The sequence below is a fragment of the Thalia democratica genome, chromosome 8, assembly GCF_965202585.1.
Source record: "Thalia democratica chromosome 8, ktThaDemo2.hap1.1, whole genome shotgun sequence".
NCBI classification, from domain to species: Eukaryota; Metazoa; Chordata; class Thaliacea; order Salpida; family Salpidae; genus Thalia; species Thalia democratica.
The window spans coordinates 24,196,557-24,268,645 of NC_139172.1; the positions used below are offsets into that span (position 1 = coordinate 24,196,557).

General features: G+C 27.8%; 3 protein-coding genes across 4 annotated transcripts; 1 reads left to right on the forward strand and 2 right to left on the reverse strand.

Annotated features, from left to right (window-relative positions):
- Positions 1-6,402: 6,402 nt before the first annotated feature.
- LOC145842072 (very-long-chain 3-oxoacyl-CoA reductase-B-like) lies at positions 6,403-7,928 on the reverse strand. The gene is made up of 2 exons (XM_082949447.1): positions 7,229-7,928; positions 6,403-6,903 (listed from the first exon to the last, which is right to left on the reverse strand). Exons 1-2 carry the CDS (start codon positions 7,916-7,918, stop codon positions 6,673-6,675), a joined length of 921 nt encoding a protein of 306 aa, XP_082805573.1. The 5' UTR covers positions 7,919-7,928; the 3' UTR covers positions 6,403-6,672.
- A 3,448-nt stretch (positions 7,929-11,376) lies between these two features.
- On the forward strand, positions 11,377-14,716 carry LOC145842071 (elongation factor 1-alpha-like). Its single transcript, XM_082949446.1, has 5 exons — positions 11,377-11,589; positions 11,916-12,075; positions 13,113-13,296; positions 13,652-13,880; positions 13,963-14,716. Exons 1-5 carry the CDS (start codon positions 11,428-11,430, stop codon positions 14,608-14,610), a joined length of 1,383 nt encoding a protein of 460 aa, XP_082805572.1. The 5' UTR covers positions 11,377-11,427; the 3' UTR covers positions 14,611-14,716.
- Positions 14,717-26,746: 12,030 nt separating this feature from the next.
- LOC145842107 (uncharacterized) lies at positions 26,747-52,604 on the reverse strand. 2 transcript variants are annotated; one of them, XM_082949492.1, is made up of 12 exons: positions 52,425-52,604; positions 51,235-51,493; positions 48,081-48,428; positions 47,325-47,767; positions 46,990-47,109; positions 46,547-46,591; positions 42,394-42,442; positions 38,559-38,738; positions 33,322-33,450; positions 32,786-32,840; positions 29,705-29,775; positions 26,747-28,627 (listed from the first exon to the last, which is right to left on the reverse strand). In XM_082949492.1, exons 1-12 carry the CDS (start codon positions 52,583-52,585, stop codon positions 28,037-28,039), a joined length of 2,451 nt encoding a protein of 816 aa, XP_082805618.1. In that variant the 5' UTR covers positions 52,586-52,604; the 3' UTR covers positions 26,747-28,036. The 2 variants fall into 2 exon arrangements, with proteins under 2 accessions (XP_082805618.1, XP_082805619.1); XM_082949493.1 differs by lacking the exon at positions 46,547-46,591.
- Between the last annotated feature and the right edge of the window lie 19,485 nt (positions 52,605-72,089).

The window sequence follows — 72,089 nt, forward strand, 5'->3', positions numbered from 1 at the left end:
TTTTTATTCAATCAAAACTTTTCGAGTACAAATGTTTTAGACTGGTAAGAAAGGTGGGGTGGTCAAAGCTTAAAACTTTTATCAAATATTAAAAAGTATTTTAAACACTAGCGTTTGGATAACACATGATAAAAATCTAACGTTTTTATTAAGAATGCATTGAAACTCTAATTAAAGTGTGATTTAACACGTGGTTTTTTCCGTATTTTATACATTTTTTTATGAAAACGGGTAGTAAAATATTTTTATACAAAAAGTTTTCTAAACTCGTTTTTGTAATATATCATATTAAGTTTATTTATTGTTTTTAAGGTTTATAGCTAGTTTTAATTGTTTGATCATGAGTTTATTGTCATGAGTTTGTAGTAAAAAACGAGTATCGTGAGTTTTTAGAATCATCATAACCATGATATTGTGTAATAAAGTTAGTTTATAGCAAACTACTAAAAAAAATTGTTTTATGGATATCCTGACAGACTTTTGACTTATTAAGAAAATATAAAAAACTTTGTGGTTTCGTCAATAAAAAAAAATTAGTTTGTCTCTTGTTAGACCATTTAAAAGTTTAGCAATACAGTAAAAAATTAAACTTTAATGTTAAGTAAATATGTTAGTTGTAAAATGCACCCAAGTATGAAGCATTAACTTAATAAAAAAAAAACAGTACTTGACTATACTCTCACTTTAAATAAATTGTAATTAAATTTAGATACCAAGCCTTTGATTCTGTATTAGAAAGTTCTTTTTAGTTATTAGTTTTCAATATTTTACTCAACAACTTGAAATTTTGTTTTATATAAAGTTGTTTTGCTAAAACTTTTAGCAGGTTATTACTAACATTATTTCTAAACTTAACTGCAAATATTATTTAAATAAGTACAAAAATTGTGGAGCGCTTCAAATAAATTTTGTGTACTGTTTGTTTTACTTTTTTTTTTGTGTTTTTTAACTAAGAAAAATGTTAAGGGCTAAAATCAAGTTTAGTTTTAAAAAAAAGTATGCTTTGACGATAAATTATTTGTTTTTGCTTTGCAATATGTTTAAATACAAGAAAACTTAGTTAGTCTTTGTTATTTAAGTTTCGAGAATTTTGTTTAGTGTGTTTAATTTTTTGTTAACTAATTAGTACGTGATTAACTTTTTATTTTACAACTTTACTTACAGTTTGTGTAGTGTTCATACTAAAAATATTGATAAACTAAATCATCTTTGTTATATTTATTTGTTTGTTTAAGTTTTAAAATTATAATATTACTAAGTAGCTTACATTTATCAAATATTAACATAAACTAAACTGATAATACTATGATTTTCCTAAATTGATAGGTTTAAACTATAAGTTTTATTTGTTTTTTTGTTCTAATATTTTTATTTCTAGTTTAGCATACCGTCTTCTTGCATGTCTATATAAAAACTTCCCAAATTTCATTTAACTGATGATCTCGTTTGATTAGGTTCAAGCGAGTGAAACATTGTATTGTTAATAAAATTTGAAATTTTGAGTTGATCATTCTCCTTATAATTAAGTCGAGAACTTGTATCATTATCTATAAATTAAAAAGTACACTAAATTATCTTATGAAAACATCCAAATAATATATCAAAATCGAAATAAATATATTGCACTTTACCTGCTTTAATTTAATAAAAAGTTACCATCAATGAAATACTTGAACATTGAAACTGGTAATTGAGTTACCTTGTATTACTAAGAAAAATATTTCGAAACGAAGGTGTGTAATTTAAAGCAACTTAAAAGGAAACGTGGTCATTTCAAAGTGGTAATTGCAAGCTTTATGTTATAACAAACTTCAATTCACTGCTCTGCTGAACATTATATCGAAAACAAGTTGCAATTTTGTATAGAAACTCAAATCCACGGATTAAGCGTAAAAAGATGCAGCTTTAAGCATTAGTTCTTAAACCATCTGACTTTTTCACCCTCTTAGAATTTTATTTTGGTTACGTTTAAGCATATGAAAAACAAACTTAGAATATAAGTACAAGTGATAGACTATATATTAGAATATACAAGTCTTTAGTAGTATGAACAAAATGATACTAATATGTACTAAAACCAGCCTAAATTCTGTCATCCATGTCTTTCTGAATCGAGTTTGTTTAAAAGCAGTAGCCAATTTTTTATTTTATGATTATTACAAGTAACATCGAACAAAAATAAATTTTGTATTTAAACGGTCAACTTGATTTTAACACTTTTTTACTTTAAAACAATTATAGTTTTCCAGTCGTTTGTAGTTTGTACGAAAGATTTGATATAATTTTAGATTTGATATAGTTTTGTTAAATACTTAGTATAAACTTTTGAAGCCTTAGGAAACCAGATTAAGAATGTTAAGAATAAAAAATTTAAATACAGTTTTTGATTCAAAAAAAATCTCACTTTTGTTTTATTATTAGAATCTAAAATACTATTCCAAGTCTACATTTTCATTTACAAAATATCAGCATAGTAATTAAATGTATGCACATTTGTAAAAGCACGGTGCAGTGCGATGACTAACACCGGAAAATGTAAGAATCGTCATGTGCAAAGTAACAAGGGCGTCAAATATTTTGTATTGTTTGGATTGAAGTAAGTTTGTGTATATTTTGTATTTTTTGTGTTTTTTTCAGAAAAAAGTTTCAACTTTTTTATAGAAATAAGTTGCTTGTTTTAAAATTAAACTAAAACAAAGCTTTGAGTATTTTTAGTCGTAAAATAGGGAAATTATAAATTGTTTTAAACCAAATGTATTGAATGGATTGATTTGATTCGTTTTTAAACAGCAAAACTTTAATTTAGTTATGTTCTGAATTATATCTAAATGCTATAAGCATTATTTTGTTACACTATGTAAATTAAAAATCTATTTCACGGTTGAAGTTTATAAACAGTTATTAACTAGTGGTAAGTTATAGCTTTATTACTTTTCATGAAACACTTTCAAGCCTATAAATTTAATAACAAAACTCTACTAAACTATTAGACAAAAATTTTGGTGTGAAACTTAGCTTTAACATTTTGTATTATAAACTATTACTTATCTCGAAGTCAAATACAAGAAAGTTAAATACTTATTTCTAAAAACGGCAAATAGTTTTACAAGTTAGTTTAATTAAAGATAAAGTTGTACTAATAAATAATTACAACGTTTTTCAATAGAACTAAAAATTAGCAAACTGTTAAAGTTTAAAGCACGTCTTTTATAAAAAAAAATATAACTATTGTACTGTAAATGATTAGTTTGGTTACTTTAAACATAAACAACAAATGAAACTAATATTACAATGTTGTAAAGAATTGGTAAACATATGTATTTCATAACTTGTGGTTAAACAAAGGATTACTCAAAGTTTATTACAAAGTTTTATAATAATTACTGTAATTTTTGTTTATAACGAAAACTTGAAATTTTTACGCTATCTTCTTAGTTATTTGAAGTACAAATGTTATTTTCAAGCTATATCAGGTTTTTAAGTGGTTTAACGTTTGATAGATTTTTTTAAGCAGCACTTAAACTATACATTCTACAATTAAGCTTATTTTGACTTTTTATGACATTGTTATTTTAAAAGGTGTATCTATCAAAGTATTATCGTACTGGTACCTATCAAACATTTTTTTTTAAGTTTTATATGTTTTAAACTATATATCTACCAAGTTGTGGTAACTACTTAAAACAGTAAGTTGAGCAGAATTTTAGTTTTTCATATCGATTTTTCATTTTACTGTAATAGAAACAATTATTTAATTCAAAGTATAAGTATGTACTAGAAGTAGTGATACTTTATAAAATCTCGCAAAAACAAGACATTTAATGCTGTAAAAAGAAGTAAAAACATTTTTTTCTTTACAATACTAAAAAGTTGCCACTCCCTAAGACTTTTTTAGAGATATCGAAATACTTGTTGATTAAAAACTACTATTTCTTTTGTTAAGTTTTAGAAATAGTTTAAAGTCATTTATATTTTAAACTGCAGGCTATTTTAAAGTAGTTTTGTTCAATAACAACTTTATTAATTCAACATTTTTAATTGAAAGTACAAAACTAAAATAGGTTCTGTTGAGATATGAGTTTAGATCAGTAAGTATGAGATTTTTACTTGGTTTGTTTACTAGTAAAAAAAAATTCAGCAACTTAAAAATTACATTACCGTGTTTTTTAATTAACTTTACGTTGTTTGCAAAGCTTTGTTGAGTACTTGGTAAAACAGTATTTTAAGATTCATTTGGTACTTTGATTGTATCTTCTAGATAAAGTATATACGAACAAGAGTGTTTTGTATGTAAAACTCTGAAAACAGATGCATGGTGTTGTTACATCTATAAAACAATAGTTTTTCTAAGCTGTGTAACCTATTTGTTTTTATGAAATTGAGAAAGTATGCACATAAACTTTTTATCTTGCTTTATATTTTGCATTAAATAAAGTATTTTTTCTGCAGTTTGTTAACGTTTACAAAAGCCTAAGAAATTGCACTTAATGCAATTGTATAAAAGTTATACACATAACATTACTGGTGTTTTTATCTTTTCTTACACTATCAAGGAAACTATAATTTTTAAACTTTGTAGATATTTTTTTTAAGTCAGGTTACTCAAAGTGAAAAAAATCGCAACTTTATGGACGGTTTATATGGATATTTTTTGTAGAGTAGTCAATAAATTATAAGGTTGTTATTACGAAAACATTCCAACATTCACAAAGGTTAGGAGAATCACCTTAACTGTCTACTTTATTTTATATAAACACTCATACTGCAACCGAAAAAAAGTTTTAGCTTCAATCGTAGATCTTTTTGAAATATTTTACCGAAGAATTCGTTTATTTTTGATATCTTTCAATGCTCTTATGAAATATTTTGGTCATTCTAAGTGTAGTTGATTGACTAAACAAGTAAATTGAGTTTCTTTGACTCTTATATCCTAGCAGTTAGTGTAGTGAAGTAACTAGTTTTAATTAAATTGTTTACACTGTTTTACATTGATATGTATTCCAATAGGTAATACAATGTCATTTTATAACTAAAATTCATACTAATTAAGTTCTGCAATATATAGTTGGAACATTTTTCTGATGTACATTAAAACACGATTTTAAATTTTTTAATTTAAAATCTGCAAGGTTTTTACAATGTTTGAGCAACCCTGATTCAGCTATAGATACAACTGGCTAAAACCCATCACTTAAATAGTTCAGATACATATTTGATTGAATAAAACCTATTTATTTATTTTTGATATTTTAAAACAAATTGAATTTTACTTTTCTAAAAATTGGCAATATATAAAACACATGTTACTCTCAATTTTTTAAACTAAAAACTGCAATAAAGTATAGACAGGAAGCAGTTTACAAACCTCACACTATAACCGTTGTTTATGAAACGCAAATGCTGTTTTGTAATGCGTGTTTTGCAATTCTATTTAAAAATTTTATTTTTAAGTTTTGGTAATTGAACAATTTAAAAGGTGTCAAGTATTTTTCATAGAATATAATAAAACAATTTATCCTTCGGCAGTGTGTTATAATGAAAACTATTTTAAACATTACTGATGTAAAACAAAATCGTAGTTTGAAAAAGACCAATAATTTAACAAAAAAAACCTTTACCAAAATTAAGTTAGTGTAAAAACAAACCACAAATATCGTACATTTTCCTGTAACGAGTTTTATAATTACTGCTTACAAACAGTTATTGGAACTCTTTTTATGTAAACAAAACTCACAAAACAAACAAAACTTTATAAAATTACAAGAAGTTGTGGTTTTGAAATGTTAACTTAAATATTTAATAACTTGACTTATGGACATTTATTTTGAGATTTATACAAAAAATTAAAATATAAAAAACATAAATAAGCAAACAAATCTATATAAAAAAAATCAACATAGAGTTGGTAATCCTCGCACAAAAAGTTTGAACTCTAAAATTATCTCAAAAGCATCAATTTATAATTAATAAAAATGTACAACTTTTTAGATACTGTAGTTTCATTTAAAAGCCATGATACACTTAGTTAAAATACATACTGTCAAAACAATACTCAATTACTATCTTAGTAGTTAACAAATTTATTAACTTCTCATTGAACTAATAAATAATAAGTCTTTTACATGTGAATTATCAAAACACATTTAAATTATTATTATATATTTTTCTAACGGTTATTTATTTAAAACTTTGTTGATCGACTTTGTAAAACTGATCAAAAGACTAAAAATTGCAACTGTAAGTAAATATTTATTAATCTCAAACTATAATCTCTACTGCATACAACCGTTAATGTATTAAAACTGCTTATGTATTATTAAACATTAAAACAATTTAAACTAACAAATTGCACAAATTCAATAAAAATTATCAAAATTAAGTTAAAAACTTAAATTTTACGGTCTACAAAGTAGCAATAAAATACACACACTTATAAAAACAATTATGAAAACTAAATGAAAATTTATTAAAATTGAATAAATATTAAAATAAGGTTATATACAATTCTAAATATAGCATGATTGAATAATAATAAAAAAGCATATATACAACGTAGTGCTAAAAATCCAAAAAATATAATAAAAGACTCGAAACTAAAGATATTTAATGAACATTTTTGGTCTACAATTAAAATATAAATCATTCAAACAAACTTAAAAAAGAATTCAACATTCACTGCGCTTTAGCCTTTCTCCTCAGCGCTTTCTTGTTCAATGCTTCCATGGATCCCTTGATCAACTTGCAGAACATCCACTCGGGGGCAACAAAGTGCGCGAAGAAACCCTGAACGGCGTGGGGTAAGTACCCGTATGTGGCTGTTGCCTTGCCAACCGTCTTCAGCTGGGAGGCGACGAAATTTTCTGGTGTTGGAACGAACAGTGATGGCCGCTTCATCTTAGAAAGCTGAAATTTGAAAATAAATTGATTTTTTTTACAACTAAAACTTATTATGAAAACTTGCAAGTTTAAAACTAAAGTTCAAGAGTTTTGAGGAGACCAAGGTTTAAAAGTACAAACAACATTCAAAATGTTAGTTTTAAAAATTTGAGTCAGTCTCCACTTAACTGAGCAAATTATATATGAACAAGTTGAAGGTGTATCTACTAAACTTGAAATATAAAAGCATTTCTAAAAATTATTACAGACTGCTAGCTTATTACTAAGTTTATAAACTGATTTCTATACAAGAACTCAGTTTACTGTAATGCAAAAGCTTTAATCCACTTACCTTTGACACAACAAAGAAAGGAGTGACGGACTGAACAATGATGCCAGCTTGACTGTACTCCCAACTCAAACACTTTGAAAAGGTGTCCACAAAACTCTTGGCTGCCGAATACAAAGCAAGCAGGGGGGTGGGTCGGCACGCTGAAGCCGATGAAATGTTAAGAACAACTCCCTTCTTCTTGCCAATGAAATGGGGCATGACCACTCGGCACATGTTCACCGCTGAAGTCACGTTAACGTCAAGCATTTTGTCCATGAAATTATGTGAAGGCAGATGGTTGAAGAGCATCGGGTGCTCGTAGCTCATGCCTACGTTGTTGACAAGCACGCTCACGTTCAAGCCCTCCAATTGCTTGCCAATGTTCTCGTAAATGTCCCTCCTTGAAAAGTCAGCCTCAACACACTTTGTCTCAACTTTGTATTTATTCTCCACTTCCCTGGCCACTTTTTCCAGTTTTTCCATTGTCCTGCTCACAAGCACAATGTTCTGGCCTTGCTTGGCAAGAGCTTTCACGTAGGCAAGGCCAATGCCGTCTGTTGCTCCAGTCACTACCGCCCAGTCTCCAATCTTTTTGAAGTTGAAAGTGGAGGCGAGCACGTATTCTGATAAAAAGTTGCACAGTGAGATGCTGAACTTGGCAGCCAGGTACAACAGGCAGGCTTGACCAACGCACTCAAAAGTGATGTTCATTTTTACAAAGCTGTCTGTAAAATATTAAGATGATTATTGTTAGGTGCAATATCTGTCCTAACAAATTAAACTAGTATTTTAAATATATATCTCATTAATAATCAAAAATTTTTATGAAGCAGTATTTAATAATAGTTTATTAACATCTGTAAACAATGTTTTAAATACTTTAATGTTTAAATGAAATTAATAGCTACTTTCATAACTAATTATTAAAATTAACTTAATTTAAGAAAGTTTTTTTTGAACATTTTGAAGTGTTTAAATTGCTAAGATAAGACTCAACAAAACAAGACCAACTTATAAACAAAGATGTAGACTCCTCTAGGATTTTTTTTTAATCTTATTTTAGAAATTTTCAGGTAGGAGCTTGAAATTATAAGAAAGTACATATAACTTACAGGGTTGCCACTGACTTATGGCAAATTTTCTCTAGGTTTTCAAAATTTTATCAAAGTTTTTTAAAGTACTTGTTTTTGGGTCTATAAGATACAGTAAAGCTACTTCAAATGTGTTATGAAATAAAAAAAAATTTGATGATGACAAATTCTTTTTTAACTATACTGTAGATTTTTTGTGTCTAATCAAAATTTTTCTATGTAAAGTTTTTTTAAATTCCAGGTTTTACCAGGTTTTTTTTTCAAAATTTCTCAAATTCAAGGTTTTTTTTTGCCTAATTTGTCAAATTTCAGGTTTCCAGGTAAAGTGGCAACCCTGAATACAATCTAAAGCAGGATTTCTATAACTCATTTTTATAATTGCCCTTATTGGGAGAAATGTATAAAATAATCCCCCCTTTTACTAGATTTCTATAACTTTTTTAAATTAATACTCATTTACTTTTTGCTCCCTTACTTTCTATTGCCTCCTGATTGCCAAAATTATTTTCAAGGAGGCAATTTTGTCCACTTTGAAAATAAAAACACTGAAAACTATACCAAAATTAATAAGTTTTTAACTATCAACTTCATACATCACTTAGTATGTCAACAGTAACTAAATAACACATGGTTGCCACTGATCAAGCTGAGAAAAATTTCCTGACTTTTCTAAATCGAACTCTTTAATTAAACCTATTCTAAAATACATAATCTAACACTTGAAATAAAGCTTTCAATCTTATTTTAATACAGGTTTAAAACGACAGTTTTTATTGCTAAATTCTATCATCAAACTTCCAGTACATCACTTAAACCATCCATTTGATGTTTGTAATAAACAGCTCTATCAGCAAAATATTTGTATTATTACCTTATAAACACAGCTTGTCTGAAAAAAGACACAATTTTTTAGCATTTCCTAGCATAAATGTATCTAGATAAACAAATGACATATAAGGAACTTTTACAATTAAAACCTTGAATTAATAATTAACTTTCACAACTAAAACCTTAAAGCAACAATAAAACTTTACATTTAAAACCTTAAAACTAAACTATATATCTGTTGTATAAAATATTTCATCTTATCATTTAGTATAAAATTTGTAACAAATAAATATACTCTTATATACTTTAAAAACTTCAGTTTCTCTACAAAAATACAAACAATAAGTAAACTTAATCTTGACATATACCCATGGTTGCCACTGATCAAGCTGAGAAAAATTTCCTGACTTTTCCAGACTTTTTTCTGACTTTTTACCAAAATTTTCCTGACTTTTCTAAATCATACTCTTAAATTAAACTTATTCTAAATTACATAATCTAAAACTTAAAACTATATAAAGCTTTCAATCTAATTTTGATACAGGTTAAAAACAACAGTTTTTTGCTGAATTCTATAATCAAACTTCAAGTACATCACTTAAACCATGTATTTGTGTATGATTGATGTTTGTATTAAACAGCTCTATCAGCAAAATACTTGTATTATTACCTTATAAACACAGCTTGTCTGAAAAAAGACACAATTTTTTAGCATTTCCTAGCATAAATGTATCTAAATAAACGAATCGACATTTAAGGAAATTTTACAATAAAAACCTTAAATCTATAAGGAACTTTCACAACTTAAACCTTAAAACAATAACGAACTTTTACAGTTAAAACATTAAAACAATAAAGAACTTAATCAAATACTGATTTTTTAAATGTATTTACTAAAATTTATTTTTTCCTTTTTTTTTATTAGCACTTCAACCTCTTCTTCTAATGAAGATATAGTTTCCTTCATCTGAACTGCATTCTGCTTCATTTTCTTAGCAATTAAAATCATTTGCCTCATTTTATTTAGATCGCTCTCATCTGCTGCCCCTACATCTTTTCTCTAAATCAAGCCACAACTTGTGAGCTTATTTTGGCACTCATTTATTTTTACTTTTATTTATAAAATATATCCTCTTATCATTAAGTATAAAGTTTGTAACAAATAAGTATACTCTTATTTACTTAGAAAACTTAAGTTACTCTACAAAAAATACAAATAATAAGTAAACTTAATCTTGGCGTATACCTCTCTTATAACTTATTTTATTAATTTAAACAACTTTGAAACAATTATAAAGAGGTAAAGTATAGACCTTAACTTGTTACATCAAATACTAAACTAACTTTTTAGTTATAAAGAACTCAATTATTTAAACTTACAAAAAACAATTTGATTCTAAAATTATGCTAGATAAACTTTTGTGTATATATCATAGTTTCACTATGGAAGTGTCCTTGCTACAGATCATCAATACTAAAAAGCTTACAAAATCTGCTTGTTCAAGTAGGGTACTTGTTCAATATGTTAATAGAAAATTTTTGCAGTTTTATAAAGGATATTTTACCAACTTATACCAGATGAAGGTATTGGAAATAAAATTAAGTATTTTTGTAAATTTCAAAGAAAATTTTGGAATTTTTTTCTGACTTTAAAGGACCTTTTAATTAATTTTTACTATTTGAATGCTTTGGAAAACAAAAAATTTTGTAAATTTAAATTGACAAAATCTGACTTTTTTTTTAATTTTATCAAATTTCCTGACTTTTCCTGACTTTTTTTCAAAACCCCCCATTTTTTCCTGACTTTTCCTGACTTTTGTCATTTTTTAAAATTTTTCCTGACTTTTCCTGATTTCCTGACTTTTCCTGACCGAGTGGCAACCCTGATAACATTAATAAGCAGACATTAGTATTTATATTCAAAACTTTTTCAATTAATTCTTACCTAAATATTTTCATGTAGGAGCTTAAAATCACCAGAAAATACATATATAACACTTCAAAGTGATAAATGTTATAAACAAAACATTATCAAAAACTGAAAACTTTACCAGGTACATTAAACTTCTACAAAAAGATTAATCTCAAAGAATTAAATAATCAACTTCACACATCAATCTTTATATTAACAGCAACTTTAAATATCGTTAACAAGCAGACATTAGCATAGAATAATTGAACTATAGATCATTTAGTTATTATAAATGGATACTTATGTTTTCATTTAAACTTGTTTTTGATTTAGATTTTTCATTGTTAATAAAATATCACAAGGAGTTTTTTCAATAAGTGTAAGCAACCATGCCACCAAAACAAAAGGAAAAGAAACACATCAACATTGTGGTGATTGGCCATGTGGATAGTGGCAAGTCCACCTCAACTGGTCATCTCATCTACAAGTGTGGCGGAATTGACAAGAGGGCCATTGAAAAGTTTGAGAAGGAGGCGCAGGAAATGGGCAAGGTAAAAATTTACAAACTGAACAAACATTTTCTTAAATCAAAAACTTTAAAGTTTGTACCTCCCAGATTTAAGCTGGGATTTTCAAATTTGCAGTAAATGTTACAAAAATGTTTAAACATATTTTCAGTATAAATTTTTTTGATTAGGTAATTGGAATGCTCTGCAGTGAAACTGAGTAATTGTTTATTCTCAAAAATAATAAATTATTAATTAGAATAGAATTTCTTTTCAAAATAAGAACTTGGTTTTTGGTATCTTATTTCAGTTAGTTAGTAATGTTGGCTAAATGTAAGATATGGTCAGTAGAAATTTTATAAATTTTTAAGGGTTCGTTCAAGTACGCGTGGGTGCTGGACAAGCTGAAGGCGGAGAGGGAGAGAGGCATCACGATTGACATTGCCCTGTGGAAGTTTGAAACTAAAAAATTTGTAGTGACCATCATTGACGCTCCTGGCCACAGGGACTTCATTAAGAACATGATAACTGGTTTGTATTTAGATACCTCTGGTGAAGTAACTGAAGTGTTTTAAAGAGTTATTTTTCTCATCAAGCTTTATGCTTGCAAGTACACAATTACTTGTTAAGTGAATTAAATTTTTGATATACTGTTATACACATACCTAAAGGCAAATAAAATGAAGTAGAAAAAGTAACTGTTTTGATTTTTAATTCAGTGATAATACTTTTTAGAATTTGCTGTATTAGAGCAGAGTTTTCCAAACAGGCTATTGGAGACTGTTAAAAAGAAAAAAGTAAATGATTATTCTAATGTAATGGCTATAAATACCAAATAAGGGCAATTATTTTTGTATTTCTGGTAACGAGGGCATTTTATATAATGAGTTTGGAAAACCCTGTGTGTGTAAATATATTTTAGTTCTGTTCACAAATGCTTAATTGTAAATTTGATAGAACACAAACTCAAAAACTTAAATAAGGGTAAAGTTTTAGAAAGTTCAAAGCAAAGTTATGGCAAATATAAATTTATAAAACTATCTTAAGTAAATAATTTTATTTTTAACATCTGTAAAATTTAATAACTTAATGCTAAAATCCTAGTTCAATTATGCTTTTTATGATAATAAAATAAAACCAAATTTGTCAAAAATTTGTTTGAAAACATGTATGTAAGAACATAAAACTAGCATCAGTTCTTCACATCTTGTAACAAAATATAAAACAAATAAAAAAGTTTTGAATAATGTTTCTTCATAATTTTACTTTGTTTATATGAACTTCTCACTCAACGTTAAATTATTACATATAATAGAATACATCAGTAAAAAAGGTGCATTACAAAGCACTAAGAAGAATTTCTGTATTTCCTACTATATCAATAATTTTCAGTCAATGTTTATTTTGCTTTTTTGTTTTTTGTATAATAAGTTATATAAAAACTTCCAAATTTTCCAGTGGTAATGGGAACCATCCATAAAATTAAAAAAAGATTAATATTTGGTTATTGAAAACTAAAAAAATGTTTAAAATTTTTAAACAAGATCTCAACCAAATGCAAATTTCAGGAACTTCACAGGCTGACTGTGCAGTTTTGATAGTGGCAGCTGGAACTGGCGAGTTTGAAACTGGAATCAGTAAAAACGGTCAGACTAGGGAGCATGCCTTGCTGGCTTACACGTTGGGAGTCAAGCAGATGATTTGTGCAGTTAACAAAATGGACAGTACTGAACCAGCCTACAGCCAAGCAAGGTTTTTAATTCAAAGTGTTTAAACACACATGAAGTTTTAATCATATACTATGATCTATAAAGCCTAGAAAGTTTGTTTTGATTTAATAGAAACAAAATTTTCAATTGAGTTTTTAAAATATCTTTATAATAACTTTTTATGATGTTACACAGATAAATACTTTGAAAGGTCATCCTACTTATCATTTATTTAGCTACATATAATTATTGATGAGTAGATTTAATTAATGAACTCAAATTCTTTCAACATAAACCTTTAATCCAGTTCAAGTCAAAAGTACAGTATCCACCTTATAAATTATATTTGTTTGTTTTGAACTTAAATAATACAATTAAACCAACACATATGGTATAAGATTTGGAGAAATCAGCAAGGAGGTTTCCGCGTACCTCAAGAAGATTGGTTACAACCCAAAATCTGTGGCATTTGTTCCAATTTCAGGGTGGCATGGGGACAACATGATAGAGGCCACCACCAACATGCCTTGGTACAATGGGTGGAAGATTGAAAGGAAGGAGGGAAATTGTTCTGGAAAGACGCTGCTGGAAGCATTGGACGCAATTTTGCCACCAGAGCGTCCAGTAGTAAGTGAAAAGCAATTTTTAAAAAACACATAAGAAACAAAATACACGTACTAACACTAGTTATTTTACTTTTAACCAACAGAACCAGCCTTTGAGAGTGCCGCTTCAAGACGTGTACAAAATAGGTGGGATAGGAACAGTACCAGTGGGTAGAGTTGAAACAGGAATACTTAAGCCTGGCATGATGGTGACTTTTGCTCCTGGAAGTATTACCACAGAGGTCAAGTCAGTTGAGATGCACCACGAGTCTTTAAAAGAAGCAAAGCCTGGCGACAACGTGGGCTTTAATGTGAAGAATGTGTCTGTTAAAGACATCAAGCGTGGTAACGTTGCGGGTGACAGCAAAAACCATCCTCCAAAAGAAGCAAAAAGCTTCACAGCTCAGGTCATCATTCTGAACCACCCAGGGCAGATCCACGCTGGATACGCGCCGGTGTTGGATTGTCACACAGCTCACGTTGCTTGCAAGTTTGCTGAGCTCATACAGAAAGTAGACAGGCGCTCGGGTAAGGTTCAAGAGGAAAATCCAAATATGGTAAAGTCTGGCGACGCTGCTTTGATCAAGCTTGTGCCAAGCAAACCAATGGTTGTTGAGTCTTTCAAAGAGTATCCTCCCTTGGGGCGTTTTGCTGTCAGGGACATGAGGCAAACCGTTGCAGTGGGAGTCATCAAGAAAGTTGAAAAGGTTGAAGGTGTAAAAGATGGCAAGAAAGCAGGTAAATCAAAGTAAAGATCAAAAAACATTGGAAAAATACCAGCAATTAATGAGTTTTTTAAAGCTTTAATTACTCAAAGAGTTTTTATTTGTTTCATCAATAAAACATGTTTAACCAATACTTATTTTGTAACTAAACAGTGTAAAAAATTAACCAAATTAATGCTTAATTTTTAAATAAAATATAAAACTTAAAACATATTCAAACACTTTTAAATGCGTATAAAAAGTTTGCACTAAAACTCCAAAAAAGTTGCAGGGAAATTTATAAAATATAGCAAATTTATAGGAAAATTATTTAAAAAAAACTAATTTAAACGTTACAAAACTTTTTTTAAGTACATAAAGTAAGATATGTCATCAACTGTTTATAAGCACGGTCTTAATAAGAAATTTACAAAAGATCAAGGGTTTTTGAGCTCTAATTGTATTTAAATAAGCAAACTTTAGATAATTATATTTAATATAAAAAAGGAAAAAATATCTACTAGTTGGCACCATAGTGTCATAATTTTGTACTGAGCTTGCAAAGATTATGAATTAATTTTTTGGCTTTCAAATTTCAATCACCCAGCAAAGAAGGTAACTTCTAGGGATTTTCACATAATTTTTATTTTTTTCTAAGGACTTATTGGGATTTTTTAGAACATTGCAAATTTATAGGGACTAATAGGGAAGTGGGAACCCTGCATATACACTCATTTTATGGTACTCCCCCCTCTCACTGATAAATATACTCAACTCTTTGGAAAAAACCCTGAATGTTATAAATTATTTTATTGACTTATAGATCATACTTATTAGATTGAAAAAAATCAAAAAATAATTGTATATACAAAGTGACAAACATAAAACTGATTCTTAAATTTAGTTAAAATAATTAGAAAACGTAAAACATTTCTACTGATTAATTATTAAATTTTACCAACATTACTAATTTTACTAAAATAAGATTACAAAAACCAAGTTCTTATTAACAAAGAAAAGAACAATATAATTTAAAAAAAATAAACTCATAAAAAAAAATCATAAGTTACTTACTTAAACAGTTTTGTAATACTTGTACAAAAAGATGTCTGAGGTTCCTCAAACATCTTTTTTTACTTAATTTAACATGTGTTCTTATACTGAACTAATATATATGTCAAACTTTTGGTAGTTTAAAAGACTTTGAATGTTGTAATTTCAAAAATACTATAAAAAAAAATTTAGATAAAAATTAAAAATATATAGGTGGCTTTTTTCAAATTATTTTAATTTTTTAATCTCAAAAAAAAGTCATGAATTCAAATAATTAAATATTAGTTATGGACTTTCTGTGAAATTTTAAAGAATATTAGTTAGAAAACAAAGATGAAGATAGATTTTTAATTAAAGTTTTTTTTTATAAGTTTGTGCCTTCCATTACAAACCTATTGAGCACTCGAACTTTGATCTCTTATACCTCAAAATTTACTTCGAATTTTTTTAAGTGGTTAAAAATGTTTGAAAGCTCAAATATAACTCTACAAATTACGTTCAACTTGTAAAAAACAAGCCCTTAAATCTGATAGTAACAAACTTTAAACTTGTAGAAAAATCAATGATAAAAAAAATGTCTGCTAAGTTTGTATAGAATTTTTTTTTTAATACTTACCTATTTCATAATTTAATAACAGTTAATTCATTACAGAAAAGAAAAAAGTACATTTTACACTTTAAGTTTTTATGTAATGAAAAATTTTAAATTTTGAGTAAATAACTGCTTTAACTTTATAGTCTTAAGTTTGTAAGTGTACAATTCCATAATACACAACACAATAAATTTTTATTTATTTTATTTTCCATTTAGTCTTAAGGTTCAAACCTTTTAAAACATTGATAATCTTAATTTATAAACAAAAGTTTTTTATCTTCAATTGGTTATGAGCACTATAATTTTCAACTTTCACCCTCTAGATAATGTTGGAGATCTTTAAGTTAAATATTCAACAAACAAATTTTCAGTATTTTATACACCACTTAATATTACTTCAAATCATTGAGCTATTTTTTATCATTAAGTTAAATATAGACATACAATTTTATTTTCATCATTTACCTTTATGTAAAATATAAATTTAAATTACTTAGAATTATACATACTATCTCTTTTTTTTACTTTCAAAAATTTTCATTAGGCACTAAATAATAAGGCCATAGGAAGATTAATTTTTAAAACAAGAGTATTGACCTTTGTTTAAAAGCTTAACCTATATGCTATATAATTGTTATAAAAGAATAAAAATTTATTTAGCTTTTCAGGTATATTTCATTTAATAAAATTTTATGTTACAGTACCATAAGAAACTTTTCATTAGCAATTTTTAAATATTTATGAAAAAACTTAATTCCTTGTTTATAAAGCAATGAATCTTAAAGTTTCAAGAAGTTTTCTTTAAATTGTTTAAAAAAATCAGTTGAGCATTTTTTTTAATTACAAAATAAACATTTTATGAATATAAAAAGTTGAATTTAAAAATTATTATCATAAAATTATTTGACAGAATTAAATCTTGTGTCAAGATTAGACTAAAAAGTTTGAAAACAATTGCTAAAAAACTGTAGAAGATTGAACTTCAAAGAAACAGTTATTTTTTGCCTTTTTTATCTGCTCCTTCTACAAGAAACATGTATATCAAAAAGTTAATAGATTAAGTTATGATTTTTTAATATAAGTTAATATATACATATATATATATACATATATTATATATAGTTTTAACTTGAATTAATAAAATTTATTACTAACTGTAAAGATTTATGTCTTTATTACAAAAGAAGATGATGTCATTTCAACTTTTATAAACATTTTAACTGCAAAAGTTAAGATGATTAACAATTTCAAAAAATTCAAGTTAGCAGTTAAAATGTCAGTAGAAATTGATATGACATAAGTTTTTTATGTAAAAAAGACACTAAAGTTTACAGTTAGTAATAAATTCTATTTTTTCAATCCTGGTATTTAGCAAATATCAAATTAACAAATGTCAATACATAAAATAATGAATATCAAAATGCGTGTGGACCTTTTGTACTCAATTACCCAGGATGTTTGCCAACCCTAACAATTTAACTTTTGGTGCATGGCAAATCACACAAATAAACAACACAAAAAAATAACTTTTTAGCTTTTACTACCATTACTCATTTTAAATTTTTCTGAAAACAACCATTATGCAAATTATATGTGACCTTAAAATTTCAATCTTCAAGTCTTTGATTTAAATTTATTGTACCTGTAGCATCATCACAAAAATTGTACTTTCTTATCCATTTTTGGTAATTTTAAGTTTTTTTTTGAGAAAATCTTAAGTTCCTTCATGAAACTTTCTTAAAATTGCTGTCAAATGTGTTTTTTGTGATGATTGCTAATGAACAAAAAATTTCAGCCAAAGACTTGAAGATTGAATTTTTAAGGTTACAATTTACATAGGGGTTGTTTTCAGAAAATTGTAAAATGAGCAATGGTGGTGGTAAAAGAGGCTATTTTTTTGTGTTGTTTGTTTGTATGATTTGCTGCACACAAAGTTTAACTAAACTCTAAAACTTCCATTTTCCAGGAGCAACAGATGCATACTAATTTAAAAACTTAGTCATAATATGTGCAAGTAAAACATTTTTGAAATTAAACCAATTTTTTTTAAATATACCACATGAATATATTTCTTAATTACAAATCATGCAGAAAAAAACAAGTTACCTTTACAAATAAATTAAACTAGGTATTTACTTATTGCAGAAGGAATACATTTGAGTTTTTCTGTTTTAATTTGAAAACTTAATTAGATTAGATACAATAGTGTATAATATTTGAAGCATTTTCTATTTGAACAGTCATATCAAAATCATACCTACTCTAAAAGTCATATCTACTAAACATAAAAAAAAATTGGTTTTAAAATTAATAATAAGAAAGATATGCCATGAGGAAGTGAGGCTAAATTGGAAAAAGAGGAAATTTGAAGTTTTCTGAAGATATGGTCATCATGTCATAATTAGTTAGTGAACTTTAAAAAGAGGGCTTTCAAATTTATAAATATAAATTTATTTTGTTTATAATAAACTATGTGTCTTTATAATTAATTTTAACACTTTTATAATTAACTAAATTATTATACAGCTGAAAAAATAAAAAATAAAAAATGGGGGGTGTGTAGCTAAGACAACTAAAATTCTGTTGATCATAGAAAAAGTGTTTACATCATATTTTTTGTTCAAAAAAAGTTTAATAAGCTTCCTAATTATATGTTGACAAAATATAGCTAGTTGAGACTTTTTATTAATTTTTATAGTTACTATATTTAATTTTTAAATAAAGCTGTAGAACAAAAGTGTCATTTGTTTCATAGCTAAAAGAGCCAGAGGTAGTATTTATGATATTTTGAGTAAAGCTATATTAGTCAATAAACACTAATCAATAAGCACCACGACCACACGTCTTCATACTACTGGAACTGGTTATGTATTTATTAATGTGGGCTCAAAAGGCGCACATAATTTGAAGAAACTGGTGTTTAAGCGAGAACCGCTCAGTTCCAACTCGCGATTAATTTCCACCCGCAGAATTTCTGCCCTGTTGAATCCAAAAACCATTTACCGACCAGATTGAGGATTGTGGGTAACAGTGATAGTAAAAATAAAAATTGAGTAAATGATAAACAATAAAAAGATTTATTTTATATTTTTTTGGAATTGTGCGCGGTTGGGAATTGTGTCCGTGGGAATTGATCGCAGATTTGAATTTTTAGTATACTGTTTAAGCTAAAGAAAGCGGCCTTAGTATGGCGAATGTTCGCGAAAACATCTCAGTATTGCAAGAGCTAGCAAAAATATTGCCACTAATTTACTAATGGAACAAACGTATAACATTCATAGAAACTGAAATGTTTTCGACATTAAGTTATTAATTATTTAGATGCGCCAGTTTTTTGACGGTAACCACAAACAGATGCTTTCGGGATTTTTAAGCCTGCTTGGTTAAATTTAAACGCGGTTTTTCCCCATTGTGTCAACCTGATGAGTTCAAATAAGGACAAAACTTGTCGTAAGTTGTCTCTGAAAATGATGTTGACGGTCGTGCAGTGTAGTTGGGCTCTTATCGGCAGTTAAAAACTGGTAATTTTGATAAAAAGTTAAAGACTTGTAAAATAAAAAGTTTTTTATTTTGACTAAGAAAACTAACTTAATAAAAACAATTGTGACTTGCAGAATAAATACATATTTTTTAAAGTTAAAAGAGCTTTTTTTTTTAATTAAACTTTTTGATTAAAAGATTAATTCACATTTCGATACAAAGTACAATGGCTTATAGAAAAATAGCTTATTTTGAAAAGAAATGAGTAAAAAAATAAAAAATCTCCTGTGAAGGTTTATTTTATTTTTAATGTATCAAATAATTTTAAACTAAGTATGTACTTGTAAAAATAAGTAAAGTTTTTAAAAACATAAATCAACATACTTATTTTTAAAAAAGTGACTTGCAAAAAAGTGTTTATGACTTTTAGTTGAAAAAACAACTTTGGTTAAACAGTTATGTATGGCATGTAGAGGAAAAATATAGTTGGTTGTTAACTTTAAAGAATAATAACTTAAAACCAGATTATTGTCTTTAAGAAAAGTTTGTGGAGCTGGTCATTTAAAAAATAAGCAAAAATGTTTTTTTTTGTATCAAGGCTATAATCTTGTAGACAAAAATAACATTTAAAGTTTAAAAAGTATATATACATATATGTATATAAAAAACGAGTAAAATTATCAAAACTGAATCAACTTTTACAGAGCCCACTTAAAGTGCTTTTTAATATTTTAAAACAAATTTTCAAATTCAATAAAAGACAGTACAATTGTTTTAAACAAACTATTGCTGACAGTTTTTAGCTGTTTAAGTTTGAAGTTAGTTGTATTTTCTTTACATTAAAACACATACCACATAAAAAACAAAAAAACGTTACAACGTTATTATTGTTTAAAAAGATTTATACTTAAATAAGATTTTAAACAACTGAAGATTTCGTTTTCAAACGAGTAAAACATTGTATTGTTAATAAAATTTTAAATTGATCATTCTCCTTTTATTTAAGTTGAGAACTTTGATTGCCACCTTTAAAGTATAAAGTACACAACGTTATTATGACATTTTTTTCATGACAAATTTCAGTAAAACGGTTTTTACTAAATTCATTACATAAATTAGATAATAATATTTTAGTAGTCACTTATTCCAAGTTTTGTAAACTTTGGTTAGTTGAAATGCTGTTTTTGAACAATTAATAATATAATATCAGGTTGCTTTTTATTAGCACATGTTTTCTTTATTGGATAACAAATAAAGCATCTTAATTGATTCTCAGTAATTATGCATTCTTCTTTTTGAGTAATGATATAAATTGAACCAACATTTTTCTCTTTAGCTTCATTTATTTTTCCAATTCTCTCTCTAGTTACTATAGCGCTAAAGCGTGTTAGAAGCAAAACAGCTGTAGTTAGTGTATAAAAACAGATTTTAATTTGGCTACGCACCAGATTAAGACTTGTTAAATTTATTGATGTAAAATTTACGTTAACACAAAAAGATTTTTTTAACTTAAAGTTTTTTATGGAAAAAAAGTATACCAGTATCATACTCAAACAAATTAGAAAAATGGCTTCTACTTATTAGTTATTTAGTACTTTACCTATGTTTGTTTTATAAGTTTTAATTCAAAGATTACCTACTTTATGTTTTATTGAAGTGTTTTCATTTTAGTAACTTAAGCGAATAAAGTGTATAAACCTTTATCATAAAATCTAAACTATACAAGTTAAAACTGATAAAACATATGCTTTGTATACATCGTTTATAAAAAATTATAGTAGTTAGCTTATAGTATAGCTTATAAAAGGCTGAATAACAAAGCAAAAAATGATAAGAGTCTATGCGATTGTAAATCTAAAAAAACTGCCTAGTCAGTAATAAGTGCTACCCTCTAATGCAATCTATCAAGCAAAAGTTTACATGTAGAATCAACTAAACGAGTTTTTAAAGCAAGATACTATGAGCACAAAGCTTCTTCCCAAAGACTGGTTAAAATAAGCCAAAAAACTGTACACAATTATCAAATCACTAACCGAATTTAAGTTATAATGGTATCAAATTTTTAATTGAATGAAGTATTGTTGAGTTAGTGCAAAATAATATCAATCATATTAATATATGTACCTTGTGCAACCTTGAAACACTCGATATTTATATATCAGATAAAGAAAATTAACTCAATACTTAATATCTACATTGTTTAAAACAGTATTATTGGTATATTAATTTTTACTTGTACTTAAATGTTTTTAAAAAAGGCTAACAAAATTTATTTAGTACGTCATATTTCGATTTTTTTTTAACTTTTAAAATTTTTTCAATAAAACTTTACTTGTTCTGAAGAGACGCATTTAAACGTTGAAACAGCTTTGAGAAAATTGAAAGATAGTTGTTTTTTACATAGTTAGTATTAATATCTGCCGTTTGCATAGAAAACTTGAGAACTGTAAATTCAAATAAAAAACAATTTATTATATTAACTTCGTTATATACATATAGTTTGTATCTATTTATATTTTTTAACAATAATTACATATTTTTTACATTAGTCAAGTTTTAGTAAGCCATTTTGAATTGAAGTTATTTTATACTGCATAGTAATACAATCAAAACTTAACCACTAAAAACCAATTTGTAATCAATAACTGTAATATTACTTAAGTTTCTCAACTGCCTTGGTATGTCAACTGTTCTTTGTGTTCTCATAAACATAACTGGAAAAGTACGATCACAGATGATGGGAACGAAATAGCAGCACTTAAACTACATTACGCAAAAAACACACAGTATTAAAAAATATTTTAAAGAAGTTTTTTCGATTAATTTTGTAGACGTAAAAAAATATATTCAGAATTAGACTTTTTTTTAAGTAAATGGATAAATAAACTGCAAGCAACAATAAACATAATAAAATCATTGTAGACACTGTACGAACAATTATTAAAGTGAATTTGTGAAAGTGTTTTTAAAGTTTTTGGTTACGCTTTTTCTAACGTCTTGACACGTTAAAGTCAAAACTTTACAACTTCTGTTTTGGTTTTGTTCAAACTTTCGAGCTTTTAACTACATAAAACAAAAAAAATTACTATTTCAATTGATTTTTAGAGATTTCAAGCTGTAAAAAAATCTCAATACGTTAAAGTTACAGCTTTAGAACTTAAATTTGTCATTAGTTATAAAAACGGTATTGAAGCAAAAAGCTTCATTTTTCATTTGAATCCAATTAAAATTTGTTTTTATAGTTTCTTCATAGTATGTTTTGTAAACATACTGCATGAAGTTTTCGTTCCTACAGCTATTAAATTACTTGCTTGTTGACGAAGTTTTTAAAAAAACTTCAAGCAACAATAATGAGTTTAAAATAAAAGCTTTGTTGATTTTTTTTAAGTTTAACTTTATATATATTTAATGAAAAACGCATGATAGTTTTGTTTATTGATGAAATTTTTAAAAATAAAACTTTAATATTTTAATTTATACCAAGTTTTTATATTTAAAATTTTATTTGTACAAATGCTGACCGAAAATAAAAATCTTTAAAAAAGTTATAATTTTATACTAAACCAGTTACAAAAACACATAGCAGCGAAGTTAGATAGCCTTGCAAAAGAGAAAAGTTGATTTTTTCATTAACAAAGAAAACTGGTGTTGATGTTTTAGAAAAAAATGCAATAAAAGATGTCACAAAATACCACTGAACAATAAAAAGTTTTGAAGTGTTGCTCAAGCAGCACGTCAGGAACGCTCATTAATGCAGTAAATATATGAACAGATCTAAAAAATTCTAATTTATTTAATTGTTTCTAAGCTACTATAGTATTTCATTACCATTTTTTCTAAAATTTTAATGAAATTGTAAGAAAAAAACTTATTTCGACTCCTTTATATACAAAACATTTTTAAGTTACATGAGTTTTATCAATAAAGAACATTTAAATAATTTATATTTTTTGAGGATAAAACTTGACAAACTTAAATGTAATTAATTAATTTCATTGCTTAGTATTTATTTTAAAGTAATGTAAGTTTTTTTTATCTTAAAAATATCTTCAGGCTTTTGCCACAAAATACTGTAGCTAAACTTAAAAATAATCTATTTGGTAGAAACCTCATAGTGTTTAAATCTTAAGATTAAGAAGTAGCTAATTTTGAATAGCTTCAAATTTTAAATATTAATATCGAATTCAAAACAGAAGCTAAGAAGGTCAAACTTGTTTGTTTACATTTTTTGAATAACTAACCTAAGACTTTTCTTTCTGTAAAAATGTTTCAGTTTAAACAAATCAGTGTATTAGTTAAAAATGTACCTGTGTAGAATCAGTTGAGGTGTTAACGTGATTTTTTGAAAGGATAAATTAAAAACACTGAGTTCAGTTTACTAAAATTGGCGCAATGAGTAATTCTAATTTTATGAATCGACTTCATTTGTAAGTTAAATCACAAAATCAATAATAAATCAACCTTTTCACAGTTTGGTCTTATTTTATTGAGTTTTAACAACCCTAAAAGTTGCTTTTTACAGATTTTTCAAAAGCAAAATTATTTTTGAGATATAGCCGGTCTAAGTCAGAGACTACAATAGGTTCCTATGGGAAGCGCAAACTAAAACAACAAATAATAGAAATCGCTAAAAATCTATCTTCTACGTTTTTTGAGATAACTACCTCAAACTTTCAGGATATTTTCTTTGCAATATTTGAAAAATTCTGTCGGAACAGAATAAAAATATGTCAAAAAAAAATGTTTTTTTATAATTTTGAAAATTTTATTTCCGACAGAATTTTTCAAATATTGCAAGTAACATTTTCTTAAAGTTTGAGATATTTATCTCAAAAAACGTAGAAGATAGATTTTTAGTGAAATAATCTTTTTTTTACGATTTTAGTTTGCGCCTCCCATAAGGAACCTATTACAGCCTCCGTCTTTGACTTGCTATATCTCAAAAGTTATTTTGAAATTTTAAAAACTGTAAAAAGCGTCTTGTAGCTTAGTTAAAACTGTATAATATACGATCAAATTGTTAAAAAAGTGATTTACACATCAACTTGTTACATAGAATACTAAACTAACTGCTTAATTATAAAGAACTCAACAATTTACAAATAAAAAACCCCTTTGATTCTAAAATCATGCTAATAAAATTTTGAGAATATATCACAGTTTCACTATGGAAGTGTCCTTGATACAGATCATTAATACTAAAAAGCTTAAAAAAACTGCTTGCTTAAGTACGGTACTTGTTCAATATGTCAAAAAATTTCAGTTTTGTAAAGGATATTTATAATTTATACCAGATGAAGGCATTGGAAATTAAATAATTTTTTAAATTTCTGGGAAAATTTTGGATTTTTTTACCATTTTAAGGCTTTGGAAAATAAGGAATTTTGTAAATTTAAAGTGATAAAATCTGATTTTTTTTTAGATTTTGTCATATTTCTGTCTTTTTTTCAAAAATCCCCATTTTTCCTGACCTTGTGGCAACCCTGTTTATTACATTTCGAATAATATCTATTATCTAAACAAGGGTTGGTAAATTTTTTAGTTAACATGCTATATTTACCATAAAAGCCTTTCACGGGCTTGACATGTAAAGTAAATCTTTACAGGCCGTTTTTTTTTTTGAAATCCATACTAAGACATTTTACGCAATGTAATAATAGTTTAGCAAGTATTATTTTGCATGGTAAACCAGATTTTAAAACATTTGCTAATATATTCTATTATATTTTTCTTTTTCATAAGCTAAAAAAAAAGTACACTGGACGCAAGAGGTTTCTGCTAGGCGGGCCGCACGTTGTTTATTCATATATTCTATGATAGTTTTCTACCTAACAATCAATTTACATCAACAGTTTCTGTTTTTTTTTTCAGTTCAACCATTTTTATCACAGAATAGCCTGGGACACCATTCAGCTTTCGGATAGGATCTGGCCCACAGGTTATTTTTACATTATATGAACTGCTCAACAAAAAAATCAATTAACAAGTATGATTTAATTAAATTGTGTTTATAGTTTCAAGATTGTCTTGTTTTAATGTAGTGCGAAGACAATTAAAAAAAAAAGAGAACAATCTATGTTGAACAAATCAGGCCAGTTATGAACAAAAGGTGTGGAACATCTGACCCGACAACTAGTAAAGTTTTCCAACCGTTTCATGTAGAACATTAGAAAAATTAACAAGTATAAAAGTATCAAATAAATTTAATACAGTAACAAAGTTTATTTACTTAAGTTTAAAAATGGGTTTCAGTTTATACCACTACAGTAAAAAAAAATATTAGTATTTTGTGAAAAGAAGAAATTAAAATTACTATGCATCAATCAACAAGCTTGTATTGATCCAATTGCGAAAACATATACCAATAAAACTAACCTGTGGGAATTTCAATTTGAATCTTTTGTTACTTCTGTAGCAACAAGAAAATTTTTACAAGTATTTGTGAACTTACAACATAAACTAATTACAACTTGTGAGAGTAATATTGATATGGATTTGTCTATGTTCAATAGTTTACTTGCATCTTTTGCGGGAATTTTTTGTAACGAATTTAGTGTGACTGTTTTTGTAATATTTTTAATACTAATTAACAAAAAAATACTATTGCATTTTAAACTAACTCGATCCGACTGGACTCGGGTGTGCAATTACCCTAAGACTTTTTTTTTAATATTTGCTTCAACATCTTTAATGAAGCGGTTTAGTAAAAAATATATAGTTGAAGATAACATATAAAGTTATTTCAAGGGTTTTATTACTTTTAAAAGATTTACATTAAACTTTAGCATCTTATTAACAATTACAAAAACAGAACATTTAAGTACTCTTAAATTAACAATAAAATTTCATAGCTAGTATTTCTTTAACAGTAACATTAACTAATTGAACTAGTTTAATTTCGAGCAGAATTTCTAGAAAACTTTAATTTGATATTAATTATTTATAAATACTTAAGGCTTTATTATAGCAGCGTAATCATAACACATGCTATTAGCATCACGAAAAGTTAAGAAGATAAAACTACTGATAGTTTAAAAATTTGAAGCATCAAAAACCTGAGACAATGTATAAAAGATAAACATACATATTTTTTACTAAAAAAAAAATTTATATGTGTCATATGAAAAATTTTCGATTTTTCTTACAAATAAAAAAAATCAAAATCTATAGTTAAGTTCAATATTTTAATATAATTTTGAACATAAATTAGAAAAAATTACTACATCATTTTAAACTCAAAGTTTAAAAAAAAGTTTTACAAAAATAATAATAGTGCTAAATTTTAGCTGCAAGTTTAGCTGCAGTTTCGAAAAGATTACATGTAAGTTTATGCAATAACCAGCAGTTTAAATGTACATCATAAAAAGATAATTAATACTTACATGCAATCATCAACAGATTAACGAAAACATAAAGGTTATCGATGAGTCAGATTGTTAGTTAAAAAGAAATGAAACGAAATTCTCCGAAAAAAAGGTACTTCTAATGAAAGGACACATTTCTAATATCAGGAATGCAAAAAAAAAAGTTTTTATCGAAATTTTAATTATAAACCCCACATATACTTATCAATTCATTTTTGTAAATACATAATAGCCTACGTCACAGAGGATAGAAAAAAATATGTCATTTTGAAATTCCGGGACAAAAGCTGATCGAGAAAGAGGTTGGTTGTAGAGGTGCTATCGCAACTAAAGTGGGATGGAAAATTGTCGCTTTTGATGGAAAATTGTCACTGTTGAGGCAACTTCAAACAACAAATATGCACTTAACAATTTTTCAATGCTAAAACGTAGAAATAAGCCATAGTAAGTAGTTAGGTACTAGCTCGGATGAAAAAAGATATTGCTACTAAAACGTGGCTACCGCGAAAAGATCAAGTTGAAATGGTAACAAAGTTAAAAGACGAAAGAAATACGAATATTTTCAGAAATAATTTTTCAATAATAAAAATCACTTTAAGATTGAAATTGTAATTACCATTAATGCAACGCTATCACAAGTAGCGAATCCAGGCTCTTTACCTCATTTCTCTCCCGAGAAAGAAACTCTCGAGACATACAAAGCAGAGTTCCGTTTGACTCTGAGGGAGCAAAACTGTTTTTTTTTGAAAATACTTTTTATACGAATGTAAAAGGTGCGAAAGCAAATGGTGGTGGCAAGTATCATAGCAGCAGTGCAATTCAACATTCATTTTGCATTTTAGTGTGCCAACATCATATTTATCTTTATCAAAAACCTTTATTCTTTAACGCAGCGTCGTTGATGCACTTTTGAATTTGGTAGAAAGAGAAAAGAAAATCTAAAAACAAAACTAAATTAAATTCGATCACAGCAATAGAGCTGCTACGAATTTTTGTTCAAATTATTATTGTTCCTGTTGACTTGCTGGCCTTCCGCGGGGGCCGCGTTGCCACCGGCAGCCATCGTGTTTATTGAAGCATTACTTCCAAACATCATTTGCTGCTGTTGTTGGGGGGCCTGGAACCTTCCGTTGCCAGGGTATCCGGCTTGCTGCGGGTTGTTAGGGAGGACTTGATTCGGCTGAATAACGTCGCCACCAGAAGCCACGGTCGTGATTGGAGGATTCGAGTAGTAAGCCTGCTGCTGGTTGCCCGCCTGGGTAAACATCGGTTGCTGATTGGCCGCGGTGGTCATCAGCGGCGGCTGATTGGAGAATTGGTTGTTGAAGGGCGGCTGTTGGTAGTAAAAAGCTCCTGGTTGGTGGCTGGTGACGTACTGATGATGGAACTGGGTGTTGATGTGCATCTGGGATTGTGACGTAGTGTAGTTGCTAGGCTGCTGGGTGTATTGCTGCTGCTGCATCACATTGCTAGGCACAGATGTAACCATCATGTTGCTAGGGGCAGTTGTCTGCTGGCCTCTGGTGGCTGAAGCCTGCGACGTTTGCAGGTTTAGCTTGTGCGAAGATCCGCCCTTTAAAAAAATATTTATCAAGTTGAAACTTATTGATTTTGTATTATAGTTTTTGTTAAGGCATTTCTAAGTTGTCAAACCGAAATAATCAGCTTATTTCAACCAGAGTTTCTCGAAACATCTTAAAAATATTTTGTTTATGCACAATTGGCATTTAATATAAACCTGTATTTAATTTTTTCTTAATATAAATAACTTAAACAGAGTTTGAAGTTCATATTTTTAGACTTTCTTTTGTAAGACAACATGAAAACACAACTTTGATAAAGTGGAAAACAAGTAGTAAAATATTAAAAATGTAATAGTTTGAAATATCCATCTTCGGAGCAGATTTTATTAAATTGTACTTCACCTTTCACATGACAGAACAACTGTTCTAACTATTTCTTAGCTGCCTTATATTTATTAGCTTTTTATTCTTAGTCGGTTTAAACATCTTCAATTAATGAAATAAAAAAGTGAGTTACATACTCAGAGTTGCCAAAAGTTTTTTGAAATTTTTGTCTACGTTTTATAATTTTCTTACAGGTCTTTTCAAGTATTTTGTCCATTTGTAGAATAGAATGAAGCTAAAGGTAAAAAACTGTATCAATATTATAAAAATACTGAAAAGATACTGTAATGTTATTTTACTTGTGTTTTATAATAAATAAAACTTTAAATGATATAAAATAATTTTTATGTTTATATTAGATTTTTTGTACCTAACCAAAATTTCATATTACATGTAAAAGTTGTTCAAAATTCAAAGTCTTTCTAATTTTTTTTACGAAAACTCACAAATTCCAGGCCTTTCAAGGATCCCAGGTTTTTTTGGCAACCCTGCATACCATTAAAACAAATTAAGTTAACTTTATGATTGTATGTAGACAGTTACAATAGTTTTAGGTTGCAATAACAAATTTCATTGCACATTAACTCAATTTACATACAAAAATATTTACTACCAGAGATAACCTTTAAAAAAGCCAAAATGGCAGGGGAAGAAAAGGTTGCTACTAAAAACAGTTTTTAGCGCACACCTCACTGACAAATGAGATTTGTTATCAAAAATGAAACAGTTTAAACGAAACTCACCATCATCAAACTGTTGGAGCTGGCGTTCGCGTTGAGCTGGGCGTTTTGCTGCTGCATCGCCTGCGCTTGTTCTGTTACAAAAAAAAACACATTGTATGTTTGGCTGGTACTTGTATAAATATGTTTAATTACAACTTGGTAGGTAGCAAAATAATTGGTTTGGTTAAAGTGTAAAAAACTTTGCAGATGCACACACATGTGTGATGATGTACATGTGTGACATGTATTCACGCATACACATGTATTAAACAAAATAAATGATAATTTAGTCTCAATGACATGTTTCCAACTGTAGAACAAACAGTAGTAATTTTTATCAGTTAGATATGTTTATTATTGTATAATTTATAAACTGTATGTTTTTAAATACTTGTACAACTTCTATAAAGAAAAGGTTTAATCAAAACTGAGTTCTTTACTTAGATAAACAATTCTTACCATTTTGAAACTCTCTTACTTAATCTTAATTTAGAATATCGTATAAAACTACTGATCTACACAAATATGTGTTTGAATTTACGTACAAATAATAAAGCATATACACACTTAAGTGCATATACTTCTTAGAACAATTGATCTTATAAACCTTTAAAAGATAAAAATGCAATAATAAACAACAAGTAATTCTATTTTTTCATTTATAAAAAAACAATGCGCTACATATTTCTTTTTTGAGAAATTCAGCTTTCTTTTTTTTATTTAACCATAATTCATAAACTGCTAATGGAAACTACAAAAATATTTTTATGAACAGTCTGGCTTTTAAAATAGTAGGTAGTTAAAAATTTTATTAATTAGACGAAGATGAACGGCAAATTAAAGTTGGAAACTTTAGTTCTATGAATATCAGAAAATTATACCGTTATACATCATTTAAACTTAATATATTTGAGGAACAAATAGTCGTACATTTAGGAAACAATGGACATTTTGAGTTTTTTAGATTTACAATCTACAACTTTTTTTTACAAATAATTAATAGCTTGATTTGCAATAATTATTATTTGTTCCTTCTCTAAAACAGAATAAAAAAAATTATATTATTTTGTTTAAAATATAACTTAAAAACTACATTTTTATAAAAATTTTAAATAATAGAAAAAAAACAAACATTACCTTAAACTAAGTTTTTATTCTATATTTTATCACATAAGGTACATAATTTAATATGAAAAGAAACTAAGATCGAAATCTTTAAACTTCAAACAAGAAATTAAATTAACAATATTTTGGTTGAAAATTTAAATTAATGGTTTATAGTAAAGTTAAAATATTTTAAGCTCAGTTTAAAAATAAGATTAAAGTTTTGAGGTTTTGTTAACATTTAAAATTTTATCAGAATTTATTTTTGCTAAAAATTAGAAATTATAATGATATTTCAACAATAACAGACTAAAAACAATTTTAATATAACGTTTTCAAAAACTACCAATTTACTTTAAACTTGATGTTTAGTAACATTGTAGAATATGCCAAGTTTCTTGAATACAGAGTTAAAATTACAAACCTGGTTTAAAATGTTTGCAATTTTAATTGTTTAATTAACCATATTTACTACAAGCTACTTAAGTAGTAGTAGTAGTGTTTTTTTTTAGTTTTATAATATTTTTCATATTATATAAAATAGGTTATTTAATACTAATTTTAAAGGTATTAATCATTCCTTACAGTTAAAACAGTTTTCATTAGTTTGAACATTTTATTAATAATTGAATTTTGCCTTCCACTTTATAACACAACAAATTAAAACTTACTTTAATTTCATACTACAGCTTTTAAAGGTCTACTTATTTCATTGTGTTTAGATAGTTTACTCAAGAAACCTAAAATCCAAGCAATAAACTTGAGCTTTACATTATTCATTATTTACTTTATTTCACTTGAAAACAAAGAAAATTGAATAAGAGTTGGTTGGAAGTTTATGTAAATGTTGTTTCTTATTATAAAAATTTTATTGAGAAATTCTATTTTACAAGAAAAAATATTATTCAGAAAATTACCAATTAAAAAATGTCTAAAAATATTCGTTATATAAAATATATTCATTATACTTTTTGTAAATTTGTATTTTCTTTATATAAACCATACTAAAAACATAGTTGTTTTTATAATGACCTGTCTCATCAATATACGTATTTTAAGCAATACTTACGTATATTTTGTTATAATGAACATTGATTCACAATAAAGTAGCAATAAAAAGTATTCTTGAATTTAAATTAAAAAATTATATTACCTGTTTTATTTTATAAGGCATGTGCAAAATCTATATATACACCAATTTCTTACAATTTTAATGTTCTAAAGTAAAGTTTAAAAACATTTGAACTTTATTTATAAACATTTAAAATACTGCATAAATAACTAACGTAAGGTGACTTGAGTATTACAAACGAAAACAAAATGTATTTTCAAAGTTTACTTTCAACAATTTTCAAAGTTAAAAGTTGACACTTTAAGCAACCAAAAATTATTCACAAAACAGAATGCTGCATTCCATAATGGCATTAAAACTTGGTAGAAAACATAATTTTAAAATTCTAATCAAGGCAAGTATAAATATAAACTTATAAGGATTAAGAATTAAAAGTGTCATATGGTTGCAACCACAGATAAGTTAGATAAATCATTTTAATATTTTAAAGAATAATGCTGAAGTAATGTTTTATTAATTACAAAATTTAAATTCACGTGTTTATACGTTAATACATAGAATTATTAAGACTAAAAAAAAACCATTAAGGATTATACAAAGAAGAGAAGGTAAAAATGTTGCATAAATTTCTGGTAAATCTTTTCCTTAAAGTTTATATTCGCCATCGCCTTCTTACTTTGGGAATTAAACTTAATATAAGCTGTAAAACAATTTAAAAATTTGTATAAACTTTATTTTTAGGTTTTGTACGAAATAACTGAGTATTTATTAATTAACCCCTGTGTATACTAACTTAGTTATAAACTAAACATATGAATGCATATAAAATTTTATTGACTCTTATGTCAAAGTTTTTTTTTTTTGCTGTTTTAATTTAAAGTTATTGTTTGTAAGATTTTATGTTAGATAAAAAAATGGAAACAAACTTTGCAGTTGTTGGTTCGCTTGTACGTTGGAAGGTTGTTGCGGCTGTCTTTGTTGCTGTTGATAATAAATCACTTAATACCGCGTAGTAAGTCAGGCTATATTATAATTTTAAAATTAATTTATTGAACCACCGTAAAGCAAAAAATTACTACTACTATACAAAACAACTTAAAGGAGATTCTGTTTGCCGTTAAACTGAATCACGAAGCCTCAATTAATACCATTTTTTAAACAAGATAACTATATAAATAGAGTTATGCAAATCAAATATTTTATTCGCGACCGGTTTTAGTGGCAAAAAAATTGCGACCTTTTCAAGCAAAAATTAAATATCGAAAAGGTCGCAATTTTTTGCCACCGAAACCGGTCACAAATAAAATATTTAATTTGCATAACTCTATTTAAATAAGCTCTTTACATCCCATAAATGGAGCAGCTTTCTTTTTTAGGTAAGGCAAATAACTATATAAACAATGATAACTTATCAAAATGGTAACAATAAAAGCTCTACTCAAACGTGTATCAACTGAGGAACCTGAAAGTTGACGGGCGGTTGCTGCATTTGCTGGTGGGAACTCGTCTGAGTCGGCTGCTGATTTTGTTGCTGGCCCGACTGCTGTTGCTGAGACTGCTGCTTCTTCAGCTTTTCTTGTTGGTATTGAGACTAAAAAGTACGACAAAATTGTTAAATTGTGAATTGTTTACCAAATAGTATTTTTTTAATTCTTACTTACTGCCTTAGTTTACGCTGTAGTTAAAATTAATAAGATTGAAGAAGAAAACGTTTACTAAAACAGCTTAAAGTTTTGAAATAAACAATAACTTTTAGTAGTTAACTCTTCAAGATGTTAAACAATTTTTTTACACAATACCATATGCTAACAAATAAGTGAAAAAAAAACTTTAGATAACCAACTTAAATTTCCGACTACATCTTTGAGACTTAATCAATATTTAGTTAAACATTTTGAATAAAATTTAAAAACTTCATTTGTAAACATATACCTAACTCAATGTATATTTACGTACTGACTTATTCGATAAGTTATTTTTGTTTATAGCAAACAAATTCCACCCAAAACAAAGATACTTTGTATAAAGTAAGAACTAAACTGATATGAATCACCAATGTTTCTTTTTATACTACTCCTTGTGAAGCAACCACAATAAGCAGCATTTTGTTTTAAATTAAGTATCAGTGATATTATGAAAAGTATTACAAAACATTTCCTTTAACAAATAAAATTTAAATGCAAGATTATATTGCTTATCTTTAAATTATACAATATTAAATGTAACTTAATTCTCCTCAAGTAAACAATAGTCAGTTAAAACTATTTTCAAAGTGGTTACTGATTAGTGGGCTGAATATTCTACACATGTGTCGCTGATTGGCTGATCTATTTTCATAGAAATAAAACTATCCAACCGTAAATTTTGATGCTATTTATCATATTTTTGAGCCACAAGTTGTTACAAGTTAGCAAAAGACTTAGTTTAAAATTCAATAGTCTGTTCTCAAACATTAAACCTTACTAGTTTCAGAAATTTGTATAAAATTTAACATGAAAATACACATTTGTAGCATGAAAAATTTTTTTTAATAACAATTTAACTTAGGATTATTTATTTTTACTTCTAATATAAGGTTATGAGTGGTGGGGTTCATTATTTTGGTTTAGAAATTCACAGTAATTACCTAGGATGAAGTTGCATCAATGTCAAGCTTAAATTATATTGAATTTAATGTCTTTCTAACCATTATTTTAGGCTAAAAATCAATGTTTTATGCTAACTATGTTTAGCCTGAAATATATATTGTTTTAAACAAGGTTTAAATACATAGTGAGAATAAAATTTATTTATGACAAACTAAAGTATTGGATTGATTATGTTTTACAATATCATAATCAATGAAAAAAAATTGAAAAGATTTAATTGCTTTATATTGTTTAATAAAAGCAATTATATATTTAAGTTTTATTAATTTATGATATATAAATCAATTTATGTACTTATAAATATAAATTTTTAGCCAAAAATTATAGTTAAGAATACATCAAGTACAATATAATTTCAGTTAGATATTGGTGCAACATCATACTAGATAATTATCAAATTCACATTGGCTTTTATGTAATAAAATATATATAGGATTGCCACACACTAATGAGCTCACAGAAATTTCAAATAATAGAAAATCTCAGGGAAACTCACGAAATTTTTAATTTTTTTTAACTCTGGGAAACTCAAAGCAGTTTGAGATTTTTAAGAAAACCTCAGGAATTTTTTTTAAATAGTTTATTAAAAGTATTTAAGGATTTAAAAAAAACTCCGGGAAGGTTAAGGTTACTCACAGAAGATTTTATGACTCAAAGAGTAGCAAACAAGTATATATTAAGATATAAATTATATTGTTTCTTGAAGTATTAGCTTATAATATTTACAGTTATAGTTAGTTTTAATTAAGTTCAGTTTAAATGTATAAAATAAAGTTCACAGGGTAACTTAGGCCTCTGATTGTTTTTATAACTTTGTTTTGGATCTAAAACATAGTTTGAACAACAGATATCTAATTTGCCACAAGAACTTTTTTAAGGTTATAGGGGGTTAAAAGCCAATCACTTCCATGTTTTTGTTTATTTATATAACTGTGATTCTTCCATTTAATAAGCATAAGGAAATTACAGTTGAGTCCAGGGGGTTACATCCATGTAAGATACTCACTAAATTTTTAAAACATATATGTTATATATTTAAAGGGTATCTTTAAGAAGTACGCATCCGTGTAAAGTACGCTTAAATTTTTCTAAATATTTATCTATTACATTCAAAGAGTATCTTTAAGAAGTATGCATTTGTGTAAGGTAAGAACAAACTTGGGGCATAGGGGAGTTAAAACACTTTTTTTAGAAATAAATATTAGTTAAAGGTTAGTTAAAGGTCAGTTATTCATTAAGAAAAAGTGTAACCCACCTGTAAAAATAAATTTAGGGGCATAGGGGAGTTAAAACACTTTTTTCGTAATGTGATCTTGTTTTGTATAGTTTTTAATAAACTACAAGTTGCTTTTTACAGACTTTAAAAATTCATAATAACTTTTGAGATATAGCCGGTTAAATTCAGAGGCAACAATAGGTTCCATATGGGAGGCACAACTAAAACAGCAAATAACTAGAATTCACTAAAGATGTATCTCCTAGCATTTTTGAAATTACCATCACAAATTTTTAGGAAATGTTCCTTGCAATATTTAAAAATACTGGTGCAAGGAATTATTAAAATTATTAAAAAAATATATATAAAAAAAAAAACATTTTTTTTTTGTTTTTTTGTTATAAAATTTTTATTCGTTTTCGCAAAAGACTTTTCTAAACATTGCAAGGAACATTTCTTAAAAATTTGAGGTAGTTATCTCAAAAAACCTAGGTGAAGATATATTCTTAGTGATTTGTAGTTATTTACTGTTTTAGTTGTGCCTCCCATAAAGAACCTATTGTTGCCTCCGACTTTGACCGGCTATATCTCAAAGATTGTTTTGAATTTTAAAATCTGTAAATAGCACCTTGTAGCTCATTAAAACTATATAAAATAAAATCACATTCTAAAAAAAGTGTTTTAACACTCCTATGCCCTTAAACTTATACTTATCTTACACGGATGCGTACTTCTTAAAGATACTCTTTGAATGTAATAGATAAATAATAATTGGCTTTTTATTTATTTTTTATAATTATATGTAGTTACTTACATAATTATATAAATAAATAAAAATATGGAAGTGGTGGGCTTTGAACCCTAACACAGGTGTTTCTGAGCAAAAATACACTGTCTTATCCACTCGTCCATGTTGCCTGTGATGTAGCAGCACATTTTGCCTTAACTAATGTAAAAATTTTAACAAATTTTCAAAAGTTTTTGCATTGAAATTTATTCATAAATATTAATTCAATAAAAATATGATAACATAATTAATTATGTACCTATTTTGTTAACATAACAAAACAACTAAATTAATATTTAAATTAATTTAATCATTACATTTAATCAAGTATAATACTTTCTATTTAAAAAAATACAAAACAACAAAACAAAAATTATACGCAATACACACAACAAGTTAATACACAAAACAAACAAGATAATTGACTTACTTAAACTAAATAAAAGTAATAGTTATATTAATTTAAACTGTTATGCCTAAGTATAAGCTTAATATTTAACCTATAATTAATAAACTTTTTTGAATCCTACGCCTACCCCTTACACTCATTTTATTTATAAACTAAATGGATCTTATAAAATTTACTCCTTTATTAAACTAACTCTTAACTATTTTTAGAGTTTTGTTTTTCAATAATTTTAAAACTTTTTCATTTATACTTTTATGTTTATTTTCGCCAAAAATAAACTATTTTAAGTTTATATTAAAAACTTGCTTAAATATTTTTTTACTATTTTTTGTTTATATGTGATAAATATCTCGAATCAAGATGTTTTGTAAGCGTTTTGTGTTATTTTTTATTTAAAATTTTGTTTTCTCTGAGTGTTTTTAATGAAAATAGCTTAAATACAAATGAAAAATGTTATTTAAAGTACAAAGAATTAATAAAATTCATTACTAAACGGGTTATTAACCAATGAGAATTTGAAATAAAGTTTTTGATTGTACGAACCTTGATTTAATTCCTTTGGTAAACCTGTTTTGACCATATATTTAATATTCTGTCATTTGTGCATTAAAGGGTTATAAGTAGAATTCAAAATGTTTTTAAAGTGTATTCTTGTCTCTTAAAACGTGAAATCTTATTTATACTTAATTTTTCTATAAACTTCTCATCAAACCATCTTTTAATAATATTTTGATATTTACATACAAAAAATTGATCTATACATGACGTTTAAACGACGTTTTGTTATTTATTTTATATACAAAATGTACTAAATACCATTGTTTTTATTGAAACTGATTAAGTTATAACATTTTTAGGTTTTCTTATTTTTTTCTGAGTTTTAACATAAAATTTAATCACTATTGATTTTTATATATTTTTTTACACAAAAGTACGTTTCTTTTAGTTGTTTATTTTAAAATTTACGTAAATTTGGTTTTTTATAGGTAATTATTAAAAAAATTATTAATATTTAGTGGTTTATAAAAACACTATGTAAACACTACTTATGTTCGATGTCATTTTTAACCATAATCAGAATTTTTTTTTTATAAATTATTAAAAACTAACTGTTTTATGTTATATTACTTAAATTAGTTATTTTTCAAGTTAAGTTAATACATCTAAGTTTTAGATTTTTTATTAACAATATGTTTGCTTTTTAATGTTATCGCATCATTTTGTCCCTGGTTTCGTAATAATTCAAAACTATTTTATGCTCTTTAGCGCTACAAATTTTAAACAAATCAGCGACGCATTGGTGGAATATTCAGCAGCTGATTAGTCATAAATTTTATTGAATAACTAATTTTTTAAGAAGAAAAATACTTTTGGTAATTCAATGTGTAAGACTAAACATGTGACAAATCAATTGATGATTTTACACACGCAACTGGCTAAACATTAAGCATATTTCATTTTCATGTAACTGCTGCAAAAAACACTTACATTTACGTCACTTGCGACTTACAAAATAATGTTTTTTGAGGAAGTAACAAAAAATGTGCTAATATTTACAAAGCAAACACTCTCGCACGAAAAAAGCTTTCTTTAAAAATTTCTTCCATGCAACCGAAACGTAAATTGTTCATTCACAAACCATGAACTCCTTGTACTTGACCGGGTACACGGTCGCCATGGTTTCCGGGGTCACCATGCCCTTGAGCACCTCCAGCTCCATCTGCAGCTTCCAGTTCCGCTCCTGCAGGTAGTTGTTCTTGCTCACCAGCTCCGCCATCTCGTACCTCACCGACGCGGTCAGGTGGTGCTTCACCAGGTCCTGAAAAAAAATTGGATTTAAAAAAAATTAGGGGTGAAAAAAAAGGCATATTTTACTAAATGGCTTTTTGAGAGAAAATATTTTTTTAAGCTCGGTAACAAGTCCTAAAAATGCATTTTGGTTTATTATTTCTCACAAAATCGATCAAGGTGGCGCTTTGCAGTGCCCTGGAAAATGCTGAATTGATTACTTTTTGAATAATCATCTGAAAATCGTTTGTTTGAGTTCGTAAGTTAAAACGTTGTACTTGGCAATTTTTTTGAATGCTAGTTATTTTCGTTTGCCGAAGAAAAAATTACGAAATTACTTTGAGATATTTATATAATATACTCAAGAGTACACCATCAATAATAAAATCAAACAACTATAATAGTTTTTTTAACCCTAACAGTATATACGGTTTTACGAGAATTGCAAATTCAGTGATTTCAATGCCAAACAGTCAAACATTAAAGTAAAAACATCGTGTTTGAAAATACTCAAGCAAAGAATTTCGCAATAGCAGCTTGAGAAAGTCGTGACTAAATTGTTTGTAATTTGTATGAAGAAAAATGATGACATTTTTTTGATTAACTGCTTTTACACATGTACATTTTTCGTACTACAATCCTCAACAATGCTAATAACTCTGATTAAGCTTCACAATTCTTTAAGTCAAAGTAAAATTGTAAATACAGCTAAACATTAATTTTCAAAAAATAACTTAAAGGAAATTTATTGAATAATTTAAGTTAAGCTATTTTTTTTAGTAACTCAAAAAATTAATTTAGTTAGAAATTGGAAAAAAAATCACAGTTGCCAATAACTTTAATACTTTTTTAAATCCAAATTAGTAAAGCACTTGTGTGCCGTTATTTATTTGAAACAACACAATGATATGTATATTGAACCTAAATATTTAACAAATTTAAGCAAACTACTATTGCTGTGAGTAACTATCCTTAAAGCTAATGCTAAATTTCATCAAAAAATACATTTTAATTAAAAAAAGTATCATAAAATGTTTAATAAATTTTATGATATTTATTATAAAATATTTATTAAAGCTTGATGACATTTGAAGAGCAAATTTATTTCTCTTACAAACAATCGAAATTTTCTAAAACAGTTGAAGGAAATTATCATGACATAATGCCGTTCTAAACTTAGTTTTAAAAGTATTGAGAAAAAAGCATAAAATAATTTCAACTATTTTATGTTATGAAAATATAAGGCTTTTGAGTGCTCCTTATTCAAACAGTTTTTATGAACCGTAAAAACTTTTATATATGGACCTATTTATATCTACAGTGGATACTTATTGTTATAAATTACGTTTGATATCCTTGCTTTTTTTCAACCTTACTTATTAAACAAAGCACTCAAAATTAAAGATTCAAACCAAGAAATAATATAAAATCATTTTCAAATTTAAAATTCAAGGTAAATTTCAAAAGCAATGAAAATTTCAGCTTCAAGCACACGTAATATCAAAGGCGAAAAGAAAAACCAAATACGCAGTGCAGTTTGAAACGCAGAGCATTTCAAAACGTCATATTCGCTTACATACACACACACAGCGCATTGAGCGCTCTCAAATTTAGGCTGGCAAGTTGTGCGCGGTAGAGCGGAACGAATCTATGGCTTGCCGTTTGGTACTGTTTGGTTCGCGTCTGCATTTCAATCAGGTCTGCTTGAATTGACATCTTAATTTGACTTGGAAACCATCATTCAGGAAAATATTCATCTGATACAACGCTGTTTTGGTTGTTTTTAATGCAAAGAAAAAGAACAAACTGACAAGTTTTAAGGACAACAAAAACAACATGTCTCGAGCATAATAAACAAAGTAACGTGGAATTGGCGCGAAAGTTGAGAGTCCGGCCTTGGCGAAAAGTGTTTCACAACAATTTAGTATTTTTTAATTCCTTAAAATATACTTCTAATTTAGACTTGGGACTTAATAAATTGTGAACTTCTTGCTTGTTTAATTAATACAAATTTATTATTTTTTATCCTACATTTCTAAACTAGTTTTTTACCTAATGTGTAAATCATATTTTACAAAAAAAAATTAAATTCAAATAAAAAGTATTAGTGTTTTTCTGGTTTTAAAAATACTGGAGTCTTTAGGTGCAAAAAACTTTAAATAAACCAGAATGGAATACTAATATAAAGTTCTTCATCGAAACGAAATATATGAATTTGACAAACTTAATCATACAGACAGTCTTAATAAATTTTAAAATATCAAATAATATTTTTAAATATTAACTAACAACAAATGTTTATATTGTAGTTTTTATAATATTTAACTTCAATAATTCAGCTTTTTATAATAGTACCAAACTTTTCTGATGTTTTTTATACCTATGAATTTTGAATGTAAACTTTAAAGTGAAAAAATTAAACAAAAGTAAAAATTTGTGGAAAAAATCCCAATTAATATTTCATTAGAATTTCAAAACTTCATAAACTCTAATTATTTAAAACCTGCTTGTAAAACTTAACTCCAGAAAAAATATTTTTTATAATTGTGGAACACATTTTACCTAATTAACATTTTCAAACTAATCAAATATGTGTTTAAAATATTTTTTAGCATAAAAAAAGTTTTGTTGAATATTATGAGCACAACACAAGCTTTATTAATTTTTTTGTACTTTTTTTTTAATTTATCTTTCCTATAAAACTTATACCATATAATCTAATGTTATATACTTTTTTAAAGCAGAGATGTTTGAATTATTATAAAAACATATCTTATAGAGAAACTTATATTGGCTTCAATCTCGTTTTATCTTCATATAAAGATAAATACTTGTACATTTTAAAAGCATTTACAACTGTGTATAAAGTAAACATTACTTTAAATTATATATAACATATTAATTTAGCCTAAAGGTCCTTAGAAAGAAACATGACCAAAAAATTTGGTTAGGACATTAAATCATAAAAACATTTTAATATTTGACTAAACAATGTGTTAATGTTTTTTTTTGACGAGTTGCAGATTATTGGGTATGCCTTTAATCAAACTGTTTAAACAAACAGACAAGCGTAAAGGATGTTTAGCTACAAAAATGACCTTTTGAAGTTTTGATCAAACAAACAATGCAGATTTCAGTGGGATTTAATTAAGTTGTGCACACAACGTTTGTCAATTAAATCGATTAACTTACGGAAAACCGAAATGTTAGTGAACCTGGACATTGCGAAACGAGTTAGAAGAAAAACCACAAAAAGAAAAGTATGGTTGTAAATTACTTTAATGTTCCAATATTTGCTTTCACTCAATTAAAAATAGAATGTATTTAACAACTTCGTGATAAATTAATACAATACTTTCAAATCTTTTTTTTAATATATTTATATTATTCTCTACTTAAGTTTTAAATTTATACACATGACAACCTGTCTAACAATTATTTGCCTAATAGATCAATCTTCAAAAGACCATAATTATCCTAATACTTAAACCTCAAGTTCTCAAACAAAAATTATCTGCTGTAAAACAAGTGATAGACTAAACTTAAACAGTGGGCTCTAACATAAGTTTTATAAAAAGGTTACTCTTTAGAGAACCAACAACATAAACTATGTTGAACGAAAATATTTCAAATACAAACAAATGTTTAAATGCATTACTTTACACGGCTTTATTATTTGAACTAACCATGGCTTGTTCAATTCTGTTTTCAATTCTCACGCTACGCTGGGCCTCCCTGCAAAATTAGGTAAATGATTGAAAGTAAACTTTGAAATTTAAAAAAGTAATAACATTGTCTTTTACGTTGCATGATTTAAGTAAAGTAAATTTAAATTTAGACAAGAACTGCTTTAACTTATTTTTTAATTAACGCAACCAAGAAATTAAAGATAGTTTATAAGAATATTTTGCAATATTAAATTGAAATGAGCTTTTGAAAAAAACTGCGTGAAGCAAGTTTTTCAATACCAAAGACCGACTTGAAATTGAAAAACAAGCAACAATAGTTTTTTTAAATTAGAAACATCAATAACCGTTGCACTAATTAATAATAATACATTTATCAATAATTAAGTATGCATAGCATCGATGGTGAGCAGTGAATAACTTTTAATCCACCAATCAAATGTCACAGGAATCCGAATAATTACAACTGTTGTTATAAAATTCAATGTTAATTAAAATCAGTATTGCATCGATTTAAAAAAATAGTTTTTTGAAATCTGTTTCAGCTCAACTTGACAAAGTCTTTAAAAACAATTCTTAAAAATCTTGTTAAATTCTCTCAAAATAAATCTAATAATGCTTACTATAAAAAAAAGAGTATTGTATCTTACAAATATTCAAGCACAACTGTTATAAAGAAAAGTTTGTTAACTTTTCTATTTACTTGAAATTAAAACACAACACAATGCTTTAAATAGAAACTACAAGCACAAAACAATTTTTGTAACTAAAAGTAATATTTCTATTAAAACCAAATACCCTTAAAACAAAATTCTAAATATACTAATACATCATTTCTCCAATTTACTAAAGTAAAATCTATTCTAATATTAAAGCTACAATTTTAATAAAAGTTAAAGTAAGTAGTTCAGGGTTGCCCTGTAAAATTTTGAAAATTTAGCCTGATTACGATTTTGACCGATTTGGCCTGACTTTTAAATTTCTCTTATGTACGCGTTTGAAGCACGCACTTCTATCTAAATACGCATTCTGAGTACGCATATTTTGATAAATACGTATTTTGAGTAGTTAATTTTAACAAGTACACATTTTGGTACGCACTTTTTATTCAGTACACATTTTTGAACCAAAATAAAAACTTCTGTCAGGTTTCTTTTTTATCTAAACTAGTAATTTTTAGCTACAGACTTTCTTTGAGTATCTAATAAGTTAATTGTTAGATCTTAAAACTTAATTAAACAAAAAACAGTCTGACTTTAAAACTTTGCAAAATAGACTTTTGTGTATATATCTAGGTTTCACTATGGAAGTGTCCTTGCCACAGATCAATAATACTAAAAAGATTACATATAACAACTACTTGTTCAAATAGGGTATTAGTCCAACATGTTTCTAGGAAACTTTTGAAATTTTACTATTTTAAGGCTTTGAAAATTAAAGAATTTCGTATAATAGAACTGACAAATTCTGACATTTTGACGTAAAAAACTAGCTTTTTGCCATTTTAACCTTAAAAACTGACTTTTGGTCATTTTGAATCCAAAAAAAAAGTGACTTAGCCTGACCGTGGTAACCCTGGTAGTTACAAAAAACAAACATCCTTTATTAAAAAACTTCTAAAGTAAATAAACTAAAACTATAAATAAATCTAAACTGTACCTAATTTGTTCGGCACTTTCTTCAATAATCGTCCTTAATTGTTTTATACATTTGCTGTTTTTCATAGTACTCTAAGATTAAAAAAAAAACTTTCACAGTACTTAAGCTACTTATGACAATAATAAATGACGGAGCATACAAGGTTTTTATTTTAACTTAACATGACTTACCATGACTAACTTCTACGTTTTTCAACTAAGAACAGTGACACACTTAGAATACTCATATATGAGTTAATATGATTAAGGTTAATCAGTTTTTTGCTTTAAAAAATTAACATACTAGTTGGTATTGAATTAAAGGATAAAACATAAACCCGATATAACTTATTGATACATCTTTGTAAACCTTATAGACTAACACTTTGTATATAACTTTATTTTTGTAAAAGCTTACTATGTTAACATTAGAATGATGTGTAATTTATGTTCATTTAAAATTATAATGGGACCTTACTAGAATGCATTACATACAGAAAATTTAATAAACTTTTGAGGTATATTCAGTAGGAGTTTTTAATACTAATGTATGGAGCAAAAAGTATGACCGATATTCTTATAATTTTGAAAAATTTAATAAAAGTTTATCTTTGCCGTTTTATAAGCATTTCACCTTAATCGTTTGAAAAACGCTCTTTGCAATTAAAAGCAATTTGAAGCAGGCAAATTATTTTATTTCATGACCATAAGTTTAACGTTTTTTTTAGAATAAAAAGTATTTCTAGTCATAAATTTAAAAAACCCTTTCTAGAAATTATTAATATCTTTATAAAGATTAGAATGGAAAAGCTTGAAAACAACTGTTCATAAACTGTAGCAGATAGATTTTTAATTAATTTGTATTTTTTAACCGTTTTAGTGGTCGCCTTCCATAAAGAGCCTATTGAACTCTTCAACTTTGATCGCATTATTTTAAAACTAACTTTGAAATTCAAGAAGAGTAAAAACTAGTAATCTACTGGATCTACTATCCTAAAATTTTTAGGATCCTAAATGTTTTAAGTTTTTTAGAAAAAACTTAGTTAGCATTATTTTTTTTTAATTTTTAACTAGGCATTAGTGTGTTGAGCTATCTAAAATGTTTAACAAAATTGAAAAACATCTAGAGTTATCATGAGTGTACTTAGTATACTGAGTTTGTGGCTGACATTCTTGTTTAACATAATAACTATAATACCTTATATGTATATATATATATATACAGGGTTTCCACTCGTTTTTTCAAAAAATTTTACATGTTTTCCAGAGTTCTTCCAGTTTTTTAAAAGAATACATTTTTGGGTCTATATTTAGTTTAAAATTAAGTTTAAGGTAAGAAACCGTATTAAATAGCTTATAAACATTGAAAAGATACTGTAAAGCTACTTTAAATGTGTTTTTTAATAAGTAAAGTTTTGATGAAGACATTTTTTTATCTATAAGATAAACTTTTTGTGTCAAATCGAAATTTTACTCCTGAACATGCTAAAGTTCTTAAACATTCCAGGTTTTTTAAGTGATTTTTGTTCAAAATTCTAGGTTTTTCCAGGTTATTTTTCCAAACTTTTCTAATTCCAGGTTTCCAGGTAAAGTTGCAACCCTGATATATGTAGAATAAAGTATTTAAAAAATTAGGTTATTATTGCTTTAAGAGGCAGCAGTTGTTAAACAAAACTTTAATTTGTTTTAAGAAATAGTTTATACTAATACATACTTTTTACATCTAAACCAGGGCTCAAAATAAATTCATTTTGTAAAATAAAAAATTTTTAAATAAAAACTTTCGTTGAATAATTGCTACCTGTTTTATTGAAAATTAGGAACCGGACGGATCTGGATCTTGGATCCGGTAGATCACTAGTAAAAACCAACTGGTAACATCGCTATTAATATTAAACATCGAGACTCGGAGACTAATTTAGACTAGCAAAAGTCTAATAATGAGTAATGACTGTTTTTTTAAGGATTGGTTTAAAATAAAACAGCGAAGTTTATTATATCGAAGACTGTATTTCTATATAAGCATAAACTAACGCTATAACTATCGAATAGGAGCAATAATTAAATTAAAAAGAAGTTAAATTTCTTAAACAAATAATTTCACAAGTTACGACAATTTTAATTCTCACAGTAAAACATATTTTGAAGAAGCAGTCATTTAGGACGCATCAAAACGTGCAATTAAAATACTACAGGTATCAAATAAAATGAAATTTAAATACTTTACAAACATCTCAATAGAAGTAACGACAGGACGCTTTGTATTTTGAAAACCATTCGAAACACTAAGTTTTAGAACGGTTATAATACATACCTAAAAGTTTCATCAAAAAAATTAAATTGTATTTTTAATATATTGTAAACTTTGATTCAGGTGGCAGTATCAATAGAAAACAAAAACTACTTATTGGTTGAAATCAAAACATATAGAAAAGTTTGTAGCAAGGAAATGTAGAAAGAGAATGTTTGTAAAATTAAGGGATTAAATAAAAAAAAGTAAGAAAGAAAAAACTTACGAAAGTTGATGGTGGAAAATGTCGTTCACTATCTGGCCGATGTGCCTGTAAAAAGAAAGCGAAAGAAAAGAAAGTCAGTAGTTTAGAGAAAAGATATATAAAAAAAAGTGATAATAATAATTATGGAAAGCACATTTATAAAAGAACAAAAATTTATAATAAATTTGAAAGTATTCATATATCATATTCCTAAAAATGAACTTAAAGGAACATTTTTTCCATATACTCAAAAATAATAATTTACTCTATTTTCCAAGAAACTTACTTATTTGAGTAGAATCAAGATAATAATGTGACTTATAATATTATACAATAACAAAATTTAAAATATAAATTTGTTATTACTACATACCATAAACAAAATTAAAACACTATAAACCCTTTGTCAGAAAATACTTAAATTAGATAACTTCACGCATTTTTTAAACAATCCAAACTCTTACTTTTCATTTTTGCTGCCGTCCTGAGCGAAGAACTCGAAGCTGCTGGAAGGCAAGCTGTTCATCGGGGTGGTGCTGCTGTTGGTCGAGGGGGTGGGCGGTGGATTGTCACTGCTGCCGTATCTGTGCGCATATAATCCATCGATAAGCAAGTAAAGTGTACAGAGTCATGTAAAGTTCGCTAAAATATTAATTTAAGTATTATTTCAAATTATTAGTTCTAAGCTAGTACATCTGTTAAAAAGTCAAAACTTGTTGGGAATAAAAACGCATATAAATTTTAAGCCAGTACGAAATATTTAACTTATAAAAAATACAGCTTTTTCACAAACACTAACTCGGGATGGCTGGCGCTGAACGGCATCCGCTGGTGGCCGGCGTACTGAAAAGCCAGCGGGTTGGTGGAGGGCGGCAGGTAGCCGCTGTTGTAGAAATAAAAATTGTTGGGCGGCTCGGAGTTGGGGGGAAAGTTGACGGAGGAGGAGCTTGCCGAGTGCTGCACGGTCTGCTGCATGTTGGCGGGAACCTGCTGCTGAATGTTGTGCATCTGCATCTGGTTAATGTTCTGCTGCATGCTGTGCTGCTGGTGCTGCACTGTGGAGGTGTGGAGCGAAGGAACGGACTGCGTGGGATCCCTCTGCTGCAGCGAAGAGCTGGAGTCGGAGTGGGGGAGGGTGTAGGAGCTGGAACTGGCCACGATCTGAGCCTGAGGCGGTTGCTGGGGCTGATTGCTGGTTGGCGGTGGTTTCTGCGCGTCGACGTTTTGGTTCTTCTGGCCGACCTTGTAAAACAAAACAAGAACTTTATCAATTGACTTAATTTTACTTTGCATCAATGTTGCATGAGCTTAAAAATTAATTAATTCAAATTTTAAAGTTGAAATTGTTCATTTATATACTATAGTTCAAATACATTTGTGTTTGACAAAAAAGTGTGAAACATGTTTTATTGTAAGTTTAAGACTCCAGCACTCTATGCAAAATTTAGTTTTAAGTAGTCAGCAAAAAAAGTGCCTTGATATTCATTAAAGTTAGAAAAACATATCACACAACAAAAGTAAAAAATAGATCTAATTAAAAAAAACTTCGACCAACTTTCACAAAGCTGGAAGAGTGGGCGACGCCGGGCAGCGACGGCAGGTGGAAGTCCAAGTACTCGAAGCAGTCCCACCTGCCCTTCTTCCTGCTGATGGGTAGGCTGTTGTAGCTGGTGTCCTTCTTGACGAACTTGTAATTCCTCAGGTTCTTCTCCTTCGCCACCGGCTGCTGCTTCTCCTGCTGCTGCTGCGCTGCTGAGCTTGAGGCGTTGGTGGTTTTGGAAGGTTGCAGGGGCGGGACGGCGGAAGGGTTGGAGGAGGGCACCTGCTGGAAGGACTGCCTGCTTTCCAGCGGCTGAGCGGCTTGCTGGGAGTTCTGGTGGTTCGTTGCTGAAGCGTCTGGTTTCTGTGTTAAACGTTGAGTTTATTCTGGTCCTTAAATTTACAAGCTACTTCTACTACTGGATAAAAAAATTGCTTTAAATAAAAAGTTTTTATCACTATTTTAAAGTTTTAAATTATACCAACAGTTGCTTTACACAAAAAAATAGGATCTAAGAGCTAAAATTTGACTACAGCAATCAGACTTAGTTTTAATTCAATAGTATTTAAGGTAATAGCTAATTAATAGTTATAAACTTTAATGAGTAAACATAATAAATAAAAACTATTGAAAAAATATATTTTTTGTTACAAAAGTTAACACTTGTGAAACTAAATTTTAGAAATACTTGAATGAGTATTAACTAACAATTAAAATAATTTTGAATAATGAAAATTACTTCTTGATCAAAACAGTCATATATATTTGAAACTAAATGACTTAAGCATACTTTTTTTAAGCAACACTAACAAATAGAAAATGCTGACTTGACTGTTGACATTCCTTCAACTAATACAACTTTCAAAGTAACGTGATACTTATTTTATCTTATATTTAACTTTAACATTGTTGTCACACGTTTAACCATACACAATGCACAAATCATATAAATTATCAACTGTATAAATTGATGGTATTAATCAACTTTAAATAGATTTACAAGTTACTTACAGTAATACACAACAATAGCAGTAATCTGAGCTTGTAGAAAATATAATGCCAACTAGTAAAAACTAAGTTTAAACAAGTAGTCAACAATCTTAATTTTAATTAAGACTTTTCAATGAGCTAATTAGCTTAGAATAAATGCATCAGCTTGTTGTTTGAATATTAAGTTAGTGAAGGTGAATTAAAACATAAATACACGAACTTAAAATATTTAATCTTTAAAGAAATAATTCTATTGACTTTCTTTATTAAGAAATAACTTGTACGTAAAAAACATATTTTCAAAAAAAATATTTTATAAAACTCCGCGTTTAGAATACTTAATATGTATTTTTACATTTTTAGAACTTAAATTTATTATGTTAACAAACTTTGTCCTTCTTTCAAAAGTTCCATCAACTCTTTATTTTGATTATTATCATTAGATGTTTTTAATCTAGCAACTTACGTGTTATGGAAACTAAGATAGTTATACAATAACCTAAAATACAACTAAAATAACTTTTTTAACTAAATATTTACTTACAAAAAAAAGACTAAATTAATTTGCTTGAAAATAATAAAAACCGCAATAAAATATCATCGTACCTTACTTAAGGTTCAAAATATATAATACACTTATTAAAAGTAGTTTGGTACAATCAATAAACATCTGTTTCTAAATTATCATAGCTTAGTTAAACTAAGTACTACCTATAGTATTTGAAATATATCTTTAAAAAATGTCTGATAGAAAAACAAAAATACTTTCATTTGAGAAATTATAAAATCTACATAATAACAACTTCAATAGGGCTCGAACATATTATAATTATTAATTTTAGAATAAAAATCTTTAAATTTCAAAGTATCAAGACTAAACTTAAACTGTCGAAAAAAATAGATGTATCAAAGAGTGTTTTAATCACAATACACAAGTGGTCTTAAACTTTTCCTTTTTTCTTTTGAAAAGTTTTTGTTTTGGCTTTTCGGTGGCTTTTGTAAAATAAAAAAATTAAAACAATGATAGTGGTGTATGAGTTTAAAACTTCTGTAGAGACCTTAGCAAGGTACAGTATTAAAAATATATATAAATTATACTAAAATTTATGTTGTCAAATATTTAGAAACTTTTTTTGTTTATAAATGAAGTATGTAGCAGAATGAAAAATAAGGTGACTAGAAAATAATTATTTTTTAAATAATAAACACTGCTTCAATTTTTAATTTTCAACTTTTATAAGACATACTTTATTAAAACAACTGTTTTAAAAGTTTATAGTTTTTGTATAAATTAGTTATTGAATGTAAAAATAAATAATATAAACTTAACTATAAAAAAATTATAGTGTGAATGTCCTAAAAACAATTTAAATAGTATAAACTGTATACTAATAACTGTAAAGAACATAATGTTAACAAAAAAATTTAAGTTTAATTTTACCATTTGAAGGATTTGGAATTTAATTTAGTAAGTAAATTTCTAGAAAAATTTTGTAATTTTAGTTTGACTTTTAAGAATTTTTTGTTAACTTTTTACCATTTTGTAAATTAGAACTAAAAAATTCTGACATTTTGCCATTTTGACCTAAAAAAACTGACATTTAGCCATTTTAACCTAAAAAACTAGCTTTTGATCATTTTGACCCCAAAAAAATTGACTTATTGTGACCCATGGCAACACTGAAAGCACGAGAATGTTATTTATTACAGATATTTAAGTTTAAAAAATTTAGTAAACAATAATCAACTCTTATATGGACTATAATACTAATGTTTATAAACATCTAATTTGAATCTTAGAAAAAAAGAAACTTAAACAAAACTTACTTTTTTAAACTTTTCTTTTTCAATCATACTACTTATATAACATGACAGTCTAATTACGCTTTAAATCATGGTTTTCCAAACTCATTTTCATAATTGGCCCCATGGCAGAAAATTTTAAAATAGTCCCCCACAGAATATCTTATGAAACTTTCAAAATTCTTTATTTTTTCTAATAATTTTTTGAAACTACTCCACAAGCTTCTAAATAGAGCTGAGTGATTTATCAGCTGAAACACATTTAATTTTTATTATACTGCTAATGATTAAAATTACTACAATTTTGTAAACTCAGACTTTATGATAAGCAATTTTTATTTTGCTAATTTACAGCACAAACAGATATTTAACTTACAATGATTTTATCTGTAGGAGCAGCTACAACTTCAGCAGCAACAGTTTTAGCTGGCATTTGATTGGTCACAGAGCTTTCCAACTGCAACATGGCTGTGGCAGTGTCTTCTGAAGCAGTGCTCTCTTGGTCATGATCAGCATCTGTAGTTCGGGAGTATGACAAGTCAGAGTAGGAGGCGTGTGAGACGTCCATATCATCTGCACTTTCATCTCCATCGTCTTTCACTCCAGTGATGACAAAAGCTCCTTTTTTCTTTGGTCTAAAAACAAATAAAACTAGATTTTATACCTACATTGTGAAACTATTTAATTTGCATTATATATTTTGAAAAAAAATTAATAAAATGTGTAAATGTAAATATATGTTAATATGTATTACCCTTTTAACTACCTTACAAGTACTTATGTATGTATAATTTTTTAATTATACAATAAAAAACTAAAACATTAAACTTAAATATTCAAAAACGTTTTTGATTAATCTAAGCACTTTCATGGAGCCTAATTATTACAAAAGAAAAGTCATTTAAAAACTATGTGGTATGAATTTTTAGAATAGATTTAGAAGTTAGGTAAGTTAAAAAAATTTAAAAGCTACTTTAATAACTGAATAATGTTTAGTACTTTTTAATAACTTAGATAAATTTTAACTATAGGTTAAGATTCTTACACACTTTTCAGCTTTATATTTTAATTTTGTTATTCATTTGAAAAATAAGTTAATTCTTTAATAAACTGATGATGTCATTTTTACTACTAAAATTCTATTGACAATGACATTGATGTAGCTATATTTTAACCTTTATCAAAACCTGCAAACTATACTAAAAATTTGTTTGTTTTACTTCACAAAGATAATTCATACTAAAATATTAAAAATTTCATAAAATTGAAAAAATATAAGACTTTACTAAAGTCATAGTCAATAAAATGTTTTTTAATCAAATTACATCATAAGTTTTTAGTTGTCATATAAGAAACCAGTTTAATTTTTTTAAAGAATGTCTAAATCAAAATAAAGAAATGAAAAAGTCTGCGGGACTGTTTGAAGCAGACCATATGTATTTGAAAAAAAGCTTCAAGTACTCAATTTATTAAACTTAAACATTTTTGTACAAAGTTACCTACAAGTATAACTGATAACAATAACAATTAAAAGTCTTTATTTACTAACACTCATAATAAACTAACATTGCAGACTCATGAACAGGGTCAGAAAATGTAACAGTTTGGTTTTTAGATACATTGTTGGGAAGTGGTTTACTTTGAGTTTCTGGAACAACTGGTTGCTTTTGAGAACCATTTTGAGTTCCATGGTTGGCTAAAGGATTTTGGTTTGGTAAAGTTTCCATCTTATTAAAAAGCTTTCATCTTACAATAACCTGACATATGGTATACATTCATTCAAAAGTTTAAATAAGTTGTATATACAAAACTTATTTAAAAAGGTACACTTAAGTATTAGTTAAATTCAAATTAAAAAAATTGGAGTTATGTGTCTAAATATGCATATAAAAATAAAACAATTGAGAAATTTAAAGCAATGTAAGCTTTTCAAATTATATAAAGGTAAAACAGCTTTGAATATATTTTAAAAAGTACTTCAATATTTTTTATAAACATTTTGAAATATTACTGATTATTTCAACATGTGGTTGTTAAATAACCATATCTGGGTAACATATCACAGTTATTTGAGAAATAACTGCTAATTAAAAAAATATAATAGATACAAGTTCAATATTTTTTAAGGTAAAAAAACATCATTCTTAAACTCAAACCTTTGCAACAATAAACGTTTTTTGGGCAAAATTGAAAGTGTTACATCATGTGTAACTTTACTTGCACCATTTATGATTTATTTTAAATTAAGGCCACAGTGGATAGTGGAGTCCAACATATTTTTGGAAAAATAACATTGACTCTTTTGTGAAAGCTTCATATATAAACTAAAAGCCAGTTTTTAGAGAATTTAAATTTTTTTATATAATTTCTGATATATTTTAAACTTTATAAAAAGTTTTTAATACAAATGTATGAACCACAAAATTTTCAGAATCAGTTTTCCAGGAAATTTGAAAAATCACTAAAAATCTATCTAATCTTTTTGAGCTAGAGACCTCAAACTCTCAGGAAACATACCTTTTTATAGTTTAAAAGACTTTCATTGTTAAAATTTTAAAAATATATATAAATATAAATTTAGATTAAAAGTACAAAAAAATAAAGATGTTTGTTTTTAATTATATGCCTAAAAGTTGAAAAAAAACTGTGCATTAAATTGATTTAAATATTAGTAATGGACTTTTTGCAAAAATTTGAAGAAGATTGATTTAAAAATGAAGGAGAAAATACATTTTTAGTGAAATAGTCTTTTTTGCTATTTTGGTTTGCACCTTCCATTAGGAACCTATTGAGGTCACTGACTTTGATTGCTCATATCTCAAAAACAACTTTAAAAATTTTTAAGAGTTGAAAAATTATTATAGCTCAGATAATACTATACAAAACAAGATCAACTTGTAAAAATCAATGTGGACTCCCTATGGCCAAAAACTACTTTTCAATCAATAAAAAACTCATGGTGGTAGATCACTTGAAGAACACCCACAAGACTGAAATCTCAACAATTATAACCACCAAGTGTGGGAAAATCATGAAGCTCAAATCTCTAAATAAGTAAGTGGTCACCACAACAAAATATCAGACCAACAATCAAACCATATGATCACTGCTACAAGAGTGAACCCACAATGACTTGTTGGCGAAATATAATTAAATAGTGTTATAACAAACACATTAGTCTTTAGAACTATTCTTAACAAAGAATTAACCAATTTTAAACAAATATTTTACTGTAATAACATTAACAAAAATTTAAACTATTTATTGTAAACTAAGCTTGAGAATTCGCAAATATAAACAAAATGAACTAGTATCTAGAAAGTTATTTGTATTTGAAAAGAATGTAATTAAAAAAAAAATGATGTAAATGTCATAAGAACTTGCCTAGACTTGGAGAAATTATAGACCAGCATGAGTTTTGCAAAAAATAACTCAAACAAATCTGTTTTTTTTTAATAACCTGAAAAAAAAGTCAAAAGACCTACATTGGCATGAGTTTTATAAATATTTTAACTAGCCTGAGTGTGAGTAACACTTTAACAATATGTTATGTTTAGAAAATTAAAATGTAATAATTTCAAACTTTTAATTTATTTTTGTTATTTTCTTTTAATTTTGTTATAATTTTTTAATTTGATCTTGCTATTTAATTGTGAGCCTGACAATACAAATAAAAATCATAACCACCCATGATAATTGAAAAGATTATAAGAGATATAAACACTACCACACTAAGTTTACAACTAAGTTTTATCTACAAACTTAGGAAAAGAATGTTTTTTGTTTTGTTTTAAAATTTAAAAGTCACAAGTTATCTATAAGAAATAAATTTTGTTATGAAAACTTTCCACAACAAGCCAGCTATTGGATTTAGTGTTATAATGTTTTACATTACAAAAAAAACTCAAGTGAGTGATTTATATTTACTTCTAGGTCTAAAACCTATATATAGCTGTACAACTGTAATTTCTTACTTTTTAAAACAGAAAAATTTGTATGATTTAGGTTACAAAATATCCCAATCCCCTTTAATTTATTTTAGTGTTACTATTACTAACAAACCACATGATTAGTTTTAACATTTATTATTGTTTTCACCTCTTTATTAACTTCTTTAAACCTTAAAATATTTATAATTTATTTTTCCTTGAAAACAACAATTTCAGCATTAGCTTTACAAACTATACAGGAAAAAAGAATATAATATAGTTTGAGGTAAAACTTGGAAATATCAGTATCTATATTTTAGAATATTGGCTACTACAAAAAAATTATAACTAGGTTTGGATTTAACTAATTTCAAAATGTTGAAACTCAAAGCTTGACAATCAAACTATAGTTACAGTTTTCTCCACTTTACTTTTTAACCTTTACTTATCTTTCTTATAAGATGGTAATTAAGGCATTTAAAATCATATGTTCTAATATGCAAAATATTTTGGTCAATTTCGCACGGATAAATACTAATACAATTGAATATTTTTAATTGTTAAGTAAACAAAAAACAATGTATTTTATAGTTTCAAATAAAAGCTACCAAACTTGAGCTTTGCAATGATCTGTAGGTGTAGGCATATAACTAGAGTGAACATTTTTATATGAATGAACTTTTCACTAGTATCATTTATTTTTTACTATCAATAAAGGAAAAGTCATGAAACATTTAGAAAATTAGTTCAAGTACAGAAAAAGCTTTAATTAAAAAAATATTTTTCAAATTTCTTTATAATATCAGATTAAAATTGAAAAATTGTTCCTTTTTAAGGAAACTACTCGTGACGTTTTTGTAAAAAATCAAATTCAGAAATATTTACAAAGTCAACAATATTTTTCTTAAGTTTGTACTAGTATTGACTAATATTAACTTGTTTTTACTGAACAACTTTGCAATTTTAAAATCTTTAAAGCATGAAATTAAGGTTCAATACAATACTATTGCTTTACTGTTTTCTTATAAACTACGAATTAACTTTTAGATTAATTAAATTGCTATTTCTACAAGATTATACTAACTAAAAAATGCTGAGAGCCTGGTACCAAATATTTTTTTACTAAACAAAATATTTAAAAAACTTATTTATAAATTAAGTGATTTTTATTGTTTTTAACACTTTTTTATCTTTAGGAATTAAATTGACTTAAAACAACTTATCAATCACAGTTTAAAAAATATAAACTAAGTAATTCCAATATTGTATAGGTATTTAATTAAAAACAATTTATGTATTCAAAATTACTTTAAATAGGACTACTGCTAAATTTAGCTGTACGAAATTTCAAAAAGGATTAATAAGAAGCTCATTGTCTAGTACTTAAGACTAAGATATAAAAACTTACGTAACGTAGTATATAAGACAATAAAACTACAAAACACAGACGAAACAGTTTTACCTTTAAACATTATATTTGGTTTGATACATTTGATTTCGCAACTTTTTGATCATATCTATACACAAATAAAATGACTTAAAGAAGGAAAAAAGTTACAGACAAGTTTGATTTTGTGTAAGACATTAGTTAGTCAAATATATGATAAAAAAATAAATGGTAAAAAATAGACGTCTGCAAAAACTTATATTTTAGCAATTTTTATTATAATAGATTTTTTAAATTTTAAACGATACTGATTTGCTTAAATAAAAAATCTACTAAATAAGCTTTTGATTACTTTTATTATTTTTAAGCAAATTTTAAACAGTGAAAAAACTGTAAAATGTGAAAACCTTTAAAGAATAATTTGGGACACGAAAAAATGTGTAATTACAATAATATGAAACTACTTTAAGGTGATAATCAAAAAGCATAGTTGGATGGAAGATTTCAAAAGATTAAGAGTTATAATTAATAAAAAAAAATTTGCTTCTTTCAATACAAATTTAATGCTTGATCAATTGTGTGGTGATTTTCTCATAGAAATCTAGTAACTTTGTTATATAAATATTAACCTCAATTGGCTACTTGTTTAACTTCTAGTAAAACAAAAAAAGGATCTAACTAAAACTTTAAAAGTAAGCGAGAAATAAGTTGTATAAGCGTATCAAACTATCGATGATTAGCTACAGAGGTATTAAATAACCGAAAATTTTAAATACTTGTATTTGGAAAAGCTATCAAAAAGTATATAGCGAGTAAACAATAAATATGTTTTATTTGTATAAAGGACAAAGGGTAAGAAAGATAATCAATTTTTTTAGTTTAGATGGTTAAACTTGAAACTGTTAGGCATACTGGTTCATTTTTTAAATGTTTTATCACTCAGTAAATACTGAAAATTTTATTCTACTTTTATTCTAATACTAAGTAGTTAATACATAAACTGCATTGCATGTCAGAATTTCACGGATACAAAAATTATTTTTTATTTTATAACAAAATTAGAATGTTAGCTTAACTATTGCTACAACAAATTTTTGTCTAATTTGATTTGGTAGGAAGTTAGCTTAATTAGTCTTTGGTAACAAAATATATTTTTAAAATGAATTTGGTATCTAACAAAATATCTAAATAAATTTAAACTCTAAACACTTTAGTGTGTCTTATAAAGTGATTAACACTCTATCAAATTTTATAGTTTTAACATTTTCGAGGTTAAGTTAAAGTTCGGTTTGTACATCTTTCTATTGCCCTTTTAAAGTATTATAATTTATTTAACGACAGAAGAAAAAATTACAGTAGTCATAATGGATAAACCAGATTTACTTTTATATATTCTTTGTAAAGGTAAGTTAAGAAAGCACCTTATTAGTCTAAAATTATTTTCATGCAAGCTTTTATTTAGATAGTTTTATTTTTTTACTTATAAACATTGTAGAATAAACGAGAACAAACATTATACGCAATTATACTAACACTTGAACTTTATTTATTTAAATTGAAAAAAGTTTTATTTATTAAAACAAACTTTGTTTAGGTTATTTCAAAACATGGTATAAATATATATATATTACCATATATTATAAAAAAATGTTTTGTTTTATAATAGCCACCAATTTATAGTTTTTGTGTACGTTTACTATGTATTTTTCAAATCAAAAATTTATGAGTTACACTTCAAAATATATTTATAGTTGTTGTTTACATTACTGTGTATTTTTTTAAATGTAAGACTTATGAATTATTTTTCAAAGTAAAAAGTTTAAACGGCTTAGTACACAATAAAAAATATAATTTAGTAATAATAAAATATATATTTATTAACAAAAAAAAATTAAATCATTACTCGGCTTCAAAAACATAAATTTAAACAGAAAAACTTAGATATGAAAATTTTAAAAAAGAAAAAAGTTTACAAAACAAAACGTAGTAAGCTTGAAAAGTACTCAACAAAGATTTTTAAGTAAAACATCCATTTCAGAACATTTCTAGCGGCAATTAAGATTTAACTTTACATTTTATGTCAATTTTCTAAAATTTACTATATTATGAAGCTTAGTATTATGAAAAACATCAAAAAGTTTTAACGGCAAACAAAAGTACAATTACTATAAGTAATTAAATTTTAATGCTTAATGTAACAGCTTAACCAAAAACTGAGGTATTAAAGAAAGTTTAAACAAAAAATAAGATTGAAATCATTGTACCTCGGTTTTATACTATTGTTTATAGAACGAGAAAAAAAGCGCTCACAAAATTTTGTCCTAGGACCTGGTGCACGAAAAAACCCATCGGTTACAGAGTCGAACCACACTTGGATACCTTTTAAAGTCTTGTCCAGAACATATTATAGTAAATGATAACAATGTAACAAACAAAAGTAATTAGTTAAGTATGTTATCTTGGTCATAAAGCAGACAAGTTATACTTTTAGAAAATAGCAACCATCAATAACATTGGTAATATTTATAGTTTTAAAGTTTTATACAAATCGTATATAAGATATTATTAGAAGAGTAAAAAGTATTAATCTAATGTTGTAGAAGTTTTTTTTAATATACAAAAAGGTTAAAAAATAACAAAAGTCTGCTAAAAAGTAATTTTTATATTAAATAGGCAGTTTAGTTTACCTTGGAAACTAATCTTCATGTTCTTTGTCTGAAAAGTTTTTATTTTCTATGCTGTCTCTCGTAATATCAATTACACAATCTTCAATATTCGTTTTGACGGGAGTGACCACGATTTCATTCAAGGTCACGACGCTGTCCGACGAAGCAAAACTAACTCGGTTGTGATTTGGCACTTTTTCATTTATCTTCACTCTGCTCTGTTTCGGCGCGAAACATTTGGACGTCTGCCCTCTCTCAAGCTGCTCCCTGAGCTCTCTCAGCGCCACGATGCCGACCAGACGACCCAGTTTCGTCACGAACACGTGATGCAGGCTCAGTAAGGAGAAGAGGGAGTGGACCTTGCGCAAGGTGGCCGTTCTGACAATGGTGAACGGCGACTCGTCAACTGGACACGTGGAAAAGTCTACCATCTCCTCGTGGATTTGAGAAAAGTTGGTGTTTTGTTTTGATGTCTCCGGGTGTTCAAAGTTGTTGTTGTCAGTTTGCAGCTGACTTACATTGGATAGACTGGTCGTGAACCTGCCGACTTTTCGTTCCTGCAAAACACTCGCAGAGTTATTATCACTTTGTTCTTCTTTCGCACTTTCAAAACTGCTCATCAAGTCGTTCAAATCCTCCCTTGCGATCGAGCCGACCAAAACCATGTCGGCTTTGTTCTCGACCAAGGGGTAGCAGAAAAAATCGTGCTTGAGCAAACTCTTCAGCTCCCTGTACGTCGTTTCCGTCCTCGAAACGGACTTGACGTCATGCACCATGAACTGCTCGACCGTGACGCTGCTTAAGTACTTGTCGCTCCTCTTCAACTTGGGCAGGTACGGCAGCTCCTTGATCTTAATGATGCTCTCGTAGACGCTCGGCGAAATGAGACGGGCCACGGCGTTCGAGGCCAGCACCGCCAGCATGACGGGCAGCATGTGCAGCAACTGGCCGGTGACTTCAAAGGCGATGACCGCCGTGGAGATGGTGTGCGTCACCGCACCGCTGAAGCTGGCCGCCCCGACCACCGCGTACGCTCCCGGCATGACCCGGTGCGCGATCCCGCTCGATTCGTCGACGAAGTCTTGGGGCATCAGAAAAGCGGTGGTTTCCCCGACCAGGCGGCCGAACGCGGCGCCCAAGAGGAAGACGGGCATGAAGCAGCCGGAGGGCACGGCCAGGATGATGGAGCCGGCCGTCATCAGGAAGTGGACGACGCAGAAGAGGGAAAGAGTGAAGAAGACGCTCTTTTCGGGGTGGAAGAATCCGTTGTTGAGGAAAGGGGACGTCGCGTTGACGTCGGTGGCGTTCATGGAAAACCAGGTTCTGTTGTCGAAGAGCTGGGAAAGTGCCTGCTTCATTGTGAAGTCGCTGGCGATGTACTGGCCAATGTGAAACGGGTACGTGATTAGCATGGTGGAAACCACGAACAGGATCGGGTATACAACAAAGTTCAGGCTCAGTAACTTTCTGATGATCTTTTTGTTTCTTATCAAGTTGACCAAAAACTTATGGTACATGACAAACAAGGATCCGAGAAGACCGCACAGCACTCCAATTACTATCATTATACCAATTTCTTTCAAATCAAACGGAAAGTCGAGCCTGAAGTTGGTGTTTATGAGCGCGGTGATGGTATTTTCCTTCTTTGTGATAACCGCAAAGACCCTGAAAATAAACGCGCTGCATGTGGCGCAGAAAAACCCGCGCCAGTAGTCTCTGAGGGCGAAATGCGCCGAAATGACCTCGATGCTGAAGAGGACGCCACCTACCGGCGCAGCGAACGTGCAGGCCACCCCGACCGCGCACGCTGCCGACAGGACGTGCACGTTCTTTGATTGGTCTTCGTAGGGGAAGGCGGCGAGCTTGTAGAAGCGGTCGTTGAGGAGGGTGGCCACGATGCTGGATATGTGGACGAACGGGCCCTCCTTGCCGATGGGCAGCTTGGACCCGATGGCTGTCACGAGACCGACCACCTTTGCGATCAGCACTTTGAAGCTCAGGTAGTCGTACAGGTACACGCCGCGGAGGATTGTTTTTATTTCGGGTATTCCCGAGCCGATTGCTTGCGGCGAGACCAGGCTGACGAACTTGGCGCTGAATAAGATTAACAGTAAGGGCAGACCGACCCAAACAGATACTGAAAGGAGTTTGTGGTGCAAGCAGTTTAAAAACAGCCAGTTTTGTGCTACGTGGATTGCAGTGATGCAATAATCCAGAGCGAAGCTTAAAATTGCCATTAAAAGCCCCAAAATGAACAAAAACAACCACTCAGAAACCATGGAATACATAAAACAGTATTTCAAAGAAGTTATAGCTTTACTTATTAATCCTCCATCTTCAAGCGTAGTTTTTTGAACTGAAGGTCTGTCCTCCTTTTTGAAACTTGACATTCGTTTGTAAGCTTTCTTTGCAGCTTCGCTCAAATCTTTTTTGTGCTTGCCATACATCACCGTCTGCTCATACTCCATGCACTTGGCGCTTATTGACAGCGACCTCTGCCTGCTTTCTTGAAACTCAGCCATGTCGGCTGTTTGGTTGTGTGAGAAAAAAAGTGTGTTAGATATAATACTATCTAAAAATATTCGGTTCAGTGTAATTTTGGATGAAATTTTTATGAAAATAATATTGGATCAAACTATATTGATCGACAACAAAGGTTACACAAAATATTTTTGTTAACATAATTAAAAAAAAGTGTACCTAAACTTTAAACTTTTTTCATACAAATAAGTTAAGCGTTTAATGTTATTAAGTTTAAAAGCTTTAATCTACGAGCTATAAAATTTCAGATAACAATTTAAAACATGAGTTCTAAAAAGTTAAATTTCAATTTGTAATCAAGTTAATTTGTACACAAAACCGTTATAACACGTTTAAAATTTATGACTAGAGAAACCCTTTAGCTTATTCTTTAAAAAGTTTATAAAGTTTAAGACCACTTAGGTTTTACTGCATTTAAAAAAATATACTTTTTAGTCATGACGATTTATTTATAACACTTTATCCATACCTTATCGATAGATCATTAAACTCAATAAAGGAAGATTTTTTAAACAATTTCATAACAAAAATGAACTATTTATAACAATTAATTAGACTAGTAACAAAAAATTATTAAATAATCACTTAATTATGTAGTTATAAAAGTTTTAAACTTTACATAGTACAATTTTTGTTCAGCTATCATTTTAACTAAATTTTGTATATGTATTACAATAAAACAAAGGTTCATCATTACAACACTCAAAATCTACTTTTCTTTGGAAAAACAAAAAAGGTCAAAACAAATAATTAAAAAATACAAAACTAGTTGAAACAAATAAACTTTAAAATACTATTTAGAACATAGACGACCCAATTTTTTTATATTAAAAAAATTCATAACTTTGCTGCAATACTTACTCATTACAGTTTTACTTTTGTGACAATGACTAAAGCATTTAACAACGTGTCAATAATAAGGTGATATAAAATAAATCACAAAAATTGGTTTTAAATGGTAAAAAAAGTTTAAAATGTTATTTCTTGGTTTTAGTTTAAAAACTAACCTCAATCATACGTACAGATAGAATTGGTAATAATTAAAATATTATACAAAGATAGTTTACTATAAGTCTTACTTAACAAAGGTATTAACTTTAAACGCTAAAAGGTTTAAACATAATTAATTTCAGTACTTAAGTACTTAAACTTTGTTAAGATACGTTTAACAAAATTTTTATTTATACTTTTTTATTAAGTAATATAAAGTGCAAATAAAATTTAAGTACAAAGAAAGTGGTACGATTTTAATTCATTCATTAGTTATGATATTTTTAATTATTTTAGCAAGTGATATTTTGTATAAGTGTTTGAATTTTTTGTAAATGGATGCATATAAAACAGTAATTATGTTGCTGTTTATTTTTTATAAAAGTTATGCAAGCTTCACTATAATAAAGTTCAAACAAAGAAATTTACCCTTATAACGCATAAAAACATATGCTCTATAAAAACAATAATACTTGTTAGATATTAAAATAATAAGATTTTATTATACATAATGTTTAGGGTTACGTTCATAACTTACAACACATTTTTTATATACTTTAATAGCTTAATTGAGGTTTTAAGTAGTTATTAATTCAAGATACTAGATGCCAAAAGAAAAGAATATTCATCTATAAACTGTTTTTAACTAACAAAACATTCTACATTTTTAGCTTTTTAATATCTTTTTACTGCTAAAAAATATGACTTATCATTAACAAAAGTAAAGTCATAAGCATGTTTAAACTAGTTGAATATTAAAGTAAATGCTTTATTAGATAAAACACCAAAATCTTTTTGTACACATAAGTTACAAAATAATACTTCATTAACATTTAAGTGTTTTATTAGCATTATCATTTCTTATTCCTAATTATACTATTTAACACATTCAAAGTATTTATAATTAAGTTGATTTATGATTTTGAGTGGAATTTAATAATTGGTTTTAACTATCTCTAACAGTTGTATATTTTATTTAAAAAATAAATGTTTTAAAATGACTAATTTTATATGTGTGCCCACAATTAAAACACTGTTATTGTTTCATTACACACAAAAGGTCTTATTATAAAACTAAAAAAAAATTTCAAAGTGTAATAATAGTACGATCACACTTCGTTTAGTTATTATAGTTCTAAAATCTTAAAAACGTAACTTTTCGAACCTACTTATATCTATAACAATATATATGAGCTGTAAACATACTATCTGTTTTTATATATCCCAAAAACCTTTTAATATAAAATTCAATTTTTAAAACTAGCATTTAAAAAACTTAAATCATTGTATAATAATATAGGATTTTAATTTTTTAAATATAGGATTACTTTATTCATTACTTTACTTTGCTCTATAATATTAATATAATATAATAATAGTTAATATAGTGTTATAACCACTGACCGATGGCTCGGTCGTAGTTAGGTTAGGTAATTGCTTATTATTGCTTTTCGCCTTAGTTTGCGACCGCGTCATGCGTTTTATGTCGTCCATCGATAAGCGTTTGGACGACATGAAATCTTAGTTAAAATATATATATATAATATTAAAACGTTCTAATATATATTCTAATATATATTCTAATATAATTATAAAACGTTCTAATGGAACGATCAATAACTTTAATGTATTGAGCTTATTTATAATCTAGTATCTAGAAAACAACTTTAAGTGAATGGTGAATTTATATACATTTAAAAACAAAACACGACAATGTGATAAAGTAACGTGATGAAGTTCTACCACAACTGACTCGAGGTTTTCTTAAGCTTAGTGACTGTACGCTGGTTACAATTTACAAAACTCAAGCAATTCTACTATCCTTTGCAGAGCTTCTATTCCCTTTGCCCAATCCGTCAACAACAACACAACAACCCAAAACATCCTTTTAACACACTAAGGAAAACTTATTTATTTTTTTTACTCTCTTCTCTACTTACTACGTCACGCACAAGTCTTTCTGTAATTTTCCACTTAAAACTTTGACTCCTTTGATGTAAATTCCACTTAACTTATCTTTGACTCCTTCATTGTACTTCTCGAAACAAGTAGTAAACTACTACTTGTTATACTACCCTTCCTACCTTACTTAATTGATTTGTTTTTATCTTCTGAGTGCTAAAATATTTGAAGTTATTTTCTCGTTCTAGCTTTTGAAACAAGTAGAAGCTACTACTTGTTATACTACCCTTCCCTAACTTCGTTTTTTTTTTTTTAATAATCTAAATGAGCACTTGTAGTTTGTATTTACTTTTGCTAGGCTAAAACCTCTACCCAACTTAAGACACTGCACCCAAAAAAACCTCACTACAGTCGTTAGTAGAACTAAGAAAAAGTTAAATTACGAAATTAATTTTTTACAGGAAACTGTAAAACTTTACCTTAAAACATGAATTGTTCGAGACTCAAAATATGAGAAAATAAACACGAAAAAATTATGCTAGTATTTAAATTTACTGGAAGTCTCTATCACTTCTTAATCTAAGTTTGAACAATGTTAATTTGGTTAAGCATGACAAAATAAAAAGCATTTTCATTGAAATAAAAATAAAATTCTTTAATAAAACAATAGTTTTCAGATTAATAGTTATTTTTAAATACTAAGAAAAACATTTTTTTGTAGAAATACACTAATAAAGTTTTTTAAAACGATTAAAAAAAATTAATTATAAGATGTTAGCAATTACACACAATTTTTAAAACTGAAAAAAAATTAATTAATACCTAAGCTACAATTTGTCTTGTAAGTACGTACACAGCTTCTCGTTGATAGGAACCTTCCGTTGCTGGAAAAGGAAATCTCTCGGACAAGGGGTTCGTTCTTCTGGGGGAAACTCGTAAAACACAGCTTCTCGTTGATAGGAACCTCCCGTTGCTGGAAAAGGAAATCTCTCGGACAAGGGGTTCGTTCTTCTGGGGAAAACTCGTAAAACCTTGGTGGAAAAGTGCTAGGGACTTAAAACTTAGCTTGATTGAGAGGAAAACAGAGTGCTACATCGAACTCGGTTTGTCTTGTCCGAAAAACTCTGGTGTATTTAAATTTGTCTCATTTACACAAGGGAACCAATGCGACAAATGATCTTCGTTTTTAAACGTTTCTTCTATTTCCGGAAAAGTTTTAGCTTCTTTAGAAACCGATTTCAAGGCCGTTCCCACCTGGAGGCAGTTCGAGATTCCGTGCGACTGTTCCATAATCTCGGCTGTCCCATCTCTTTCATCTCCATTTTTCCAAATCTTTGATAATAACCCTCCGTCATTTGCTACTTTCTCTTTTTCTTTTTTTATAGATGACTTCGAGATTCCGTGCGACTGTTCCATGATCTCGGCTGTCCCATCTCTTTCATCTCCACTTTTCCAAATCTTTGATAATAACCCTCCGTCATTTGCTACTTTCTCTTTTTCATTTTTTAAAGATGACTTTTGTTTTTTATTCAATTTTTTACTGTCTGTCTCAATCTCTTCCTTTCCTGTGTCTCTATATTTCATCTTGATATTTGGTTTATCCTCGGACGCAGTTCTTTTCACGACATTGATATCAATATCTCCACATTGAATAGAAAACAGGTGGTGTATATTTGTTTTTGCTTTGCAAAATCTCTCGAGTCCATCTTGAATGGTCAAGCAACTCATTTTTTCATCTTCTATATTTTTCAGTTTGAGCTCTTTAACTTGTTGTTTCCATTTGACTATTTCTTTACTATGTTTTTCTTCATGCTCTTTGTTTGCCTGTTTGAGTTCCTTTAACTCTTTCAAGAGATTTGTTATTCTTAGTTTTTTAGTTCTTAGTTTTTCTTGGATGTTTTCCTTTTTTCTCTTTTGCTTATTTAATCTTTCTTGTAATATTTCAATGGTATTGTTGGCATTAAGTATTTTGTCACAAAGCTCAGTTCCTTCCTTTCTATAATTTATTTCGTCCTGCCTTAAGTCATTTATAACTTCACTTTTTTTTCTAAGTTCGGCTTTTAACCTTTCTACTTCAGTTCCCAAAAATTCCATTGCCCCTTTCACGCTAGAATCATTAAATGATTGTACAGCTTTCTTTATGAGTACTTCTTGTAAAAGTTCCACTAACTCATTTTCTTGGAGAGTTTCTTCCTCTTCATGTGTAACGTTTGAAAGATTTTTTTCATCCTCAATTACCATAACTTTTGTTGCATCCTTTTCTTTAATAACCTCTTTTTGTTTGACCATTTTCTTGACATTTTTTTGGTCGTAGGCAAGGTGAGACTCTTTAGAATTTTTAACAAAACTTCCCACATCTTCGAGGTTGTTAGATCTTTCCTTTGCAACTTCCATTTCACTTAAAGTGTGCTTTTTTAGCTTAGTTGATGATTCATTTTCCACTCCTTCAGATATCTCCGTCTCTTGCATTTGAACTTTGCTATTTTCTTTTCGTTTCTCCTCCGTCGTATGTAAAATTTTTACACCAGATTGAGTTCGTACCTTTTGTGGTTTTGTTTCTTGAATCGTACCATCTTCTTTTTGCTTTTTGTTAGTTGTCTGGGCTGCCTCTTCGCTAGTTGGCGTTCGTGCTCTTTTCGTTGGCATAGTAACCTGCTTCCCACTATTTCCTTTTTGTATGTTATTTGTCGAGGAAAATGTCCTATCTCCTGATTGCGTTTCTACTTTTCTTGATCTCGTAGCGCTGATATTTATTTTCATATTACTCTCCTGAATATTTTTTGATGTTGTCCATGACCCTTCATTAGATTGCCATCGTCTCGATGGCATTGTATTCCTACTCACATTCCTAGTTGGTTCGTATCTTGATTTGTTGAGTCTCATATCTTCTTCTCTTCTTGGCTGGTTATTTCTTAATGGATAGTTTGATCGTCTATAATATGAGGACCTGGAAGGTGGCGTTCTTCTATTATCCCAGCGATAATGACTATTTGTTCGACGTATAATTCTTCTGTTTTCCGTTCTACCGTCATATCTTCTATCTTCAGAATCATATTTGTCTCTTCTGTGATCACAATTTTTGTTTCCATCGATTTCTGTTAAACTATCAGTTTCGCTTGCCAACAAAGACACAGCGTCTTCGGATTTGTTCGTGCTGTTACAACTCATTTTTAATTAAACCAAAAATGCTGTTAAGAAGAATAATTGTTATCCAAACGTTATTATATGTATATTTTATTTATTTATTTATTATTTTTATATTTTTATATTTTTTAACCAACTCATGTTTTATTTTTTTATTTTTGGATAAATATTATTTTCAGTAAATTTTATAGGTTCATATTACTTACTTTACTCTATTGTTTCAATGCATTCTCAATTTAAGTATACTGTGGCTCTGTTTTTTTTTTTTTTTTTTTTTTTTTTTGAAAGTGATGTGATGAAGAAATAATGTGTTTAATATTATAATAATTATCCCTGACCTTGTTGCTAATGAAGGAAAAAGGAAAAACAAAAAAAAAAATAATAAAACCAATATATACATGATCAGTAACGGCCACCTATTTCTCATTTTTTATCCCCCTCATTTGGTTTTTTTCCACATTTCTCCCTTAGTGTTTGAATAATAACAACAACAATTAAGATTGTTGCTATAATTGTATAAATATGTCCTAAAAGTCCTAAGATATTCTTAATTTTCTTCCAAATCGAATATTTAATTTTTTCCAGCATGGCCCTCACATTGTTGTAGTCCATAGTATGCGTTTCTGCCAGTAATTCTTCTATGTTGATTCCATCACTTATATATTCTTCCTTGGTAATTAACAACAAGTTCTTGAGTTGTTGCTGTGTAACATCTTCTTCAGACCAAGAAACTTCTTGTAAGTCTTCATTTAGGTTTTCCTCTAAGATGTCGAAACTTTTTTCCTCTAGTTCAACATTTTTTATTGTAATCTTTTTCAGTGCTGGTATTTGATCGATTAAGGTATTGTTATTATATATTATCAAGCTGTTATTGAAACTAAATGTCTTTCGTTTAGTAGGTGTAACTGTAGAGCTAATTTTTTCCGTAAGAAATCTTCCTTGGCGTAGTGATGTAAGCTTTGCTTCCGTGCCAGTATAGGCCACAAATAGTGGCCTATCTGACACATGACCTTTATAATATAAATTAGGCTGCAAAACTGCTTGGACTTTTGAGCACCTCAGTTCTTTTAAAATCCCTCCTGCGAATATAGCCTGTACCTCTCTTTCGAGAAGATAAGACAAGACTTGAGATGGATTTAGACTTTGACTTCCCATAAGGGCTACTATATTTGCCCGTGCCATTTCACAGGTAACTAATTTAAAATAGTTCCTAAAATTTTCGCTGTTCAAAAACGATCCATGTGCAATAGATGTCATTGTGGCTTGAATATTTCGTAGTGATGCTGGTATATTATCATCTGCAGTTCCAATTGGCTCAATGTTGCTTTCCTCAGGAATTTCCAGCACATGATTGGTCATTGTACAAAAAAATTTCGATTTTTTCTTTTGTTTTAGGCAGGCTAATGATTTTGGTGAGCATTTCATCAGGTTAGATACAATTAAGTTTGTTTCGTCTAGTTCGAATAAGTTTCCTTTTGAAGTTTTATGAATTATTAGAGTTTTATTTTCACTCCTCGGTATAGTTTCACAGGTTTTTTCTCTAGGTTCTACATAATTGATTCTCCAGTTTCCTGCTGTGCAAGTTTTGAATTTTCTACTGCAAAACAATTTGCCCAACGATATGTGATGTAGTTCTTCTGTCACCACATTTTTTGTAATTGTTAGATAGTTTAATTCAACATTTTTTACTTCTATTAGGTTTCCAAACCATCCATATTCCGGTTCCAAAATGTTTTTCGTAGTCATGGATCCATCCGCGTTTGGTAAGAGTCTCCCAACCGAAGTGAAGTGTCTTTGTTCCCACAATTCACACTCCCTCTTTGTTACTAACTGGTGTTCCGTTCTTATTAAGTTGCAGACATTACTGCCGAAAAGGTAATGTATGCAGTTATAAGTATCTTTTGTCATTCTGCAAGCTTTTGCCCCTAAGTTATACATTTGGTTAAAAGGTTTAAAAACCCTTACTGGGTATATTTTAGTAGTGTTTCCTTTGTTTATGCATTTCCCAGGGGGTATAATTTTGAACTGTTGCATTACCTCATTCTTGCAAAGGTCTATATATACCTTCCTTGTTATATCTGAATAGACCATAGCTAAGCAAAGTGTTGTTATCCATAATGTTTTCATGACCAGCTTCATTATACTATCTACCTTCCAGCTTAAATTTTCTTATTTATAACCAAAACGAGAGAGGTGGAGAGAAAAAAAATAGTTCGCCAAAAATTTTTTTTTTTTTAATTTTTTTTTTTTTTTTTTTTTTTTTTTTTTTTTTTTTTTGCCCAATCATCTTAGTATTGAGAGCGGAAAAATAACAACATCAAAAATAAAATTAATAATAAGCAAGTAACTTTAACTTCCACATTAATTACACTTCATATGATACACGGTAATTTTGTGTGACAATTTCAAGTGCTCGAGTTTAAAGTGACATGGTTATGGAATTTCTCAAAAAGAATCATTTATCTGATATATACAAAATTAATACGATGGCTTAATTGGTCTCTCCCACCATTCCAAAATACGGTTGGTTATAAATGATGAAATACCTTAATTTCATCTCCAAATTGAATAGTGAAATATCCTGAAAACTTATCATGTGAGTAATTCCTACAAAACCTATTGCGTACGAGCATTTCTCACTTACTTCGTTTTCAAAAAGGAAATTAAAATGGGTGCAGAAATTTTTTATCATATTACTGTTTGAACATTCATATAAATGAAAATTTTTATGTAAGAATTCTTTAAAGTTCTCATTCGAATTTATATAATTATAGAAGTCTTCTCCATATACGGGGTTAATCATAAGTAAGAACATTACAATTTTATCTAAAATAGTTATAATTTTTAGGGTGATTACTAATCAATATGCCTACAATAAATTTTACTTTGCTAAATTAGCTCAATTAAATTGAAGATGTAAAAATAAAAAAATAAAAAATTAGTGAGGGATGGAATAAAAATATGGCTAAAAAAAATACAAAACAAAACATATTCTGAGGTAAAACTACTTAATTAATTCAGTAATTCATAAAAAAACTATAAACTTGTGTTTCGTAATTATAAATATAGACAATCATATTTAAACATACATTTTTATTATTAATTATATCTGCTTATTTGCTATTTAAATCTAAAAAAAAAATAACAGATATTATGATATTGAAATTCAATATTATTTAAAGTTAAGTAATTAGAAAAATTACATAAAAAAAACAAAAAACTTATAACAAAACCTAAATATTGTTTTTTCAATTTTGTAATAAACTTGATATCCGTTTTTCCATGACCCTTTCAACTTCGACGTTTTTTTTTCTGACAGATGTCTCGTGGAATTGTCAAGCAAAAAGGTATATTCTTGTCTTCATCATGGACGTTTGAATTTAAAAGCAAAGTTTCTTTCGTAGAAACATCATCATAAAAAAATATTTCATTTGGAGTATCTTTTTCCAAATATTTTCGAGCAGTTTAGCTCGGAATGTTTTCATAGTTCAACTATCTTTATAAAATAATAAATATTTTTATTTCTATTTAAGAAGTTTAATTAATTTCTATTTAGGTGAGTTCCCTCTCAACTTATTCATCCCCACATATCTTCCATATCAACTTATTCGTCTCCACACATATTCCATATTAACTTTTTCGTCTCCACACTTCTTCCATATCAACTTATTCGTCTCCACACATATTCCATATCAACTTATTCGTCTCCACACATATTCCATATCAACTTATTCGTCTCCACACTTCTTCCATATCAACTTATTCGTCCCCACACATATTCCATATTAACTTATTCGTCTCCACACATATTCCATATCAACTTATTCGTCCCCACACATATTCCATATCAACTTATTCGTCCCCACACAACGACTATCTTTCAGTTAATATTACTGGAGCTGATTACCCTTCCAAACTTAAAAAAAAAATTTTACCTCACATAAAATGATAAATATTTCTGAGTTCAGCCAACGAAGTTCGTTTAAAATATTGACAAATTGATAAGTTTCACTATGTAGTGTCACGGGAATAGAATTGCGTCCTCCAGACTACTAACTTTTAGTTTTTTATTTGTTTAAAGTTTATTTATTAAATGTTTTTTTTTTTTTTTTTATGTTTAACATAATGTCATGATTTGACAACTTTAAAACACTTGATTTGCGGTTATTCTACTGGCTTAAAAAAAACTATATTTATATTATTTTTATGATATACGATGCACTAAGATTAATATAATTAAGTGAATACTTAAATTCACTGTTAACATGCCATGCGAGGTTGTTTACGAGTTAAGTAGTTAAACTAGCAATTAAAAAAAAAAAAAAAAAAAAAAAAAGACCAGAACTTTGCGCTTTTAAAAAAAAAACAAAATTTCTTCATCATAAATGAATAACATCAACAATATATATATACAAGAAAAAAAAAATAAGATAAATTAATATGAAAAACTACAACAGGCAGACTATACATATAGTAACTATAAATCATAATATATTTCTAAGCATGACATATTGAGAATAAACTTAATAAGTAATTTGTAGTTTAAGACAATGAAATTTCTACATCGATGCTCAAACCCATAAAATGCCTTATGCATAATATCAACATTACTGTTACCTAAACAAATCACAACCGCTTGTGAAGCTATAATCAAAAGTTTATATACCTATTT

Excerpts from the sequence above, each read along its gene's own strand:
- LOC145842071 (XM_082949446.1), top strand. The coding sequence starts at position 11,428 with ATGCCACCAAAACAAAAGGAAAAGAAACACATCAACATTGTGGTGATT. Across the intron at positions 12,076-13,112 it reads CATTAAGAACATGATAACTG|GAACTTCACAGGCTGACTGT; the intron begins GTTTGTATTTAG and ends TGCAAATTTCAG. Across the intron at positions 13,297-13,651 it reads CCAGCCTACAGCCAAGCAAG|ATTTGGAGAAATCAGCAAGG; the intron begins GTTTTTAATTCA and ends ATATGGTATAAG.
- LOC145842107 (XM_082949492.1), bottom strand. The coding sequence starts at position 52,585 with ATGGAAACTTTACCAAACCAAAATCCTTTAGCCAACCATGGAACTCAA. Across the intron at positions 47,768-48,080 it reads ACTCTTCCAGCTTTGTGAAA|GTCGGCCAGAAGAACCAAAA; the intron begins GTTGGTCGAAGT and ends TTGTTTTACAAG. Across the intron at positions 33,451-38,558 it reads TCAAGTACAAGGAGTTCATG|TCTCAATACCAACAAGAAAA; the intron begins GTTTGTGAATGA and ends CGTACTTTTTAG.
- LOC145842072 (XM_082949447.1), bottom strand. The coding sequence starts at position 7,918 with ATGAACATCACTTTTGAGTGCGTTGGTCAAGCCTGCCTGTTGTACCTG. Across the intron at positions 6,904-7,228 it reads CTTTCTTTGTTGTGTCAAAG|CTTTCTAAGATGAAGCGGCC; the intron begins GTAAGTGGATTA and ends TTCAAATTTCAG.